The sequence below is a fragment of the Pistacia vera genome, unplaced genomic scaffold (assembly GCF_008641045.1).
Source record: "Pistacia vera cultivar Batoury unplaced genomic scaffold, PisVer_v2 Contig127, whole genome shotgun sequence".
Taxonomy (NCBI): Eukaryota; Viridiplantae; Streptophyta; class Magnoliopsida; order Sapindales; family Anacardiaceae; genus Pistacia; species Pistacia vera.
In genome coordinates this window covers 387,440-459,071 of record NW_022195325.1, presented here as the reverse complement: position 1 = coordinate 459,071, position 71,632 = coordinate 387,440, and the positions used below count along the sequence as shown (strand labels likewise).

General features: G+C 36.1%; 7 protein-coding genes across 7 annotated transcripts; 1 reads left to right on the top strand and 6 right to left on the bottom strand.

Moving 5' to 3' along the window:
- Positions 1 to 164: 164 nt before the first annotated feature.
- Positions 165 to 940, bottom strand: LOC116121657 (ADP,ATP carrier protein, mitochondrial-like). Its single transcript, XM_031407600.1, has 2 exons — positions 722 to 940; positions 165 to 473 (listed from the first exon to the last, which is right to left on the bottom strand). Exons 1-2 carry the CDS (start codon positions 938 to 940, stop codon positions 165 to 167), a joined length of 528 nt encoding a protein of 175 aa, XP_031263460.1.
- A 1,217-nt stretch (positions 941 to 2,157) lies between these two features.
- On the bottom strand, positions 2,158 to 3,710 carry LOC116121656 (ADP,ATP carrier protein 1, mitochondrial-like). The gene is made up of 3 exons (XM_031407599.1): positions 3,385 to 3,710; positions 2,715 to 2,946; positions 2,158 to 2,466 (listed from the first exon to the last, which is right to left on the bottom strand). Exons 1-3 carry the CDS (start codon positions 3,708 to 3,710, stop codon positions 2,158 to 2,160), a joined length of 867 nt encoding a protein of 288 aa, XP_031263459.1.
- Positions 3,711 to 25,551: 21,841 nt separating this feature from the next.
- LOC116121655 (ADP,ATP carrier protein 1, mitochondrial-like) lies at positions 25,552 to 29,287 on the bottom strand. Its single transcript, XM_031407598.1, has 4 exons — positions 29,209 to 29,287; positions 26,975 to 27,006; positions 25,957 to 26,319; positions 25,552 to 25,821 (listed from the first exon to the last, which is right to left on the bottom strand). The coding sequence occupies exons 1-4, from the start codon at positions 29,285 to 29,287 to the stop codon at positions 25,552 to 25,554; spliced, it is 744 nt and encodes a 247-aa protein (XP_031263458.1).
- Positions 29,288 to 30,818: 1,531 nt separating this feature from the next.
- On the top strand, positions 30,819 to 33,366 carry LOC116121654 (ADP,ATP carrier protein 1, mitochondrial-like). Its single transcript, XM_031407597.1, has 5 exons — positions 30,819 to 30,896; positions 31,464 to 31,949; positions 32,046 to 32,411; positions 32,638 to 32,881; positions 33,344 to 33,366. The coding sequence occupies exons 1-5, from the start codon at positions 30,819 to 30,821 to the stop codon at positions 33,364 to 33,366; spliced, it is 1,197 nt and encodes a 398-aa protein (XP_031263457.1).
- Positions 33,367 to 36,540: 3,174 nt separating this feature from the next.
- LOC116121697 (succinate dehydrogenase assembly factor 1A, mitochondrial) lies at positions 36,541 to 38,334 on the bottom strand. Its single transcript, XM_031407633.1, has 2 exons — positions 38,219 to 38,334; positions 36,541 to 37,097 (listed from the first exon to the last, which is right to left on the bottom strand). Exon 2 carries the CDS (start codon positions 37,002 to 37,004, stop codon positions 36,708 to 36,710), a length of 297 nt encoding a protein of 98 aa, XP_031263493.1. The 5' UTR covers positions 37,005 to 37,097; positions 38,219 to 38,334; the 3' UTR covers positions 36,541 to 36,707.
- Positions 38,335 to 42,188: 3,854 nt separating this feature from the next.
- On the bottom strand, positions 42,189 to 70,539 carry LOC116121653 (phospholipase SGR2-like). Its single transcript, XM_031407595.1, is given in 25 exon segments — positions 42,189 to 42,823; positions 42,982 to 43,028; positions 43,777 to 43,877; positions 44,142 to 44,190; positions 44,862 to 44,924; positions 45,050 to 45,184; positions 46,531 to 46,717; positions 46,876 to 46,922; positions 47,671 to 47,771; positions 50,930 to 51,002; positions 51,085 to 51,206; positions 51,324 to 51,378; positions 51,573 to 51,640; positions 51,696 to 52,001; positions 52,004 to 52,109; positions 52,183 to 52,248; positions 52,731 to 52,880; positions 57,989 to 58,159; positions 67,943 to 68,027; positions 68,305 to 68,438; positions 68,542 to 68,602; positions 68,739 to 68,809; positions 69,399 to 69,539; positions 69,651 to 69,738; positions 70,352 to 70,539. Coding segments are annotated over 25 exon segments (2,850 nt in total). The 3' UTR covers positions 42,189 to 42,588.
- LOC116121686 (phospholipase SGR2-like) lies at positions 46,268 to 48,895 on the bottom strand. Its single transcript, XM_031407623.1, has 5 exons — positions 48,798 to 48,895; positions 48,036 to 48,084; positions 47,671 to 47,771; positions 46,876 to 46,922; positions 46,268 to 46,717 (listed from the first exon to the last, which is right to left on the bottom strand). Exons 3-5 carry the CDS (start codon positions 47,722 to 47,724, stop codon positions 46,483 to 46,485), a joined length of 336 nt encoding a protein of 111 aa, XP_031263483.1. The 5' UTR covers positions 47,725 to 47,771; positions 48,036 to 48,084; positions 48,798 to 48,895; the 3' UTR covers positions 46,268 to 46,482.
- Positions 70,540 to 71,632: the final 1,093 nt, after the last annotated feature.

Below are 71,632 nucleotides of genomic sequence, written 5' to 3'. Positions count from 1 at the left end.
AAAAAAAGAGAAAAAACTACAACTCATCCATGGATAAAATCTGAATCAGTATTGAATAAATCTCCACACCCATTTTCTCAATACCTCTAATTTGTTAGTATTTTCTGTCCAATCTGTTACTGTGCTGACAACATCTCTTTCTCGTCCCTTCTTCCATGTAATGCTTATTCTGAAACTTCCTTGATCACTTTAATCTCCAGATTTACTTGTCGTTTCAAATACTTTAAGTTGACAGGACTCAGCACAAGACAAAGCAAGACGATATTTTTAAGGATTTGTGCAGTTGCACCTTTGTAAAGAGACCCAACACCCTCTGTTTTCAGGATTTGAGAAAATGCATGAAATGAACTCTTGTACTTGATAGCTTCTCCTGATCTCATCACCATCCTGTGATGTACAATATCCAATGGGTACGTAACCACCAAAACAGAAGTTGCTGTCCCCAATGCAGTAAAATGCCACCAAGAATCAAGCTGCAAAAGAAAGTAATCACATTGACATAAAAAGGTCTTAGATAGGTCAAAAGAAACCAATACGTGCCTCATATAGATATTCAACTTACAACCATTAATCATATTAATTGTGAAAATAAATGAAAGACAGAAAATGTATACATGACTTAAATATAATGAATTACAGGTATAGTTGACCTGACATCTCATGATATTTTAAATATATTTCATTAGAGCGAAAAATTCTACTTTTTCATGTTTTCACTAACCTGCAACCCAAAGAATTTAAGTAACATTAGCATTGGCCCAGAGATTCCTGTGTAGAGTGCATGCTGTAATAAAGTGTGGACATATGAAATGTTAGAACCACGGTAGAGTCCAACAATGCCATCAGTTTTAATGTTTCTTCTCCAAACATCAATTAGACCATTAAACTGCCTTTCGCTGACCTTCCNCTCCAAGTCCTTGATTGACAGCAAAGAAAACATATATAGCTTGGGATGTCAGGGGCCGTAGGATGAGTAGAACAAGTGATCATCCAACGGTCCAAGAGTGGCTTCCCTTTATGAGTCTTTACCGCACTTCTTATTATCTATTTCAAAACTAGAGCAAGGTTTTTATTTTAACTTTTCTTATTTCTTTTCTTCTTTTGAAAAATTTTCTAAGAACCAGACACAGCTAGCCTCGTTAGAACCCTTCTCGAACATTGTAAGTAAATTCTTTATCCTTGTTCTTCGTTATTTTGCTTCCATGCATGGGTGGACCCACGTTATGATGAGTGGGGGTTGGTGACCCCACTCAAAAATTTATTTTTCATTAGTTTAGTTTGATTTTTTGCTTTAACCTCCCTATATTTGAATTAATATTTCTTAATTTGATCCGTTTGTTTGCTTTTTCTTATTTTATATTACATTATTTTTAACTTACCCCTTAAAATTAATTTCTGCCCTTACCTCCATGGCCAACATATATATAGGGTGTCTGAACTAACTTGTGCGTACTTCAACTAATCTTTTAAAGTCTTGAAGTTAATAGTCGAGTAAACATCTAGTGATCACCCCTATTAGAGGTTAATTGAGGTGGATCAAATTCAAGATCTCTTGAATAATACACCCAAATTCAAGACCTCAGTGGTGGTTAAATGAGTTTGTATTTTATTAGAGAAATGTGTTTTAGTGAGATTGTGTTGAAGATCCCTTCTTCATCACTGTAAGTAATTAAATTATTTATACTTGTGCTTACTGCTTTTGCTTCTTGAAAATTTAAGAGAAAGCAAATAGGAAATATTAAATTGCATTTCTTCTGTTTTTCTTGTAAAAGAAAAATAAATAATTTCTTTTATGAAATGAAAAAGCATGGGTTCATCTTCTCTAAGCAATCTGTCTCTGTGTGGCTGAAGATGAAAATTTTGTTTTCAAAACAGAAATGGGTTTTGTTTACATTCGAAGTTGCCAGGTCAGGATCAAGCGAAGGTTGCTCATAATATGTGCTTTGAGGCCTTTAACGAGTACAAAAAGTTACCATTAAAGTAGAACCCAAAAAAAAAAAGAGAAAAAACTACAACTCATCCATGGATAAAATCTGAATCAGTATTGAATAAATCTCCACACCCATTTTCTCAATACCTCTAATTTGTTAGTATTTTCTGTCCAATCTGTTACTGTGCTGACAACATCTCTTTCTCGTCCCTTCTTCCATGTAATGCTTATTCTGAAACTTCCTTGATCACTTTAATCTCCAGATTTACTTGTCGTTTCAAATACTTTAAGTTGACAGGACTCAGCACAAGACAAAGCAAGACGATATTTTTAAGGATTTGTGCAGTTGCACCTTTGTAAAGAGACCCAACACCCTCTGTTTTCAGGATTTGAGAAAATGCATGAAATGAACTCTTGTACTTGATAGCTTCTCCTGATCTCATCACCATCCTGTGATGTACAATATCCAATGGGTACGTAACCACCAAAACAGAAGTTGCTGTCCCCAATGCAGTAAAATGCCACCAAGAATCAAGCTGCAAAAGAAAGTAATCACATTGACATAAAAAGGTCTTAGATAGGTGAAAAGAAACCAATACGTGCCTCATATAGATATTCAACTTACAACCATTAATCATATTAATTGTGAAAATAAATGAAAGACAGAAAATGTATACATGACTTAAATATAATGAATTACAGGTATAGTTGACCTGACATCTCATGATATTTTAAATATATTTCATTAGAGCGAAAAATTCTACTTTTTCATGTTTTCACTAACCTGCAACCCAAAGAATTTAAGTAACATTAGCATTGGCCCAGAGATTCCTGTGTAGAGTGCATGCTGTAATAAAGTGTGGACATATGAAATGTTAGAACCACGGTAGAGTCCAACAATGCCATCAGTTTTAATGTTTCTTCTCCAAACATCAATTAGACCATTAAACTGCCTTTCGCTGACCTTCCCAGAAGTGTTGTTGCTCATATCAGTGGCTAGGCGAATACGGGCATATCTGAGGGGATAAAACAAATAATGAAATGCGTTTATAGCAAAACAGGTCATTACCACATTCCTAGCAAACCTTTTCAAGAAGTCTTCTTTGTCTTGTTTATTCAACAAATAATATCCACCAGCTGTATTTAGAGCCTGTTGTGAGATTTGATCGTTTGAAAATATCAGGCTAAAATTCGATTACAATAACACACCAACGCAAGTTCATGATTGAGCAAATAATTTTGATTAATCATTAATGCAGTATTCAAAATTCCCATATATGGATAATTATGATAATGTAAAGACACCATAAGAGACATAGATAAATTACCAAATAGATACCTTATAAGATAAGAATTCAAGGATACATGCAGTGTTGCCCCTCCACAAAGAAAATATTCTTTCATTTCTTACTGTTCTAGCAACGCAGTTAATAATTCCGTTTTAAGGATTGGACAGTTGACCAGTCTTGATGATTTCATTCTGGCATTGCATCAAAAATGTCACTCGCTCAAATGGAGCCCATATCATCCTAAAGGCAAGCCCCTTCTGTATGGAAAAAACATCATTGCCTTTCTCTAATGGTGCTTCTACAACAACTGGTGATATTGGTAATACAGAAGATGAAGCTCTGCGTGGATCACTTGTAGTTGGATGCAAGCTATGTAAACTCCCCTTAAGATAAGGAAATGCACCACTTTGGCCCTTTGGAGTTGAAACTTGAGGTATGTGTTGCGTTTGTATCTTCATAAATATTGATGGATGTATTACCCCTTGATTCATTTTGTGCTGAAGCCTGGTTACCTACATCAAATCGACATATTAACCACGAAAGTGAAAAATACAAGAGATTCCAATTCAGGTATAAACTCATAATTAATTAGGATTTTTCTCTGTCAAATTGGTTGAACAGCTAGCCACTGATGACATAAGCAACAATATCCAAACCCAATAAAACTGCTTATGAAATAGAAATATGACAGGTCAACTAGTCGACTACAATATAGAAAAAGCACACTCAATCTAAAGTCAAATCCGAACTTAGAGAAACAAATCAAAATCTCTTTGCGCCAAGGTCTCACATCTTGTAATTGCCACTTCTCTTCACACTCCTTAAAAGAAAGAAACAAAGAAAGAAAAGGCAGACTCATATAGGCTTACATAAAATGACCCAACAAAATAGAGACTCCAACACTTTAACCAAAGGCTTTCCCTAAATTTAATCAAAGGTTTATGGTTGATTATATATCCTGTCACTCCAGTAGAGACTCCCAGACTGGGTATTTTGAGTTTTTTCACGGTTCTTTATACATTTCTCCAATTAAAACATAACCCCATTTCTTTTTTACCAAAAAAATCTTCATCTTCAGCCACACACATACATAGATTCCATTAAAAGAATGAACGCATCAACTTTTTTATTTCATAAAGGAAATAGTTTGTTCTTCTTCCACCAAAAAAACTGAGTGCTTTCTCTTAAATATGCTAGAAGATAAAGAACCGTGAATAAGAATAAAGAATTTGCTTACAATGATAAAGAAGGGATGTTCAACAACTAGCTATACTAAGACTCTGAGCTCTGTCCGGTTCTTGGGAAAATCTTTGAGGAAAGAAAAGAAAAAGAAAAGTGAAAGAAAAACATTAAACCCTAGTTTTGGAAGAGAGAAAAAAAATGTGCTTAGTACCCATTCTACCGCAAGCAAGGATTTTGTCTTTGTGTGGGTTCAGTTTCTTACTTTTTTCATGCAAGGAATAGCCTTGTGAAAAGGGGATGCCTGTCTTGGACAGTTGGATGATCAGTTGCTTCTTTCATCCAACGGCCCCTGACGTTCCTACCTATATATGCGAACATCAAACTTTACTTCTTGAGATGTTTTTGGAGTTGGGGGAGGTGAGTGATAGTTTTCAAAATATGAGGGGGTTCAATTTTTTCTCATTCCTTTACTTCATTTCTCTTAACAACCAATTATTTAACCTGTTATTTTCACTCAATATCCTTTAAGTTTATGAAAATTATGGGTGGATTGAGATTTTTGTTTTCAGTGACATTATCGGTGGGACAAAATCTAAAATACAATCTTGCATGGTACCAACCCAGATTGGTCCCATTAACCATTCATATTTTAACACCTTTCAATTGTATTAAAAAAAAAAATTGGCATTTTAGATAAGTCAAGATAGCAATTAAGTCAATGATTGGTCTGACAATCAAAGAGGTTTGCTCATTTCTTTGAGTTCTTGCGTTCAAACTGATTGTTTTAAAAACTGGACCGGAGGGCAACCTACTCTGCTGGCCGGGTCACGATTCAACCAGTCCAACCGATTGGATCACCGATTGGACCGGTGACGTCATCACACATCATGAAAGCAAACTTTTATAGCCTAACCATTTCTAAAATGCTAACACTTAAAAGAGTTTTATAAATCATACTGTTATATGCTAAGTGCTAACCTAACATTTAGAATTCCTCTTCCAGTAAGTTGCGTAATTAAAAGTTGTGCGTAGAGGAACCGAGGAAGAAGAAACTGTGCAACGCAAAGGGAGAAAGTGAAAAATTAGGGTTTTTTTTTTCATTTTTCAAATTGGGCCGGTTTTTCTTGTGGTCCGGTTGGACCGACGATCCAACACTGTTCACGCAGTCCAATGACGGGTTAAAATGGTTTATTGCGCAATAGCGGGTTTTATGCTGACTCGAACCGGACATGTGACAGGTTCACGATCCAACCGGTTGGACCAGACCGGTCCGACTTTTAAAACAGTGTTCAAACCTTGAGGCCACTGACCATAATAATATTGTAGTTTATCTATTCTTTTAGGTTTGTAGGGTATTCAATGGACCCCGAGATTAGTTGAGATGTACACAAACTAGGTCATACACCCCAGATACAAATATATATAGCACCATTTTCGTCAACCACTGCCTTTGTCAACGACGATGCATGACATTGTCTACACCAATTTGACAAAATATCGCCAAAATCTTCTCAATCCTTCACCAATAAAACATACACCAGAATGAATGAAACAGACAAGTATTCAAATTTCAAAGAGTTGTGAGAAGTAAAACTCAGAAGCATTATCCAGGTACCAATTAAATCTCCATTAGACCCAAAAAAATCAACAGAAGAAAAGAAATAAGAAAAGTTAAAAGAAAAAGGTTCGGTAAAGACTCATTCTATAAGAAGCAAGTTTTTGTTATTTTATGTGTTGAATGAAAAAGTTTACTGGTCAGTTTTCTTAATTTTGCATGCAAGCTGTAGCCTCGTGAAAAGGGAAAGCCCTTCTTGGACCGTTGGATGATCACTTGTTCAACTGATCCAACGACCCCCTAACGTCTCTAGCTGTATATGTTTTCTTGAAGGTTCCTTAAGGGGCGAAGTTTTACAAGAAACTTTACTTGTTGAGCTGTTCTTTGCTGTCAGTTAAGTGCTTTGAGTTGGAGGGGAGGTGAATGATAAATTTCAAAATATGAGGGGAGGCGAAATCATATATTTGTAATGTTTTCTTTTAGTTATCACAATGTTGCCGCTGCATGCACATTTGCTTTATGTTAATTAGTTATGAAACTTAATTAAAAAAAAAAAAAAAATCAGTTTACAGAAGATTTCAGGAATTGTATGGTCATGTGTATTAAAAGAGAATTAGTTTATAATTTATATGCATGAGTTGTACGTAGTAATTTAAAGTATGACGTCAAAAAAAAAAATTATAAATTATCCACCAATATTTATGGAAGCTACGTACAAAGGATAGCTTCATATGAAATTACTAGAAAACCCCAGTTCTCGAGGCTATTCCTTGCACAAAACAATAAGAAAGTCATGACTAAACTTTTTCATTCAACACATAATATGACAGAAACTTGCTTCTTATAGAATGAGTCTTGAGCACACTATTTTCCCAAGAAACCAGACACATCTCAGAGTCTTATTAGCTAGCTGCTGAAGAATCCTTCTTGAACAATATTGTGAGTAAATTTTTTATCCTTATTCTTTGTTCTTTTGCTTCTAGCAAATTTAAGGGAAAGCAATTCAATTTATTTATTTATTTTTGTTTTTTTTTTCTGGGTGAAAGAAGAACAAGTTGCTTCCTTTATGAAATGAAAAGTTGGCGGGTCCTTTGTTTTATAAGAAATCTAGCTATATATATATATGTGTGTATTTTCGCCAATGAGACTGAGACATTGGCTCAAAAATGAATTCTTTTGAGTAAGAATAAAAATCAATTAAGGTTTCTATATGTATCTATATATATCCCCTGCTAAAGAAGTAAACTTTACTTTAATGTTCGCATATGTAGATAGGGACTTCAGGGGCCGTAGGATGAGTGAAGCAAGTGATCAGCCAACGGTCTAATACAGGCATTCCCTTTTCACGAGGCTATTCCTTGCATGATATGAAAAAAAATTTAGAAACTCAAGATCAATCTTTTTCACTGAACGCACAAAATGACAAAAACTTGAGCACATTGTTTTTCTCTCTTCCAAAACTAGGATTTAGGGTTTTTCTTTCACTTTTCTATTTCTTTTTCTTTTCTTGTCTCGAAAATTTTCCCAAAGACCAGACAGAGCTCAGAGTCTCACTAGCCAGCTGTTGAACATCCCTTCTTTATCACTGTAAGTAAATTCCTTATTATTATATATATACTCGGTTCTTCTGCTTCTACCAGGTTGATGGGTTCATTTTTTTTAAGCAATCTATGAATTGTGTGGCTGAAGATGAAGATTTTGTTTCCAAAAAGGAAATGAGTTTGTGTTTTAATTAGAGATTTGTAAAGAAACCATCACGAAAGCACAATATTCCCATGTCTGGGAGTCTCTATTGGAGTGAAGGGAAGTATAATCACCCATAGGAAAAAGTCGGAGGGAAAGCCTTTTGTTAAAGTCAGTGGGTGCAAGTGCCCACACTAGCCCCTTACTGGTTTTGTTTATGAGTTAAGCATGGTAGAATTGAAACATGAGAGTTTAAACCGAGTCCTATTTTGCATAATATTTATTGGGTCTTTTTATGAGGGCTTAGCCCCTGTTCTTTCTTTGTTTTTTTTCTTTTAAGGAGTGTAAAGAGAAGTAACGGTTGCACAATTGTAGACCTTTGTTTCTCTAAGTTCGGATTTCACCTTAATTGAGTGTGTTTGTTCTAAATTGTAGTCGCCTTGTTGAATTTCATATTTCTATTTCATAAGCACCTCAAGAGTTTTAGGTTTTGCCTTGGCTCCTCGGATGTTTTTATCAACTTTCCATTATCAAATGTCTGGTAAAATGAATGTCATCCCTATGAACATAGACTATTTGTCTAAACCATCTAATCATTGTCATTTGTGTCCTTATTGTAACACTTGTTCATTGTCTTATACAGTTAAATGATAGGTCATGGACATTCTATTTGACTAAATTATGCAAATGGCTGTCATTTGTGTACTTAATTATTGTGTATTGTTAGTCTTTTCTATATTGTTGATTAATTTTATTATTGGGTTTGGATATTGTTGCTTCATGTCATTAGTGGTTAGCTTTTACCAAATTGTTCAATAAATTGCTATTCTTTTTATGACATAGAAAACTCTTAATTAATTATGAGTTTATGTATAAATTAACCAAAATTGGAATCTCTTAGTATTTTTCACTTGCCTGGTTAATTAGTTGATTTAGCACAAAATGGAACAAGGCCCACTATATCCATCAATATTAATGAAAATACAAAGCCAACTTAACCAATTCATCAAGAATTTTCACATACCTCGAGTTTCAAATCAAGAGAGCCAATGTGGTGCATTTGCTTATGTTAAAGGGAATTTACACAATCTGCATCCAGCAAGTGATCCAAGCAATGCTTCATCTTCTGCATAACCAATATCACTAGTTGTTGCAGAAGCCCCACCAGAGAAAGGCTATAATGTTTTTTCCATACCAATTGGGCTTGTCATTCAGACCATAAATGCCCCATCTGAGCAAGTGAGATTTTTGATGCAATGCCAGAATGATATCATCAAGACTGGTCGACTGTCCAATCCTTATAATGGAATTGTTAACTGCTTTGCCAGAACAGTCAGGAATGAAGGGATCTTTTCTTTGTGGAGAGGCAACACTCCATATATCCTTCAATACTTATCTTCTTAGGTATCTATTTGGTAACCGTTTATGATCATTTGTCTTTACATTATCATAATTATCCTTAGATTGGAAGTTTGAATACTGCATTAACTGTTAATCAAAATTATTTGTCCAATTCCTAACTTGCAAAAGATTCTTCGTTGGTTTGTTAATATAAATGAATCACAGGCTGAAAAATATTGTTTGAAGAGATCTTTGAAGCATAAGCGAGACAAATAAAGATGACTTCTTGAAAAGGTTTGCTAGGAACGTAGCAGTAACCAGTATTGAGGCTGGTGCATTTCGTTATTTGCTTTATCCCCTTGAATATACCCGTGCAAGGCTAGCAACAGATATGATCAACAACACTTCTACGGAAGTCAGTAAAAGACAGTTTAATGATCTAATAGATGTTTGCAGAAAAAACCATTAAAACAAATGGCATTGTTGGACTCTACCGTGGTTGTAGCATTTTTTATGTCAAGTATTTGTTAAATGGTGTAGTCGAGAAAGGAATTGTTTGGATAAGTCCACAATTTCATGAGTCACTCGGGTTGCAGGACAGTGAAAACATGAAATATTTGCAGGTCCCAATTTTATATATCGAATAACTTTACGACGCACGTATTAGTTAGTGATAAATGCATATGATACACAGTGTTATTGTATCGACATGTATTCGATATAATTTATTCGTTATGTGTAAGACTTTCTTATTTCAATGTAATCATTTTCTTTCGCAGTATAATTCTTTGAAGCATAATCCAACATATATTTTTGCTACGTTGGTCATGTACCCATTGGATACTGTACATTGTCAAATGGTAATGAGATCAGGAGAAGCTGTCAAGTATAAGAATTCATTCGATGCATTTTCTCAATCCTGAAAACAGAGGGTGTTAGGTCTTTTTACAAAGGTGCAAGTGTACATATAGTTAGAAATATCATCCTTTTTGGTCTTATAACATATTTAGAAGAGTAACTGAAAGGATAAGTAAATCTGGGGATCAAAGTGCATGATCAAGGAAGCTCAGCATAAGCATTACATGGAAGAAGTGTTAGGGTGATGGCTTCATACGGTGACGTTTTATCATTAAGTGAGATGACGTCGTTTTGAGCCAAGTAAAGATTAATCATGTCCGTTGGCTGGCTGAGTATCCAACGGTGCCAAATCAGTATGATAATCAACAGTATAAAAGCAGTGCAACAGTCTCTTCTCAAGCAGTTGAACCCATTTTTCGTGTTTTCTCTTTTCTCTGTAAAACGAATAGCCTCCTTTAGGGTTTGAGTATTGTCTTGATCTTGAATCTTGTAACAGGGTATTGAGTGGTTGGTTTGCAGGCCACTTGAGGGTACTAGAGTTTGTAGTGTATCTTGGGTGTTAGATCTGTATCTCTAGAGTGTTACGGGTTCTATAAAGATCTGGGAAAGGATTTAATTCTTCGGTCAAGTTGTGTTCTGTAATCTTGATCAATATAGTGCAGCGAGCTCGCTGGTTTCTCGAGCTCAACGTGGACATAGCTTGCTCATATCCGAGCAAGTGAACCACGGTAAATCTTGGTGTTGTGTGTGTGAATCTGTTTTGTGTTTTGTGTTTGCTTTTTGGTTGATCTGTTGCGAGCAGGTATAACAGTGGTATCAAAGCCATTTCTTGGATATTAAGGTTTTTTTTTTTTTTTTAATGAAAATTAGGGTTTTGCAAATTTGGGGATTTTGCAAAATTAGGGTTTCGTGAAATTAGGGTTTCTGAAAATTTGGGGTTTTTCGAATCTGTGATTCCTTTGAGTCTCTAATAGGATCTAGGGAGTCAAATCTAGGCTAAGTTTAAAGGTATAAAGGCTGGAAACTAGTAACTGCCTTAAAAACTGTCTAGCAGTATTTGGCAACCTCTGGTGTAACAACGTCGCGTACCTCTTAGTTCTTTCTTTCCTATCGTTTCAGAAAAAATGAGTACTACTCGTATGGAGATCTCCGAATATGATGGGAAGATCGATTTCGGGAGTTGGAAGAAGAAGATGAAAGCTCTCCTCTTATACAACAAGGTTGCAATTGCACTGGAAGAAGACATCAAGAAGTGGCCAGAGGAAAAACTGACGAAGAAGGAGGAAGTTAATGAAGAGGCCTAAAATATGATCATTCTGAATTTTTCAGACAGTGTCCTCAGAAAGGTGGATGGTATCGAAACACCACTAGAACTATAGAGTAAACTCAATACTTTGTATGCCTTACGATCTGTCCCTAATTTGGCTTTTTTGAAGGGTACTTTATTTTCTTACAAAATGGATAGTTCTAGGAGTATAGAGGACAACTTAGACAAATTTATTAAAATGACTCTGATCATAAAAGGAACAAATCAAGAATTAGGTAGTGCTAGCCTAGCTATGATCCTCTTGAACTCACTGCCTGATGACTACCAAATAGTCAAAAATGCATTACAGTACACTGGTACTGTACCAACCCTAGATCTAATAGTTACAGGTCTTAAGGCTAGGGAGTTAGAGTTGAAAGTCCAAAAAAGAAGTGGGTCTAACCTATTTGTTAAAACCAAAATGGAGTCTAGGCAGACAGGGAGAAACAATTCTGTGAATCAGGGGAATAGGAACTAGAAAAAGTGGAAGGAAAATAACAAGAGTAAAGAAACTAGAAAATGTTTTTTCTGTAATAAGGCTGGCCATATTAAAAAGAACTGTTTGAATGGATCAAGAAACAAAAACAAGGGAACACAAAGACAAACCTAGCCACCAGTACAAACCTAGTAGATGAACCTGAGGTGCTTACAGTGTCAATGTCTAACACTGCTAATGAGTGGGTACTGGACTCAGGATGCTCTTTCCATATGAGTCCAAACACAAACTGGTTCCAGGAGTTTGAGGATACTGACTCAGAAACAGTTTACATGGGGAGCAATAATGAATGTAGGGTTAGAGGAATTGGCTCTATAACTCTAAGTCTTAACACTTGAAAAATAGTTAAACTCACAAGAGTCAGGTACATCCCAGAACTAAAAAGAAACCTGATATCACTAGGTACCTTAGATGAATCAGGCTCTAGTTGTAAGGCAGAGAATGGAAGCTTGAACATATACAAAAATAGGAACCTTATCCTAACAGGAGAGAAAAAGAATGGGCTTTACATACTCTGTGGGAACATATCCTCTAACTGTTTGAACTCTATGATTAAGCCTGCCAACCTATCCAACACTGAAAAATGGCACCTTAGACTAGGTCACATAAGCCAAAGAGGCATGGATACCTTGAACAATAAAGGTCAGTTTGGTAAGGATAAGATCTCTTCACTAGATTTCTGTGAGAATTGCATATTAGGAAAACAACATAGAAACAGTTTCCAAAAAGGGGTACACCAAGCCACTAGTCCACTTGAGTACATCCACTCTGACCTGTGGGGACCTGGGAGGATTAGAACCTATGGGGGGAACAGTTACTTTATGTCCCTAGTAGATGATTACAGCAGAAAGGTTTGGGTTTACCTATTAAAGACTAAGGATCAAGCCTTAGAAAAGTTTACGGAGTGGAAACTCTTAGTTGAAAATCAGATGAATAAGAGGGTTAAGGTTCTCCGAACTGACAATAGGTTAGAATACTGCAACCAAGAGTTTGATAAGTTATGTAGGGATGAAGGGATTTTGAGGCATAGGATTGTGAAACACACCCCTCAACAGAATGGGGTGGCTGAGAGAATGAGCAGAACATTCTTGGATAAAGTGAGATGTATGCTTATCACCTCCAAACTCCCCACCTCCTTTTGGGGAGAAGCCCTTACTACCTCTGCCTACCTAATAAACAGAAGTCCCTCCATTGCTATCAACCTAAAATGTCTAGAAGAGATGTGGACTGGAAGAAAACCTGATCTGGGACACTTGAGAGTTTTTGGCTGTGCTGCATATGCACACACTGTTGGTGGAAAACTGGAACCAAGGTCAACAAAGTGTGTTTTTCTGGGATACCAAGAAAGAACAAAAGGGTACAGACTGTGAGACAAGAAGTCCCCTGGGGCTAAAGTTGTAGTAAGCTGAGATGTAACTTTTAATGAGGGTATTTTCCCTTGTAAAAGTACTAACTCTAATGTAGGTCCAAATCCAAGTGTAAGGGAGAGTTCTAGTCAGACTAAGACTACACAAATTGAGGTGGAGCTTCCTATCCAACCTCAACCACTGCATGATCCTAAAACCACCTAGGAAACTGAAGCTATTCCTGAACCTGGAGGAAAAGCTGGACATTATGATCCAGAACAAGAGGATGAGACAGAAACAACTGAAGATACTGAAACTCAGCCTGAAAACTTGCAAGATTACCAACTTGCAAGAGATAGGGCCAGGAGACAGGTAAGGATTCCCGCAAGGTTTTCATATGCTGACCTTATCTATATTGCCCTTCTTGCAGGTACAAAATTGCAGAGAATTGAACCAAAAACTTATGAGGAAACAGTAAACTCTAAGGAAAGGGATAAATGGAAGGCTTCCATGGAAGCTGAGATGAAGTCTCTAAAGGTGAACAAAACCTGGGTTCTTTTACCAAAGCCAAGAGGGCAGAAGGTAATCCAATGTAAATGGCTATTCAAACTGAAGGATGGAGTAACAACGAGAGAACCACTTAGGTATAAGGCTAGATTAGTAGCCAAGGGCTTCACCCAAAGAGGGGGAATAGACTTCAATGAAGTCTTTTCCCCAGTGGTTAAGTATAAAACAATTAGATTAATACTCTCCATTGTAACCCACCTAGATTTAGAACTTGAGCAATTAGATATGACTACTGCCTTCCTCCATGGGGATCTTGAGGAAGAGATCTATATGAACCAGCCTATAGGATTTATAGATCCAAAGACCCCTGACCATGTCTGCCTTCTTCTCAAATCTTTATACGGCCTAAAACAATCCCCTAGACAATGGTACAAAAGATTTGACACATTCATTGTGAGTATAGGTTTCACTAGGAGTAAATATGATAACTGTTTTTATTTTGCCCTAAGTGATAACCTGCTTGTGTACTTACTATTGTATGTGGATGACATGCTAATAATTAGCAAGTCTAAGTCCTTGATTTGTAAATTAAAGGAAAAATTGAGTGCTGAGTTCGAAATGAAAGATTTAGGAAATGCTAAGAAGATCCTAGGAATGCAAATTGATAGAAATAGGCACAAATATGAGCTGAGAGTGTAGTAGTGTTCATATCTGCACAAACTTGTAGAAAAATTTGGAATGGCAGATGCAAAACCTGTTACAATCCCACTGGCTAGTCACTTCACACTGAGTAAATCACAATGTCCTAGAACTGAACCTAAAATGATTAAGATGGAACATATCCCATATGCAATTGTGATATGATCTCTTATGTATGCCATGATCAGCACAAGGCCTGACTTAGCCTTTGTAATTTCCTTACTCAGTAGGTATATGTCTAACCCTGGTATGGATCACTGGATTGCTTTAAAATGGGTTCTAAAATATATAAATGCTACCTTAAATGTTGGACTACATTACTATAAAAGAACTACTTCACTTGAGTTGGTTGGGTTTGTAGATGCAGATTTTGCAAGTGACAGAGACACTAGGAANGGATGCCATGGAAGCTGAGATGAAGTCTCTAAAGGTGAACAAAACCTGGGTTCTTGTACCAAAGCCAAAAGGGCAGAAGGTAATCCAATGTAAGTGGCTATTCAAACTAAAGGATGGAGCAGCAACTAGAGAACCACTCAAGCATAAGGCTAGATTAGTAGCCAAGGGCTTCACCCAAAGAGAGGGAATAGACTTCAATGAAGTCTTTTCCCCAGTGGTTAACTATAAAACAATTAGGTTAATGCTCTCTATTGTAGCCCACCTAGATTTAGAACTTGAGCAATTAGATGTGACTATTGCCTTCCTCTATGGGGATCTTGAGGAAGAGATTTATACGAACCAGCCTGTAGGATTTATAGATCCAAAGACCCCTGACCATGTCTGCCTTCTTCTCAAATCTTTATACGGCCTAAAACAATCCCCCAGACAATGGTACAAAAGATTTGACACATTCATTGTGAGTATAGGTTTCACTAGGAGTAAATATGATAACTATTTTTATTTTGCCCTAAGTGATAACCTGCCTGTGTACTTACTGTTGTATGTGGATGACATGCTAATAATTAGCAAGTCTAAGTCCCTGATTTGTAAATTAAAGGAAAAATTGAGTGCTGAGTTCGAAATGAAAGATTTAGGAAATGCTAAGAAGATCCTAGGAATGCAAATTGACAGAAATATATAGGCACAAATGTGAGCTGAGAGTGCACCAATGTTCATATCTGCACAAACTTGTAGAAAAATTTGGAATGGCAGATGCAAAACCTGTTACAATCCCACTGGCCAGTCACTTCACACTGAGTAAATCACAATGTCCTAAAACTGAACCTGAAATGATTAAGATGGAACATATCTCATATGCAAATGTGAGAGGATCTCTTATGTATGCCATGATTATCACAAGGCTTGACTTAGCCTTTGTAATTTCCTTACTCAGTAGGTATATGTCTAACCCTGGTATGGATCACTAGATTGCTTTAAAATGGGTTTTGAAATATATAAATGCTACCTTAAATGTTGGACTGCATTACTGTAAAAAAACGCTTCACTTGAGTTGGTTGGGTTTGTAGATGCAGATTTTGCAGGTGACAGAGACACCAGGAAATCAACTACTGCATACTACTTTACTTTAGGAGGCAACTGCATCAGCTGGAAATCCCAATTACAGCCGATAGTTGCATTATCCACTATTGAGGCTGAATATGTGGTTGTTGCTGACATATTCAAAGAAGCTATCTGGCTAAAAGGAATTCTCAATGAAGCCAAGTTAACAAGTCAGAGGCCTGTTATCTTTCTGACAGTCAGAATGCAATACATTTGAGCAAGAATCTAGTGTACCATGAACGTACGAAACACATAGATGTGAGATATCACTTCGTGAGGGACCTAATCTCAAGAGATGAGATAGCACCTCTAAAGGTTTCAACAGAAGAAAATCCAGCAGACATGGGAACCAAGACAGTCACTCACACCAAGTTCAAGTAATGCTAGAATTTGTTATTCATTCAGTAAACCAGAGTGACCAGAGCAATCTAGGATTCCATAAAGAGTAAGTTGCACTACAGTCACGAATAAACCCATCAAGGTGGAGATTGTTAGGGTGATGGCTTCATACAGTGACGTTTTATCATTAAGTGAGACGACATCGTTTTGGGCCAAGTAAAGATTAATCTTGTCTGTTGGCTGGCTGAGTATCCAACGGTGGCAAATCAATCTGATAGTCAATAGTATAAAAGCAGTGCAACAATCTCTTCTCAAACAGTTGAACCCATTTTTCGTGTTTTCTCTTTTCTCTGTAAAACGAATAGCCTCCTTTAGGGTTTGGGTATTGTCTTGATCTTGAATCTTATAACAAGGTGTTGAGCGGCTGGTTTGCAGGCCACTTGAGGGTACTAGAGTTTGCAGTGTATCTTGGGTGTTAGATCTATATCTCTAGGGTGTTACAGGTTCTGTAAAGATCTGGGAAAGGGTTTAATTCTTTGGTCGAGTTGTGTTCTGTAATCTTGATCAATATAGTGCAGCGAGCTCGCTAGTTTCCTGAGCTCAACGTGGACGTAGCTTGCTCATATCCGAGCAAGTGAACCACAGTAAATCTTGGTGTTGTGTGTGTGAATCTGTTTTGTGTTTTTTGTTTGCTTTCTGGTTGATCTGTTGCGAGCAGGTACAACAAGAAGAGATGAGAAGTTGTTAGGGCAGTCACAGATATGATAGAAAATATATAGAAAGAATATTGATTCAGGTTTATCCATGTCATAAGATTGCGGCCTCATTTGGATTGAGGGATTCTAAATGAATGATTTCGTTAAATCCATGGATTTGGTAAAATCCTTCGTTTGGTTTAAAAAAAAAAAAAAAAAAAAAAAGGTTGAAATCCATGGATTTTGGAAAATCCACCCCCTCTACAACCTTCTTTTTTGGGTTTTAGCCAAATCCATCAATTTTAAAAAATGGAGGATTTTATTAATATTTTTAATTTTCCAATACTATCCTTATTAATAATTTTATCTCAAATTACCCTTTACCTTAATTAAAAGAAATATCTATGTTCTCTCTTTTTGAGCTCTTCATCTTTACATCATCAGCATCTTCAGAGTATATTAGAGAAATAATTTACTTGTGAGTTTCCATTCTTTTAATTGCTTATTCAATTTCTTATTGTGTAAAAGTTTTTTTATTAGTTGGTTAAGAACTTATTGTGATGGCTTTTTGTTTTTCATGAAATATTTAATCAATACGCCCTTGCAAATAACCCTCAAGCTTGTCATATATAGGTCTTTTTGCAAAGCAATAGGTCCCACAATATATATAACTTGGAATTCTTTTTTTTTTTTTTTTTACCAATCCACAAAAAAAAAACTTTATATAATTAGACTCTCTATCAATATAATTTAACTTGTATTTAATTAGATAAAGTTATTTTTGTTGGTTGGATTTTGAGGGTAAAATTGGAAATTATTTATCAAATCCATGGATTTATTCATCTAACCAAATATGAGTCATGAAAATTTGAATACACAATCTATGGATTTTATATTTAAACCAAACATGGAATTGTCAAATATAGGATTTTAATCAATGGATTGTACAAAATCCATGGATTTTAAAATCCCTCAATCCAAAGGAGACTGCATTTTGTTACTTACATATGCAAAGGATTTTATTTATATATGTATTTATTTTTGTTTTCTTCTAGTTAAAGAGCTCTTCATTTGTTTACTTATTACATTTTGTATGCAAATTTCATTTCCTATCTGGTTAATCCTCTAAACTATTAGATCTAATTCAGTTAATCCTGAACCATGATTCAGTGATCCGACGAAAATAACTTTGCCAAATAATACAACTACTCAAACTTAGTGTTTAATATATACATGGAAGGTGTATCTTGTTTGGTTTGTGTCTGTACAAAATTTATCAGTTTCTTCTACACAGTTTATTATTGAAAAAATTTAAATTTCCCACAGTAGAAAAAGGGTACGCCAGTCTCATGTTTAGTATAATATATAAATCTACATTTTCTTATGATAACAAAGCCCATGGATACATGGCCTGAATCGTAGAATGGTCCATCTTTGTTAAGTAGACCCAATTTATGGAATGGATTGACTTGTAGAGTTGATCCTAGCATGGATCCAGTGGAATTGTACCATAAGTTAGGTCATGCAGCATTTATTTGTGTTGGACTTAAGTCTGTTACGATTTTTAGCCATACAAAATTCACATAATTTCCTTTCCAATCATAATCAAATTGTATATCACATACTCACCACCAGCATGATAATTCATTCCAATGCATTATCCCATAAATTAATGAATTTCCAAACCATCGACATGCAGGCCAAACTTATTCCAAAGTTTGAAGACCTTTACCTTCAAAGCTAAATTAACCTATATCAATCATGGATAACATAATGATCCATTTTGAGAAAAAAAAAAAAAAAAAATGGATCAAAACATGGTTTTTATGCAATTATACTATTCCACTCACCATTTTCTTCCTTCTTAGTTTAAGTGCTCGACCCTTAAGCTAAGGAAGTATCGAAATTCTCTAACGGTGCTGTAGACGTAAAAATCTACCTGTACGGAAAGGGGGGTCTGATCCCGTGAGGTTGAGGCCACTAGCGATCTGCTGTACCTGCACACGTAGAGAAACACACGCGTGAAGTGAACGGGAAACACCAGGGTGGTGTTTGCCGTAGGCACTCCGACGATCAAGTCAGCAAGGCTGAAAGACTAATATAGTGAGGGCTAGGGAATGAGAGATTACCGGAAGTCTAGTCAGGGACTATGACGACGGCGAATAAGCGAAACTCTTAAGTAAAGAGTCTAGGGTGTGAAGGTGTAATGTCGATCTCCCTTGTGAGAGGGTTGGCCTCTGCTTATATAGTGGTTGTCTGGTCTCCCAATCCTGGTGGGAGTAGGAGTCCTAGTGTGACTCTGATGCAAACCCTAGAAGAATTAGGGTCGTGGTGAGTTGTCTTACCAGTGTCCAAATAGGAAGGTGACCCTGATTAGGAGAATTAACTGAGTAGGAAAGTGATCAGGAATAGGAAGGCGACCTTGAATAGGAGGTTGATTAGGAGTAGGAAAGTACTCTGAAGGGGCAGTGGGCTCTAGATTCGTCCATGGACCTAGGAAATGGACTAGGTTTAAGAGGCTCGTGCCCGCATGGTTTGGGCCGGCTATACCTCATGTCAAAATAGGACTAGTCTGGCTTGGGCCTCTGTAGGACTGGGCCTGGTCTTTCTTCACTAGTGGTCATATTTCCCTATTTGGGCCAAGGACGATTTTTGGTGAGTCCGAGCTGAACCCACTAACCGTTGGAGAGTTTGCACTTGCAAAGTCGCTGATGAAGAAGTTGACTGTCCCGAGCGCGAGCGAATCCATCGCCAGGCGTCGAGAGAAGAGGAAGAGGGGGTCGTTGGTTAGGGCGGATGCGAGGGTTGAGGACGTATTGGCGACGCCGCCCAGTCGGCAGCCACCGAGTCAGCAGCCTTCGGCGGGAGCCGGGTCGTCCCAGGCTGCCGTTGTGGATGAGGAGGCCGGGACTATTACCATCACGATTCTGGCTACTACGTCGACTTATTCTAACATGACGTCTATGAGTAAGCTGGCCGACTCCTTTTTGTTCTCGGCGGACGAGGCGCGCCTGAACCAGATGGGTGCGGTTGCTGCCGCTGATTGGGGTGTATCCCGCGCCGTTCAGGTATGGCAATATTTTTTCATTTTTCTTGTTTTCGACTCTGTTCTCATTGCTGAGTTTTGTTGTGCAGGTACTCACTAGCAGTCTCCATCTAAGAAAGTCTGTCGTGGCGCAGGAGAAGCGGATACAGGATGTATCCAAGGCCAACGCTGGTTTGCAGCAGAGGGAGGCAGCATCCCGGAAGGCTGAACAGGAGAGTCAGCAGCGCCTCAGGGATAGTGAGGCCGAGGTCGAGAGGTTACGGCGCGAGTTAGCCGAGAGGACCGCGGAGGTCGAGTCCTTCAGGGAGCAATGCATCTCTATTATTGATGATGCCATCATTAAGGCCCGAGGCGAGCTCATGCTGGAGTTTAAGGAAGGGCAGACCTCTCATTGGGATCCGGATGAAGACTTTCTGCTCATGCAAGAGTTGTTGGAAGAAGAAACTGGTCATCCGGTGGGACAGGAAGAGGAGCAGGCGCCTGAGCTTAGTCAGCTGGGTGTTGGGGACGTGAGCGACCTGGCTGCGGGGCTGAGCACTAGTGGTGCTTGCGTGGCGACTGATTTGGTGGTGGAGGATGAGGCTCGTGATGAGGATGCTTNCCCCCAAATTGCTCAATCTTCCTCTTCCTCCTATTGAATCAACATTAAGAAATTAAGCTTAGAAACTTCTCACTAAAGAAATAAAGAAGTGAAACAAGTTAAATCCTTCATGCATGCTTACCAATTGCAAGATCTTGAATTATCTCCCTTGAATCCTCTCGGCCTCTCTCAAAAATTGCTCTCCCATTATCATTTCTTCCATTTTGTTACAAATTAACTTAAGCCAAAACCATGAATTAAAACCGTGTGCCATCTCCCTTTCAATTTCATTTTATTCCACCTTTCTATGGAAAATTTTATGTGTACCCACTAGGATTCGAGTATCGCAACTCACCCCCAAATAGTGAAATAGATATAACAAAAGTTCTGATATGTCACAAATCACCCCGTGGAAAAGTCTCATGCACCCCCTATTTGGAAAAATACTGAAAAGCCCTTAATCTTTTGATACTGTTTCCCCCCTGGAAATTCTACACCTTCTTTGCACTCAAGTCGCTTTGCCGTATTATTTATTGATCCTACCAGTTCTTATATCTACCAACACCCCAACAAGTTTTAAATTCTTTCAATTAACCCCCATGAAAAATCAATTATTAAGCTTTCCATAGTAAAAGAGATACGGGGTACTTCATTTTGCATTTACTTTTGCTACGTTGGTCACGTACCCATTGGATATTGTCTACTGTGAAATGGTAATGAGATCAGGAGAAGCTGTCAAGAATAAGAATTCATTCGATGCATTTCTACAAATCCCGAAAACAGAGGGTGTTAGGACTTTTTACAAAGGTGCAAGCATACAAATACGTAGAAATATCATCCTTCTTGGTCTTATAGCAATAACACTACGGACACTAAAAAAGTTACACCGAATTTCTGTACCAGTCTATATGTAACACGCATTTCAATTTTTTTATAATTTTTTTCTAGTGAACGGCCGTCCATCACATTTAGACGGCCATTCACTCACATGGACACTAAAATACTTAGAAATAAGAATTCATTCGATGCATTTCTTCAAATCCCGAAAACAGAGGGTGTTAGGACTTTTTACAAAGGTGCAGCATACAAATACGTAGAAACATCATCCTTCTTGGTCTTATAGCAATAACACTACAGACACTAAAAAAGTTACATCGAATTTCTGTACCGGCCTATGTGTAACACGCGTCTCAATTTTTTTATAATTTTTTTCTAGTGAACAGCAGTCCATCACATTTAGACGGTTATTCACTCACATGGACGCCCGTCCATATATAAGGGACGGGCGTCCCCATTTAAAGGACGTCCATCCCTGATTAAAATATAATTAAAAAATTTGTAAAACATTAGGGACGACTGTCCATCTATTATGGATGGTCGTCCATTGCTTTTGGACGGACGCCCACAAATAATGGACGTCCGTCCTTGACCCAAATATGAAAAAAGAAAAAAAAACTTTTAGGACGACCGTCTATAAATTTTGAACGATCGTCCCTTATATTTGAACGGGCGTCCATTAGAAATGGACGCATGTCCCTTACATTTGGACGGTTTGGACGGGCGTCCATTAGCCCGTCCATACTTTTAATAAAAAAGCAGCATGGAACTAGGCATTCTGGGCTCTGCTTTCTTCTTTCTTCTTCTCCTGAAACGCGCTGCCAGCTGCACAGTTGTTGTGCTTCTTCCTCCTATATTATATTATTATGCACCAAAATTCATGAGGACTTAAAAAAGAAAGCATGCAACAAAAGACGTTGTTTTTCTATAAAGGGGTAATCAAAACAAGAACAAATAAAAATAGTAGTGAATAATACTGAAAGAAACCAAAAAGAGAAAAAAAGGAAGAAGAGGGAAAGGGAACCCACCATCTTTGTTCTTCTCTCCTTTCCAACTTGGGTAAGTACTTGAAGTTGGATCTCTGGTTAGAGAGAAAGAGAGAGAGAAAGAGAAGAAGAGGGAAGAGAGAAAGTTAGTTTGATTAGAAAAGAAGAGTGACGACTGGTGCGAGATTTAAAGAGGTGAAAGATAAAGGGTCCAAATTGGGGAGAGAATGGTCTAAACTCATTAGTTAATCTCCCGCTTGCTTTTTGCAGCTCATTCAATGAGAACATTGTAACNTTTTTTTTTTTTTAATAAATTTTGTAAAATTTTATTTTAGTCCTTATAATTTATACTTCTTTTAGGGGGTTTAATGTATTTTACAAAAGGACTAAAATGATAAAAGGTAAAAAAAATTTGGGCCCAGGCCCGGGCCTTGGAGGAGGGCCTAGTGGAGGGCCGGGGCCCTCCTCCTTAGGCCTAGTCCCGTTTTGGGACCAGGCCTCCCAAGGACCGGTCCTAGGACCGGTTTTTGGAGCTGGGCTTTTGGGCCCCGTCCCAAATGCCCAGCTCTAGTAATAAGTATAATTGTATTAGTATATTTATTTAATTAGGTTATTCTATAAATTTAATTTTTTTCTATTTTAAATTTTTTTATATGTAAAATAATAGAAACCCCCCATTATTCACATTTCACAAATATTTCATTGCAGTCCAGATTCCAAAACAGGTTCCAAAATAGGTTCCAAAACAGGTTCCAAAATAGGTTCCAAAACAGGTTCCAAACAAGTTCCAAAACAAGTTCCAAATAGATTTTAAAATCGGTTCCAAACCAGGTACCTGTTACAGGTTCCAAACAGGGTACCCTTTTTAGGTTATTTTTCCATGTTCCGGTTCCTCCACACACAAAAACCGGAACTGGAATCGCACAGTATCGATTTCAAAAAATTGGAACCGGAACCTACCAGCACAGTGCCGGTTCCGGGTAGGTTCCAGTTCCGATTCCAGTTCTACCCCCAGGTTCCGGTTCTACCCGCTAACCGTGCTCACCCCAACCAAATAGTGAAATGATATAACAAAAGTTTTGATATGTCACAAATCACCCCATGGAAAAGTCTCATGCACCTCCTATTTGGAAAAATACTGAAAAGCCCTTAATCTTTTGATACTTTTTTTGCCCCTGGAAATTCTACACCATCTTTGCACTCAAGCCCCTTTGCCATATTACTTATTGATCCTACCAGTTCTTATATCTTTCAAACACCCCAACAAGTTTTAATTTCTTTCAATTAACCCCCATGAAAAATCAATTATTAAGCTTTCCATAGTAAAAGAGATACGGGTATTTCATTTTGCATTTACTTTTGCTACGTTGGTCACGTACCCATTGGATATCGTCTATTGTGAAATGGTAATGAGATCACGAGAAGCTGTCAAGTATAGGAATTCACTCGATGCATTTCTCCAAATCCCGAAAACAGAGGGTGTTAGGACTTTTTACAAAGGTGCAAGTGTACAAATACGTAGAAATATCATCCTTCTTGGTCTTCTAGATAGTTATAATTATGGCAAAAGTAGCTGAATAGAAAAGTAACTCTGGGGATCATACGAAAAGGAAGTTCAGCATAAGCATTACATGGAAGAAGAGATGAGAAGTTTTCAGGGCATCACAGAAAAAACAAAAGATAAAAAAATAATGCAATTTTCAAGGATAAAATGAGAAATAAGCCCGAGTGAGAAGGTTAATAATTTTGCATGTGGTAGGTAGAAAACGTAATCCTGAAGATCATTCAAAATTCATACATAAATATTTAACAAATTTTTTATTTACTACAACTCATCAATTGCTAAATTATAAATTAATTCTGTTTCAATACACATAACTCTTAACATAAAATAAGACATTAAAAAATTACTACCAGTCTACAAAAATATTTAACATTTCTTATGTAATGAAATTTTACAATATTAGAAAGAAAAAAAAAATTTCTTAATTCTAAAATTAGATTCTAAAAAAAGTTAGGGAAATGATTTTTAGCCACCACCGAATTTATTTGTATCTCCCACTTTTAAATCTATTTTTTGCTCTAATAAATTTAGCCTTAATTTAAATTACTAGAAATAATATTATAACTTCTAAATACACTCATACTCTCTATGTTTTTGTTTTAACTTTTAACATTAATCTTACATAAACCTTAACCCTGAATTTTTATAACCTGGTTCTAAATCTTCGTAATCGTTAAAACCTTTTGTTTTATTTTAAATATTTGTTTGTTTGATGAAAATATAATACTAAAACTATAGAAAAAGTAATTACACAATAGGATGAATCTATAATCTGAACAAGAGAAAATAAGTTGCAACTAGAAAATAGGGGGAAAATGGTATAAAGGAAAAACATAATTAAGTTTGATTGGGAAAAGTGTTAAAAAAAAAAAAAAAAATTTCTAATAAAGTATGAAATTGGGGAAAGTAAACCTAATTAAGTTTAGAGGGCCATTTTTGGTATTAGATAGGGTTTAAAGAGACTTTATATATATAATCATAGAAAATATGTATTTAGCAACGAGTGATAAAAATCAATTAAATGAGGGTTAAAAATACTTCTAAAAAAATTAATGGTGATTTTATGTCCTCCTCTATGTTGGCCCATTGGGCTTTTGTTCCTAAAATTATAGCCTTGGTTTGGGCCAATGATGTTCTTCATATTTTGCTATTAATTAAACAGGGTTTAAAAACAGCTTGTCTTTTTTATTAAGAGTACCCGGCCAAATTTAAAACAGAAAATGAGTTTTAACCAAAGTGAACTCAAATTTCGTTATTAAATACTAGGATTGAGTAGTTATATTATTCAATAAATTTATTTTTGTCGGGATTACTCAATAGAAAATAACAGAGACACCAGGAGTAGTGCATGACATGACTAAATCCTGACCGTCGATTAATTATAACTTAATATTAATCGACGGTCGGGATTTTGTCACGTCATTCAATGCATAAATCCGGTACATTACTTCTCGTGCCTGTAGCATTACTCTTACTCAATTATGGGTCAAAGATTAACTGAATCACGATCCAATAGTTTATAATGGATTAACCAGATTAATTAGAATGAGATTCAGCCTACAAAAATTTAATGAGTCAACAGATGAAGAGCTCTTTAATTAGAAGAACATAAAATAAGCCTTTGCATGTGGTAATTAAGTAAAGAAATACAATCCTATGCCATGGATAAATCTAAATCCATGCATATTAAATTACTCTTTGTATATACTTTCTATCACATCTGTGACTGCCCTGAACTTCTCATCCCTTCTTCCATGTAATGCTAATGCTGAACTTCCTTGATCACGTTGATCCCCATATTTACTTTCCTTTCAGCTACTTGTGCTCTAAATAACTGAAACTTCCCAGCACAAAACCAAGACCAAGGGCAGTATTTTTAAGGATTAATAAACTTGCACCTTTGTAAAGAGACCTAACACCCTCTGTTTTCAGCGTTTGAGAAAATGCATCGAATGAACTCTTGTACTTGACGGCTTCTCCTGATCTCATCACCATTCTGCAATGTATAGTATCCAATGGGTACGTAACCACCCAAGCAGAAGTTACTATCACAGGTGCAACTACTTCAGGACGCCAAGAATAATACTACAAAAGAAATAATCACATTGAAATAAGAAAGTCTTTCGTAGGAAGAATAAACTATGTCAAATATATGTTCAATTTATGATCACCAATCATATTAATTGTAAAAATAAACGAGATATTTTATGTTTCACTGACCTGCGACCCGAGTAATTCAATAAATTTTGGCATTATCGAAACAAGTCCATGCATGGCTGCAATATCCAACCAATACTTGACATATAAGATGTTACAACCACGGTAGAGTCCAATAATGCCATCCGTTTTAATGGTTTTTCTGCAAACATCAATTAGACCACTAAACTGTCTTTTACTGACTCCCACAGAAGTGATGTTGATCATATCAGTTGCTAGCCGTATATGGGCATATAGAAGGGGATAAAGCAAATAATGAAATGCACCAGCGTCAATACTGATTACTGCTACTTTCCTAGCAAACCTCTTCAAGAATTCATCTTTGTCTTGCTTATGCTTCAAAGGTCTATCAGCTTTGTCCAGAGCCTGTTCTCAGATTTGATCATTTGAAAATATCATGCCAATATTCAATTACAATAACAAACCAACGAAGAATCTTTTGCAAGTTCATCATTGGGAAACTAATTTTGATTAATCGTTAATGCGGTATTCTAAATTCCAGTCTAAGGATAATTATGATAATATGAAGACAAATGACCATAAAGGAAATCAATAAGTTACCAAAAAGTTACCTTAGAAGATAAGAATTCAATGATACATGCAGTGTTGCCCCTCCACAAAGAAAAGATTCCTTCATTTTTTACTGTTCTAGCAAAGCAGTTAACAATTCCCTTGTAAGGATTGGCCAGTCGGCCAGTCTTGATGATTTCATTCTGGCATTGCATCAAAAATGTCACCCGCTCAAACGGGGCCCATATCATCCTAAAGGCAAGCCCCCTCTGTATGGAAAAACCATCATTGCCTTTCTCTAATGGTGCTTCTATAACAACTGGTGATATTGGTAATACAGAAGATGAAGCTCTGCTTGGATCACTTGTAGTTCGATGCAAGCTATGTAAACTCCCCTTAAGATAAGGAATGCCCACTTTGGCCCTTTGGGGTTGAAACTGAGGTATGTGAAATTCCTAATGAATTGGTCAGGTTGCGTTTGTATCTTCATTAATACTGATGGATGTATTACCCCTTGATCCATTTGTGCTGAAGTCTGATCACCTACATCAAATCAACATATTAACCAGAAAGTGAAAAATACAAGAGATTCCAATTCAGGTATAAATTCATAATTAATTAGGAGTTTTCTCTGTCATAAAAGAATAGCAATTTATTGAACAATTTGGTAAACTAACCACTGATGACATGACACAGTATCCAAACCCAATAATATAATAATCAACAAGACATTACACAATAAGTACACAAATGACGCAACGATTTACATAATTAGTCAATTGGTATAGCTATGTCCGGGCTATCATATAAGGCAATGGCAACTATCAGTATCTCACCAACTCTCACATTTTGTTACTTCAATTCTTTACGCACCCTCAAAGAAAGAATAAGAAAAAAAAAAAAAACTAATATAAAGAGACCCAACAAAAATTCAATATATGCACTTGCACCCACTGATTATACTTCCTGCACTCAAATAGAAACTCCCAGACATGGCATTTTTCATGTTTCTTTAGACATTTCTCTAATTAAACACAGCACCATTTCTTTTTTACAAACAAAATCTTCTATCTTCAGCCACACTTCAGCCACACACATACATAGTTCCATTAAAAACCTGAACTCGTCAACTTCAGTTTCATAAAGGATGTAATTGTTCTTCCACCCAAAAAAAAAAAAAGGTGAAGAAAAGAAAAAACAAAATTAAGTTCTTTTTTTTTTTAATTTGCTGGAGGCAAAAGAACCAAGAATAAGGATAAAAAATTTATACATACAATGTTCAAGAAGGGTTCTTATACAGCCAGCTAATGAGACTCTGAGCTCTTTCCGGTTCTTGGAAAATTTGCAAGAAAAGTAAAAGAAGAGAGAAAAAAGTGAGGTGAGACTCATTCTATAACAAGCAAGTTTTTTTTCATGTTGAATGTTAATTGAAGAATAAATGAGGTGAGAAGGTTGTTAATTTTGCATGTGGTAGGTAAAAAAAATGCAATCCTGTAATATTCATGGAAGATCATTTTATTTAAATACTTCAACTCATCAGTTGCTAAATTATATATTAATTCTATTTCGATTGTTATGAAAACTTCTGTAATTTAGCAACTAAAATGATAATTAAGGATAATTAGAGTATTTCAATGATAATGTAGCCTATTAAAAAAAAAAAAAATCAGGTGTTGAAGAATATAGATACTTATATATTTTAATTGGTAACAGTTTATAGAACTAAAGAAAAAATCTTTTAGGGAAGTTTATGGAATTATCTGATTATGTGAATTGAAATAGAAATAAATTATAATTTAGCAAGTGATGGTGGCCGTTGGCCCATGGTTACTGCTAGGGTGCTTTAGTAAATTTTTAAACTTTTATTATGAAGTGTTTAGCTAAATTAACAATGAAATGGGTTAAAAATAATCTAATGTTTTTGAGTTGAATTGAATAGGATAATAAAAACAATTTTCCTCTCATTTCATTTTCAATAGAAAAAATCTTCTTTGATTCGGATTATTTTGAATAATGATCTCTATAAGCAAACAAATACATTTTTTTTTTAATCAAATAGGATAATGAAAAATGATTCTAAAGAGTAAAACAAACAGGGGATAAGTATCTTCCTAGTAGTAGTTAAGGAATAAATGTAATTTTATGAATAAGAGACTAAAATGTGAGAACAAAAAAAAAAAAAGTAAAAAAAAAAAAATTGGTTTATTAAATGTAACTATCTTAACATGATCAAGGGAGATAAGTTATGATTTTATGAAACACAAAGGATGTATTGATAATTTCTAAAACTTTAGGGTCTAGCTAGGATTCCTTAAACCTCGGGAAGGTCAAAAAGGTCTTTTTGAAAATGATCACTCATCTTCCTCAATAGGCCCAACAAGTAGGGTGGGTTTATTTTATTATTTGGATATGATTTTTGAAAAAGTAAGAGTTGGTGATTTGTAAACGAGCCGAGCCCAGCCGAGCTTTTGGCTTATTGAGCTCGGCTCGTTTACAATAGTATCGAGCTCAAGCTGCGTCGAGTTCGGTAGAGCTCGAGCCGGCTCGCAGCCTGATCCCTAAATTTAAAAAATACAAAACACCCTTGATTTTTAAATTTTAAAAAATTACAAAACACCCCCATTTTTAAATTTTAAAATACAAACACCCCAATTTTATCCCTAAACTAGTAAACCACACCTCCCAGTCGTCGTAATCCCCAAAATTTTAAAATCTCCACCACGTTTGTCGGCAGCACCAACACACCTCCCAGTCGTCTCAACTCTTCACTGTGAACCCGTCTTCTCGTCGGATTTGCGTCAAGAGCTATCGCCAAACTCGCCATCAACTCTTCGCCGTGAACCACGTCTCTTCTGTCAGTGGGTTTAGGATTGCTTTGTTTGATTTGGGATTTAGGGCAAGTGGGATTAGGATGAAACTGATTTGGTTTTGGTGTATCGTGTTTAAAAATTCGCACTTTGGGGGGGGGGGGGGGGGATGTCATTTTTTTAAACTTTTTTATTAGAAAATATCAGTGTTAAACCTAATCGTTTAAAAAATCACCAAAGCACCCTGTATAAGTGTACAGTGCTTACTCGAGCCGAACCAGGCTCACGAGCCGAGCTTCACTGTGTTCGAACTCAACTCGGTTAACGAACTGATTTTGAGTCGAGTTGAGTCAAGCCTTATCGAGCCGAGCTCTAAACGAGCTTTTACTAATTATTACGAGGTTAGATTTGAAAACTAACAAAAATAATCCCTAGGTTTATTAATTTAGCTAAACACCCTTACAATAAAATATTAAAAATTAACAAAAACATTCCCACCCACCCATTAAATGCCGATAGCCGGCTACCACCGTCTGAGGGTGACCGGAGTTACTGTATTGGTGCACAACCGAATGGATCTGGTTGGTCATGCACCAATATGGCCTTTTCTAGTGAAATCTACTGTAGATCCCGACCGTCGCTGACGACCAACTACAGCCAAAGATCTGGCTATCAACAACCAGATCTTTAGCAACAGATCTGACCCTTTCTAGAAAATGCTAGATTGGTACACTATTGACCAGATCTAGCTGATAATGTGTCATTATACCAGATTCCGGCCATCTTCTGACGGTGGTGGTCATAATCTGGAAAATGTGGGTGGGTGGGGGTGTTTTTATTAATTTTTAAACTTTTTTGGGGGATGTTTAGTTAAAGTAACAAATCTAAGGGTTTAAAATCATTAAATAAAATAGCATAGGATTTTCAAAATAGGGAAACAGTTGGGTAAGATAGGGATAGAATAACGTAGAAATAATTAAACAAACGGAGCCTTAGAGAAGCATCTATAGCTAGGGACGCCAGGAGCCGTAGGATCGGTAGAGCATGTGAACATCCAACGGTCCAAGATTGGCTTTCCCTTGTGATGAGGCTTTATAGCTTGCATGCAAAAACAAGCACCTGCCATGTAAACTTTTTCACTCAAACGCACAAAAATAACAAAAACTTTCTTCTTATGGAATGAGTCTTGAGCTCTCTTTTTCTCTCTATCATAACAAGGGTTTCAGTTCTTCATTTACTTGTCTTATTTCTTCTCCTTCTGGAAAATTTTCCCAAGAATCAAACAGTGCTCAGACTCAGAGTACCAGTAGCTAGCTAGCCGGCTGTTGAACATCTCTTTTACATATCATTGTAAGTAAATTCTTTATCTCATTATTCTTGCTTCTTGAAAATTTCAGAGAAGAACAAATTATTTCTTCTAGGAAATGAAAAGTTTAGATGGGTTCATCTTCTTCAAGCCATCTATTATGTGTGTGGCTGAAGATGAAGATTTTGTTTGTAACATAGAAATGGGATTGTGTTTAGTCAGAGAAATTTGTGAAGAAAACCATGAAGATTAACCATATAGTGCCCATTTCTGAGAGTCTCCATTGGACAGACAGAAACATTAATCAACAACAGGGGCAAGTAAGATAAGCCTTATTTCATATTTAGGAAGAAAAAAATATTTTTTTCTTTCTTTCATGTGTAAAGAAAAGTGATAGTTACAAAATGTGTGAAGTTGGGGCAGAGAGATTTTGATGTGAGCTCTTACATTAGATTGTTGTCATTTGCATAGTTGAATAAAAATTAATCAAGTACAGTAGTGGTTTTATATCAGTACATTATTAGCTAACTAAACGCCAAAGATTGCAATTAGAAACTTAACTATCTAGCCAGTTAAGACTAGCTGAATCAGCAAAGTCAACACAGAGAGCTAAAACAGAGTACAAAGCTTGCTGACTTTAACTAAAGCTACTTGTCTGCTGCATTTGCAAAGTCAACATGTACAATTACTATTAGTCTATTGTTGCCTCCTGTACCATACCAATTATAATATGTGTACGTGTGTTGCTGAAGATGAGGGGGTTTGTTTGTAACATAGAAATAGGGTTATGTTTAATTGGGGAAATGTGTAAAGATAGAAATGGGTTTATTTATAAGCTTACCACTCCTGTATTGTTCACATTACTGCTTAATTGGTTGGTTTAACAGTGTAGGTCCCTAGACATTGGCAAAAATATGGAACAAAGGTCACTACATCCATCAATATTCATTAAGATACAAAGGCACCCTTACCAATTAATTACAAATTTTCACATTGCTCAAGTTAAAACTCCAGAGGGTCAATATGGAGTATCTGCTAGTTATGTTCAGGGAAGTTTACACAGTTTGCAACCAGTATGTGATCAAGGCAATGCTTCATCCTCTATATTACCACTATCACCGGTTGTTGTAGAAGCTCCATTAGAGAAACGCAAAAATTATTCAACTAATCGGCTTGTCACTAAGATAATAACTGCCCCATTTGAGCGAGTAAAACTCTTGATGCAATGCCAGAATGATATCCTCAAGACTGGTCGACTATCCAACTCTTACAAAGGAATTGTTGACTGCTTCGCTAGAACGATAAAAAACGAAGGTGTCATTTCTTTGTGGAGGGGCAACAGTGCATCTATCCATGAATTTTTTTCTAGAATGGTATCTTTTTTCTGACTTTTTTATGAACTTTCAAAATGTTCTTTATTAGTTTGTTCTTTTGTCATTGATACCTGACCTAATAAAATGTAAAAACAGGCTATAGAGAAAGTTGCTGAAAGTTATTATTTGGAGAGACAACGTTCAAAGTATAAGCAAGACAAAGACGACTTCATAAAGAGGTTTGCCAGGAAAGCGGCGGAATTCAGTTATGTTTCTGGTGCACCTCATTATTTGCTTTATCCCTTGAAATATGCCTATATACGCCTAGCTACTGACATGATCAATAGCACTTCTTGGAAAGTTAGCGAAAGACAGTTTAATGGTCTAATTGATGTTTGGCGAAAAACCATTAAAACTGATGGCATTGTTGGACTCTACCGTGGTTCTAACGTTCTTTATGTCAAAAATTGGTTGCATTATGCACTCTACAATGGAGTCACTCAAACAGTGCTACAATTGCAGGTCAGTGAGACATGAAAACTTAAAATTCTTTTGCTTTAATGCAAAAAAATTTAAAACACCACAGTGTACCATGTTACTATAAATTAATGTATTAAATTATGTTATACATGCATTGGTTTATGATAAGGTTGACGTAGTATCAGAGTGGTATCAATAAATTATATATATAATATGTTCATTTGAATTAAGACTTTCTGACAATAATGTGGTCATTTTGTTTTTGCAGTATAATTCGTTGGGGCAAGTTTACATGGTTACAGCCGGAATTGTAACTTTTGCTCACTTGTTGACATACCCATTGGACACTATCAACTGCAGAATGGTGATGAGATCAGGAGATGATGTCAAGTACAAGAGTTCATTCGATGCATTTTCTCAAATCCTGAAAACAGAAGGTATTAGGTCTCTTTACAAAGGTGCAACTGCAAAACTCCTTAAAGATACTATCCTTCTTGGTTATCTGCTGTCTGGTATTACAATTTTTTGAGAGCAAAAACAGCACCTGCAAGGAAAAGTAAAACTGGTAATCAAAGTGATGAAGGAAGATCAGTGTAAGCATTGGATGAAAGAAGGACTGAGAGTGAGAAGTTGGGCATGGTTGCCATTGATGATACAATAGAAAATACAAACAGTTTTCTTTATTTTTCATTTGAATTTAGTAGGGGTCTTGATATATATATATATATATATGAAGATTCAAAGGGCAGCTTTATATGAATTAACTGTAATATTACCAGTTTGGGAATTTCAGTCGATTTTTTATCTTTTTGTTTTATTTTAAGAAGAGCATTAATCATAATTTCATAATTCCGATAATGTAAGCATTCTTGTATCAACCTCCAATCTTGTTAAATGAACCTTAGAACAAACTTTGAGGGTAATGTCACTCAAAACTAAAAGTTTAACTTAACAATAACTTTTGTAAACTGCAGGGATATTGAGTGAAAATAACTGATTAAATATTTAATTATGAAGAGAAACGAATTAGGGGGATTTCAAAAATTATGAAAACTATTACACATCTCCTTTTTATTTTGAAAACCCTGATCCCCACATATTTTGAAATTTATCACTCACCTCCCTCTAACTCTAACCCCTTAATTGACAGCAAAGAAAACATATAAAGCTAGGGATGTCAGAGGCCGTAGGATGAGTAGCACAAGTGATCATCCAACGGTCCAAGAGGGGCTTTCCCTTTTCACGAGCCTACAGCTTGCATGCAAAATTAGGAAAATGACCAATAAACTTTTCCACTCAACCCACAAAATCACAAAAACTTGCTTATTATGAAATGAGTCTTTGCCTCACTTCTAATTATCTACTTCAAAATAGCAATATTATACTTATAACTTTTCAAAAGAATAATACTATATTTACAATTGAGTTATATAAACCCACAAAAAAAATTTATTGATTTCAAAACTAGAGCTTAAGTTTTTTCTTTTTACTATTCTTATTTCAAAGCTATATAAGTATATATATATTTCATAATTTCATGAAGCAAAAATATAAACTAGCTATATGTGTGTGTGTGTGTGTGTGTGTGTGTGTGTGTTCGGTAATGAGACTGAAACATTGGCTCAAAAATGAATGGATAGAGAAATTCTTTTGAGGATGACTAAAAATCAATTAGGGTTTTTATTTTTTATATGTATCTCCCCAGCTAAAGAAGAAAACTTTACTTTGGTGTTCAGATATGTAGATAGGGAATACCAATTGATCATCCAACGGTCCAATACAGGCATTCCCTTTTCATGAGGCTATTCCTTCTCCTTGCATTATGATATGAAAATAAATAAGAAACTCAAGACCAATCTTTTTCACTGAACGCACAAATTAAATGACAAACTTGAGCACATTGTTTTTCTCTCTTCCAAAACTAGGGTTTTTCTTTCACTTTTCTTTTCTTGTCTCGAAAATATTCCCAAAGACCAGACAAAGCTCAGAGTCTCAGTGGCCAGTTGTTGAACGTCCCTTCTTTATCACTATAAGTATAATAATAAGTATTATTACATATGCTCGGTTCTATTGCTTCTACCAAGTTGATGGGTTCATTTTTTTTAAGCAGCTGAAGATGAAGATGAAGATTTTGTTTGTACAATAGCTGAAGATGAAGATAAAGGGTTTATTTCATTTACTTATATAAGATGGTTCGATACGAAATTGTTTACTCTTATTAAAACATATTCTCAAAATAATAATAATAATAATAATAACCCTAAAACATATAAAAAAATTATTAATAAAATTATCAAAACTCCTCCCCCTACGTGGAGGGTATTTAATAATTTTCAATAATAATAAATATGTTCATTATAAGCAATCTTGCAGTAGGATAAATGAAATAAACACAGTTTAATAAACTAGCACGCCTTTTTTTTTTTTTTCAACCCAAAACAGTCTTAATTATGAGCTTATGTGTAAACCAAAATTGGAATCTCATAATCAATTCATGTATTGTTCTCTTTATTGATTAATTGATTGATTTAATGCAGTTCAGTAGACTTTGGTATAAAATGGAACAACAATCATTCAATATTCATGAAGATACAAAGGCAACCTCACCTTTCAACTCCAGAAGGCCAATGTGGTGCATTTGCTTACGTTAAGGGGAGTTTACCCATTCTAAATCAAGCATGTCAAGGTATAGTGCTTCATCTTCTATAACACCAATAATGTCACCTGGTTTTCTAGAAGTCCCATCGGAGAAAGGCAACATGATTTTATCATAAAGATGGGGCTTCTCAATAGGATGGCAACTGCCCCAATTGAGCCATTGAAACTCTTGATCCAGTGCCAGAATGAGATTATAAAGATCGGTCGATTATCCCATCCTTATAAGGGAATTGGTGATTAATTGCTTTCTTTTTGGAGGGGCAACACTATACATATCCTTGAATTCCTATCTTTTAAGGTAATTTTTTTTGCTTACTTATAAGTTTCCTTTAATGTCATTTGTCTTCATATTGAATCATTAACACAGCATTTGCCCCATTTTGAGATCATATATGGGATTCAAACTTTTGTTCAGTTGGTTACATACCCAATGGATACTTTACATTGTAGAATGATGATGAGATCAGGAGAAGCTATCACGTACCGGAGTTCATTGCATGCACTTTTCCCAATCCTGAAAACAGGGGGTTTTAGGTCTCTTTACACAGGTGCACGTGTACAAAGTCCTTAAAAGTAATATCATTCTTGGTCTTCTGTTGGCTAGTGTCAGCTTATTCCGAGCAAAACCGCTGCTGGAGAGAGTAAATCTGGTGATGAAAATGGTGAAGGAAATTCCAGTTTAATTAGTACTGTTACATGGAAAAAGGGTTGAGATGTTGGTCTTGGTCATAGTCCCACCGATCTTTTTACTTGTTACAAAATTCCCATAGGGAAGACTTCGGCAACCGCTTTCTTTATACAATAACACTTTGCGTACTAACGGATTTTATTAATCAGTGTACTAATTTTTGTTAAAATCACATATAATATTTGTACTATATGTATGGTATCCGTACTATACTATAAGTTAGTACACTAGTTAGTAAAATCCGTTAATACGCATAGTATTACCCTTTCTTTATATCTATTATCTCTCTCTAATGTAATTTTTATCTTCATTTATTGTAGAAAACCTCTCTCCAAATTGATTTTACAAAATCTCTCTCCCATAATTAATTTACACTGTTAAACAAATTATCAAGTACAAATGACCAAGAGAACCTCCTGGCCGTCCAAAACAATTCACTTAATATATTCTCTAAGGCTTTTGTTTAATTAATTAACTTATCAAAGTAATCAAATTGTTGAAAAGTATCCTTAAAAAAATTAAACTAATAAAATAAGTCACTCATATTATTTCATTTTATTTTTGGACCATCATTCAAACATATGTATAAACTAGTGTATGTTAAATTAAATTATTGTACTCAAAAGTGTTATTACACTCACCAAATTATCAAAGCCATCATTTTATTTATTTTTAGTAATCTTTAATATTCTCAAACTCTTTTTATTATACATCCTCATACAAAACTTTATATTTTAATCATACAATGTTATTCATCAATGCAATCATATATCCAATCAAATGCACGAAAGATCAGAAAAGAAATGGGACGACATACAATTTAGAAATGGGACTAATATTTAATAGTTTCCTGTAACAGATCTGAAGAGCACAATTTGATAATTTATTGTAATATCAGATATTGGGACCTTTAGTTCCCTTTTTCACCAACAATGGATCCAATGAAATTTTAGCTTGGCAGAATTGATAACAAATGAATTTATATTGTTCATTCATTTCTCAGAATTTTTGGTTTGTGATAAACTTACATTCAATGATGATAATCTGACAGTATCTGGGCTCTTGAGCTGCTCAAGTTGTTTTTTACCACGGCGAAGTAAGTATTCAATGTAGATGAAATTTTTTCGATCTACTTGCTTGGAATTCTGGCGAAACTCTGTTGATACTATTGTTTCAACCTGGTGCCGATCTTCAGGAGATTTGGAACGAGCTGCTCGCAGAAACCCTCTGTATAGACTAAGTACTTGCTTCTGCATCCCAGACAGCCTTGGTCCGCTGGAGGCTCCCATTGCATCTTCTTGTTAAGTTTAGTGAGGAAAGTTTTCTTCTCAAAAGTACATTTGAAGAATAAAAAGCAAGCTATTTTGCTATTTCCTTCTAATCTGGAACATCAAAAAATGATAAGTTCCGTAAGCAGAACCAAAAAAGCTACTAAACAGAAAAGTTGAAAAAATAAATACAGTAAAAAAACAAGTCTTGCAAAGCCCGGGGAAAGGAATGGATTTTTCATTTTCTAAGTATTTAGACACATAGTAACAGAAATTATAGCATGAAAACAAAATATATATAGCGTGAAGTAGCAACATATCTACAAATTCATCAGTAAGTTAGAAGATATTTTAAGACCACAAACACAATCCTAGTTTCGCAAACAAACATGAAAATACAAGATTTCAGGATGCATATAGAATCATACAAAAGAAGACATGCACCAAATTCGTCAACCACGATTAAGAAGTTATGTTTCTGGGAGGTAGAATCACCCCCTGCCCAGACCATTAGATCATGATACAATCAACCCTTAGACCATGATCCAAGAGTCTAGATTGCGGGTACCGTTACTGCCTGCTACTACCCCTTTTATGTTAAAGCATTAACCACCAACATTTCTCACAAGATCCTAACCAAGACAATTGCACATAGATAAACTATAATCCAAGAAAACATCAAGAAAGTATACACCACCAAATCAATCAGAAACAAAACAAACACACACGTACTGGACTGACCAAACTAAGCCTCACAGCATGCAAACCATCACAGCATCAAGTAGAATCAAATTAAAACAAAATGAATTAAGTTGTAGCCACATTACAAACCGATAAATAATCAGATACGCTAATGCATAAAACCCAAAAAAAAAAAAAAAATCAATTCACAGGGATTGAACTGAGCTTTTTCATTCCTTTACCAAAGATAAATACATTCAAAATTTCATTTAAGATATTCCACAAACAGTTGCTGAGCATGTTGAAAACAAGACCAGATGTTAAAAAAATGTAAAACCCATTTACACACACAAAATTCATAAGAAATACACAATGGAAGAATTTAAACCAGACCCAGAAACCAGTTTGTTTAATATTTGGCAGAAATTGAATGGTGTTCAAGGAATAGCGAGCATTGATTAGATGGAAAAAGGCAACTACAGATTGATATCATAAAACTACGAATAAAATAAACAAAAGTTAAGCTTAAAACTCGAAAAAAAAAAAATGCGTACCTCCGGAAAAAAAAATAAGAGAGGGAGGGAAGGCGTCCTGTCCTTTGTTGGGATTTTAGATGTTACAAATGAAAATTGTGAAATTATATTTTATTTATTCAATGAGCAGATTACCATACCGGCCAGGTGTTGATACTGGATCTGCTCTAACGTTTTCATCCCTAGTAGGTTAAATATCATTTTTACGCCCAAACCATTACGAAAAATTCCCCTTAATTTTAGAAACACCTAATATCACCCCTATTTTTCAAATTTAAGCGTGAAAGAGCAATTTTGTTAATTCATAATGTTAGTTCTTCATAAATGTTATATATGTGAGGTGAATCAACAAAATTACCTTTTTATAGGTAAATTTTAATGCCTAAATTAAAAAAAAAAAAATAGGGGTAATATTAGTGTTTCCAAAACCAAGCGGGGAAAATGTTATTTCATGATAGATTAGGGTCGATTTTCCTATAAAGGGTTGGTTTTTGTTTATAAAAAAATAAAAAAAATAAAAGTACCCTTGTCAACATTTTTACCCATGTATGTTATCATCTAGAGCAATTAAATACCATTTTTACCCTTATCAGCATGGAATGAATCATATATTTTCTTACTATAATATTGACCCAGTAAACATAGTGTTATAATTTGGCTAATCCAACAAATCATAAAAGCTTTTTATTGTGTTCTATGTACACCTCCATTTTTACGGATTATGTTACAAGTAACATATTTTCTATATAGTAAATTGATTTGGTGCATCTGCTTACCTATGTGCAGAAAGAACTGAGAAATAAAGATCCTATGCGCAAATTCGATCCATCAGTAAGAACATGAGCTAATTTACTACTACCCTAATAGTCGCCTCTAAACATGCACAAAGGATCATAATGTTCTCTTCCTCATAAACTACACATTTTGCATAATCTGTATTTATAGGAATCTCTACATCTGCGGAAACATGTACGAGGTCCTCCTCGACAACACTTTCATTCAGCCCCACATGACCAACCTCTTTTATAGTGTCCTCCTCGCCACCCAAATCACTGCTTACTCTTGATTTTTCAATTAAGAAATCAATGCTCTCGTAGTTAAAATTAAAACCAGCATTCTCTCCACCAACTTTCTTATTATCCCCTTCCTTTGAACCAACTTTCAACAGTTTATCTACAAAAGAAATCCTTAAAATCGATCTCGAACCATTATCGCCCCCATCAACCATATATAATTCCACACCTTCATCCGACTTTAATATAACAAGAAGTACATTATAATGTCCAGGAACTCTGTTTAAAATATACTTCACAACTATATCACTACGTGAGCAACTCAAATCACCTCTTTTAATTACTTCATCAATCAACTCATCAAAACTAACTTTTGTGCTCACAGTAATTGGTATAACTTATTTACTCTTCCTAATCCACTTCCAGCAACTTTCTTCCTCCACTCACTCACCAAAATATTCAACACCTAAAACAACTTGTCCCATGTCTAATAATAGTCAAGTACCTATAATGCAAGGAAAAGAAATTATTAACTAATGTATTAAGGGTTGACAGATTTTAAAAAACATCTGCAGAGTCGCTTAAGGGATCTGATGTATCACTTAAGTGATCTGGTATATCGTTTACTAGATCGTTTAACGATCCATTATATTGCTTAAGTGATTTGGTATAAATAAGTCTGATTGCTTAAGCGATCTGCTGTCATATATCATATATAACATATCGCTTAAGCGATCTTCTACTATGTACCTGATCACTTAAGCGATCTACGATCTGCTGCATTATACTAGATATATCAAATCGCTTAAGCGATTCATCATATCCAAAACACATTTTCAGTCATCTCCACCTACAATTGGTGCTACTACCCGCAGCTATCCACAATGCAAGAAAATATTCAACAAATTTCACTCCTTTTAGCTTGTATTACTTCAAACACAATCCAATAACCTAAACAATTGAATCAAAATCATAACCCAAACCCAATCCATCATTAAATCTTTGTAAATTGAAATATAAAATGCAAAGAGAAGATACATATACCTAGACAAAATGTTAGGAGGAGGAGGAGGCGACGGATCTATGTCAAAGAAGATGTTAATGGCGGAGGAAGAAGAAGATGTAGACGAAGCTTAGAAGAAATAACAACCATGGGAATGATGCGTTAATGGCGGGAGGAAGAAGAAGAAGGTGTTTGGGTTTGTTTGCAAGAATTTTAGCTCTTTGGAGACATACATAATTTTTAAAGGATTACACAATATTTCATTAATCCTAATTAATCACTAATCATGTTTAATTAACCTTAATCAATAATAAGGGTATTTACTTAACACTTTCAAAGTACATGACCTTTTTAATTAAATTTGAACTTGATTTGGTATTTTAATAAAATGCCCCCTAGATCTACTCCAACCTTTCATGCCTTATAGGTTAAATATCATTTTTATGCCAAAACTATCACAAACAATTATTTCTCCCCTTAATTTTAGAAACACCTAATATCACCCCTATATTTTTTAAATTTAAGCGTGAAAAAGCAATTTTTTTTAATTCATAATGTTAGATTAGGTATTTTGTCTCCATAAATGTTATACATGTGAGGTGAATTGACAAAATTACCTTTTTATATATAAATTTTAATGCCTAAATTAAAAAAAAAAATAGGGGTAATATTAGTGTTTCCGAAACCGAGGACAATGTTATTTCATGATAGATTAGGGGTCAATTTTACTATAATGGGGCCACTTGGATCGGGGGTAAATAAGATAACGGAGGTAATATTCGTTTATTTTGCAAGATTTTTGTGTTTAGTTTCCAAATAATAAAATATTACGGTAATCATTTATTGCAAATAGTGGTCACTAATGGTAATGTAGGGAGTAATCTTATTACTTTGCTAGAGACTGTTATTAAAAAAAAATATCGGGGTAATATCATTTTTCTTCCCATTTTGCCCTTAATTAAAAACCATTTCGGACACAATTGTCTTCAAATGTCTACCAAATAACAAATACCCCAGCCCTCCTACATTTGAGAAATTAGCTAAAACACCCCAACCACAAAAAAGTTTAAAAGTTAACAAAATACCCCCAGCCATCCAAGACCACTATCGGTCGTGACACCACCGTCGGCCGCTGGCATCAGTTGTCGTAATGGTGCACGACCGACGAGATCTGGCATGTTGTGAGCCGGTAAGGCCTTTTCCGGCCATGGATCACAAATCCATGGCCGGAAACAGCCAGATCTAGCGTTTCTATGGTAGTTTCACAACCAAAGATATGGCGTTTCTATGGTCGTTTCACGACTAAAGATCTGGTCTTTTCACAGTCAGATCTGTGGCCCTTTCACAGCCACATCTTTGGCCGTGAAATGGCCGTGAAAAGGCCATAGATTTGTGATCCATAGCCATTTCCGGTTTTGTCAACGCACGACGAGCCATATACGATCAGTTGTGCACCATTTCGTCAACCATTGGCGGTAACCAACGGTGGTGACTAGTTGTCGACAGTAGCTTGGGGTGAGTAGAGGTGATTTTGCTACGAATTAAAGTTTTATATAACTATGTAGTTTTAACAAAATTTCAAATGTAGAAGGTTATAAAAAATGATTCAAAAAATAATAATAAAAAAATACTATTATATTAATATTTAAAAATAAAGACAATTTAGTAACCTACATAACATACTCATCCATTTATCCTCCCAACCAAACATATTATTCACCAATTTATTAGAACCAACAAAACACATTTTTTAAACATTCACAGGTGATATTTCTTTTCGTTAATAGAATATACCTCTATAATAAAATATTATATGATCCAAATGCCCCAAGGTTGGTTTTTGTTTAAAAAAAAAAAAAAAAATGTACCCTTGTCAACATTTTTACCCACGTAAGTTATCATATAGAGCAATTAAATACCATTTTTACGGTTATCAGCATGGAATGAATCATATTTTTTTTTTTTTACTATAATATTGACCCAATAAACATAGCTATAATTTAGCAAATCCAACAAATCATAAAAGCTTTTTATTGTATTCTATGTACACCTCCATTTTTACAAATTATGCTACAAGTAACATATTTTCTATATGGTAAATTGATTTGGTGCATCCGCCTACCTATGTGCAGAAAGAACTAGGAAATAAAGCAATCTGCTGTGTCAGACACTACACTTAACAAACACTTGCATAACCATCATCTATTGTTCGAGTGCTAAATTTTACCACTTGATAACTCGTGTAAATCCAGACCAACAAAAATGTCAAGAGTCTCCTGAAAAGTATCCCAATTGAATGAATGCTATGACCCTCAATGCCGCAGCATGGTTAGTGACAGCAAATGGTTAACGACGGAGGTTGAGTTCGGATATAATCAGCGCTTCTTTATAAACTTATTAGCCTTCCTCGAGAAGTTTCTAACCATCATTCTGTCGGAGAATGTCAGAGGAAGTTGTTCTTCTTCTGTCTCTCTTTGATCAGACCAACCGATGGAAGCCCTCTTTGAGTTGTCTTCACTTGAAGATGCAGGTGAGTTAGGGTCTTCAGGAATATCTCGAAACAAGTGTTTCAATATGAAAAGGGCGGTGTCGTAATCCCTCCAATAATTTCTGTACACAGAGACTCAAATTAAACAAAATATATATATTACACATGCAAATGCACATGTAATCAGCAAAATTAAGCAACATCACTTGAAAACTGAAGCTACACAGCCATATACAGTATAAACAATAAACTATTTTGGTTCAGCGTAGAAAGTACTTACGTATGCGCTCCAATGGCTTGTAAATAAGGATGTTCAAATGTTTTATCCTGCATTATCAATATGAACATTAGAAGAAGTCAGCAAATGAGCTTGCAGTGACGATATATAAAACAAAAGTAAAATATCATGTCTATTATTAATAAACAATGAACCATTCAGGCAAAATGTTCGACGGTGGAAACTCGATATCCTCAATGTACTTAATAAGCATCTTATACTATGTCCATCACCTTTTGAACATTCTTCTCATGGCAATTGGCAAATATTTATGTTCACATGGTATTTTGCAAATTGATGGTAGCAGAGGCTACGAAGCTAAGGACTAACAATCAATAAGACACCAGCATTCCCAAATCCCAACTACCCTCATAGCCCATCAAAATAACTCCCAGAGGCTTCAGATACATAATTCATCTATGACAGTGGAGCTATGACATTCTGATGATAACAATACTTCTGGAATTTGGAAAGCTCCTGAGATGTAGTTTCACAGGATAACAGACTTGCAAGTTGCCTTCTATGCAGCATTTATAAACTCATTTCTTTTCTTCTAAATTTTGTGAAGGGAAGACATCCGTAAACTAAGACTATAAACTCATTCAAAAGGGCTAATCAATGTTAAACATTAAGACCTTCAGGAGGGAAAATGATGGCTCAAATTTATGATTACTTATAGGCATCAATGGAGGGTAGTAGGCATCAACTTAAAAGTGTGAATAACAGTGGTATAGACACTCAAAAATTAGCAATAACATGATATAGCAGTAAATGCAAGCATCAAGCTGCACTACAAACCTGAAGCATGTGATCTATCCGTCCTTCTACACTTCCAGTTAGCCTCTCCATCATTATAACACCATATGATCTTTCTTCTCTTTCTTCGGCATTTTCTGCCTCTGCAATATACATAAAAAGATTGTTGAGTGCATTCAAAAAATATGGAAAAGAAATCAACATAGATTAAGTGAAGTTTCATTTATGGGATCGGGGCTTTGTTGTTTATTTTTCATATTATCTTTTTTTACTACTGAACAATGGAGGGGAACCGTAAGTACAAGAATGGTGGGTCCCTTAAGCCATTGTTACTCATATGTACAAAAGGAGGACAACATGAAGAAACAGAAAAGCACTAAAACAATAGCGCTAGAAGATTATATTACCTTCTAGGGCATCTGCATTTCTCGATTGACAAACTGTAAGTACTTTAGCCTGTTTCAATAGCATAAAACTCAGAGCTTTAATACTCACACATGATCAGAAACCAAAGGCCAAAACATGTACATGATAATTCTGGGTAAACTTAAGAACTAAAGGTCAACTACTATTAAATTGATACAATGATATTATATATACATAGAAACATGTATAAATGAATAGCAACTGAGTCGGAATTTCATCAAAATTAAATTTCTCCAACAGTGAACAAAAAAAACCACCCTTAGTTACATACATAATATTTGGTTAACATTGAGGGGAAAAAAAAAAATGACACACTGACAAAGTTGAACCTCTACTGAATTTAATCATCTTAAAAGTTATTCTCAGAAACAGAATTTTAACTCCTGAGGGAGATATAGAGAACAACAATGAGTCTCAATTCTTAAGCAAATACAATACTTAACTCTAAATTCAAATTGGTCAATGTATATTCGCTATGCATGTATATATTGACATTATTAGCATAATCCAATAAAGCTCAGTTTATAAACATGTAGCATATACTATATTACAAAGTTGAGAAATGAAAAGCCTGACCACCGTCATGCTCTATAGTAAGTGTAAAGAAACAAGATAAGCCCAAAAACTGAAAAAGAAAAAAAGAAATATGCCTTTGAAGAAGTTGAAAAGAGAAACTAACAATGAATAGTATCAGAACCCACCCTTAGAGAGTTGAACTGGTCCACTATTGCCTGAGAGTGAGCAGCTATATCTTCAGTAAATTCCTAACTCACATATATAAGGATGTATTAGAAAGTGGGAAAATTTATTTTAAACAAAAAATGCTCCAGAAAGAGAGAAAGAGGAAAAAGTTTAAAAACTTAATTGTGTGGTGCTATAGGGAGCTTACCTGGAATCCTATATGCAGCCTCTTTCCACCTCTATGGTAAGGGATAATAACTGGACGTATGGTGAGGAACTCTTTACAAACAAGTGGTTCTACTCTGTGTAAGAAACCACAACACAACATCCATAATACTTTCCAGATTTATAAAATATTAAAGACAAAAATAGAAAAGAAAAAAACATATAAAAACATACATGTCATTCACAAGAAAATGAAGCATTCAAAATAATCACAGTCACATTGGTTTTGCTCTGAGTCAAGAAATGTGCAAACGCATGTGTAACATGAGTTACTGGATTCTTTTCACCTTGTGGCATTTAATAAAATACTCAAATGTGCAAACTTTGAACCAAATAAATATTTTAAATTTGATTTAACAAGAAGATGTCAGCAGAGGTGGGACTTTAGGAAGAAAAAACCATAAACTTATATGAAAGCAAAGAGAGAGAAAGAGAAAAGAAACAGGGAGAAATAGCAAAAGACTAAATTCTTTTTTCCAATATTCTTTATTTTTGTTTGTTCTATCTTTACCATTACCGTATAGGCTCTTTAATGGGCTTTAGAAATCTTGAAATACAAGAACAATATCACTTTAGATAAAAATGTTCCTAGTTTGCTAAACAATGAAATATCCCAAATTTCTATTTATGATGTCACAAAAAAAAAAAAACTTAATAAAATTAGATATCACGTCATTCTAAGATATATACATTTACAATGATCACATAAAGTTTCTCATTAAACTTTGTTCACATATACAAAATAAGTCTAAATAAACAGATGGTGATTTTTCTTATAAGAAACTGATAATATGTATTAGAACAACATGAGTTACACTGGTGGACAAGCTGCGAACAAAAGAAGAAAAAGATCAGGGTAGGGGTAACAAATCCATACAAGAGAAGAAAATAAAAACTAGGCGGTGATAATTTTCCTTATCCTGACCAAATGAAACCAAACTATACATATAACCCAAAACCCCTACACAGTTAAGATGTATAAACCAAAAAGAACGTTTTTTTTTTTTACTATAATATTGACCCAATAAACATAGCTATAATTTAGCAAATCCAACAAATCATAAAAGCTTTTTATTGTATTCTATGTACACCTCCATTTTTACAAATTATGCTACAAGTAACATATTTTCTATATGGTAAATTGATTTGGTGCATCCGCCTACCTATGTGCAGAAAGAACTAGGAAATAAAGCAATCTGCTCTGTCAGACACTACACTTAACAAACACTTGCATAACCATCATCTATTGTTCGAGTGCTAAATTTTACCACTTGATAACTCGTGTAAATCCAGACCAACAAAAATGTCAAGAGTCTCCTGAAAAGTATCCCAATTGAATGAATGCTATGACCCTCAATGCCGCAGCATGGTTAGTGACAGCAAATGGTTAACGACGGAGGTTGAGTTCGGATATAATCAGCGCTTCTTTATAAACTTATTAGCCTTCCTCGAGAAGTTTCTAACCATCATTCTGTCGGAGAATGTCAGAGGAAGTTGTTCTTCTTCTGTCTCTCTTTGATCAGACCAACCGATGGAAGCCCTCTTTGAGTTGTCTTCACTTGAAGATGCAGGTGAGTTAGGGTCTTCAGGAATATCTCGAAACAAGTGTTTCAATATGAAAAGGGCGGTGTCGTAATCCCTCCAATAATTTCTGTACACAGAGACTCAAATTAAACAAAATATATATATTACACATGCAAATGCACATGTAATCAGCAAAATTAAGCAACATCACTTGAAAACTGAAGCTACACAGCCATATACAGTATAAACAATAAACTATTTTGGTTCAGCGTAGAAAGTACTTACGTATGCGCTCCAATGGCTTGTAAATAAGGATGTTCAAATGTTTTATCCTGCATTATCAATATGAACATTAGAAGAAGTCAGCAAATGAGCTTGCAGTGACGATATATAAAACAAAAGTAAAATATCATGTCTATTATTAATAAACAATGAACCATTCAGGCAAAATGTTCGACGGTGGAAACTCGATATCCTCAATGTACTTAATAAGCATCTTATACTATGTCCATCACCTTTTGAACATTCTTCTCATGGCAATTGGCAAATATTTATGTTCACATGGTATTTTGCAAATTGATGGTAGCAGAGGCTACGAAGCTAAGGACTAACAATCAATAAGACACCAGCATTCCCAAATCCCAACTACCCTCATAGCCCATCAAAATAACTCCCAGAGGCTTCAGATACATAATTCATCTATGACAGTGGAGCTATGACATTCTGATGATAACAATACTTCTGGAATTTGGAAAGCTCCTGAGATGTAGTTTCACAGGATAACAGACTTGCAAGTTGCCTTCTATGCAGCATTTATAAACTCATTTCTTTTCTTCTAAATTTTGTGAAGGGAAGACATCCGTAAACTAAGACTATAAACTCATTCAAAAGGGCTAATCAATGTTAAACATTAAGACCTTCAGGAGGGAAAATGATGGCTCAAATTTATGATTACTTATAGGCATCAATGGAGGGTAGTAGGCATCAACTTAAAAGTGTGAATAACAGTGGTATAGACACTCAAAAATTAGCAATAACATGATATAGCAGTAAATGCAAGCATCAAGCTGCACTACAAACCTGAAGCATGTGATCTATCCGTCCTTCTACACTTCCAGTTAGCCTCTCCATCATTATAACACCATATGATCTTTCTTCTCTTTCTTCGGCATTTTCTGCCTCTGCAATATACATAAAAAGATTGTTGAGTGCATTCAAAAAATATGGAAAAGAAATCAACATAGATTAAGTGAAGTTTCATTTATGGGATCGGGGCTTTGTTGTTTATTTTTCATATTATCTTTTTTTACTACTGAACAATGGAGGGGAACCGTAAGTACAAGAATGGTGGGTCCCTTAAGCCATTGTTACTCATATGTACAAAAGGAGGACAACATGAAGAAACAGAAAAGCACTAAAACAATAGCGTTAGAAGATTATATTACCTTCTAGGGCATCTGCATTTCTCGATTGACAAACTGTAAGTACTTTAGCCTGTTTCAATAACATAAAACTCAGAGCTTTAATACTCACACATGATCAGAAACCAAAGGCCAAAACATGTACATGATAATTCTGGGTAAACTTAAGAACTAAAGGTCAACTACTATTAAATTGATACAATGATATTATATATACATAGAAACATGTATAAATGAATAGCAACTGAGTCGGAATTTCATCAAAATTAAATTTCTCCAACAGTGAACAAAAAAAACCACCCTTAGTTACATACATAATATTTAGTTAACATTGAGGGGGAAAAAAAAAAAATGACACTCTAACGAGTATGATCAGTCTGGGTTGAGTAAAAAAAGAGCTACACTGACAAAGTTGAACCTCTACTGAATTTAATCATCTTAAAAGTTATTCTCAGAAACAGAATTTTAACTCCTCAAGGAGATATAGAGAACAACGAGTCTCAATTCTTAAGCAAATACAATACTTAACTCTAAATTCAAATTGGTCAATGTATATTCGCTATGCATGTATATATTGACATTATTAGCATAATCCAATAAAGCTCAGTTTATAAACATGTAGCATATACTATATTACAAAGTTGAGAAATGAAAAGCCTGACCACCGTCATGCTCTATAGTACATGTAAAGAAACAAGATAAGCCCAAAAACTGAAAAATAAAAAAGAAATATGCCTTTGAAGAAGTTGAAAAGAGAAACTAACAATGAATAGTATCAGAACCCACCCTTAGAGAGTTGAACTGGTCCACTATTGCCTGAGAGTGAGCAGCTATATCTTCAGTAAATTCCTAACTCACATATATAAGGATGTATTAGAAAGTGGGAAAATTTNGATGACAAGATTTGTTGGATACCCTCACCTTCGGGGGATTTCTCTACCAAATCGGCTTGGGAGGCAATTAGAGGAAGGAGAGCAAAAGTTGAGTGGTGTGACTTGGTGTGGTTCTCAAAGGCTATCCCAAGATACTCTATGATCTTATGGATGGCTATAAAGGAGAGATTACCTACAAAGGACAGGTTGATGAGGTATGGGGCTATTACTATCGCTCATTGTTGCCTTTGTAACTCATCTATGGAATCTCTTGACCACTTATTTTTTGCATGCCCTTTTTCTAAGTCTATTTGGAGTAAGATCCTTATGCTTGCTGACCTTGGCTATGTGGTTAGACCCTAGCATGATTGCATCCCCCATTTGGCAAGGAAATGGAAAGGTAAGAGTCTAAAATTCACTTTGGGTAGGCTTTGTTTAGGGGCTACGGTTTATTGGATTTGGAAGGAGCAGAATTCACGAATTTTTAGGGGTGACTATAAGGATTCCTTCACCATAATTGATGTTATCAAAAGTGTTGTGAGAGACAAAGCTATGGAACTTAGGAATGTCAAAGTATCCTATAGCAATGGGAAGTTGGCGAATGATTGGGGCCTCCCCAGATCTATTTTCAAAGACGTTCCTCAAGTTCCCGACACCGTTTGAAGACTGGATTACGGAGGGTTACGCAGAATGATTTTTGCTTGGTTGTGTTTCTATGATTTGTAACGAGTTTGATATCGTGGTTTTCTTTTAATGATCCTAACCTAGGGAGGTGTCCTATGGTAGGTGGAATTGTTGTTGTTCTCCTTGCTTTCTTCTTGGTTTTTTTGGTTTAAGATTTACCTCAAGAGTGAATGGCCGTTTGTAGGCTTGTTTCCTTTGATTCCTATTTTGGGCCATGTCCCAAAATAGGCTGGTCGCCCTTTATCAGGCCTTTGTACATTCTGGTCGCCCTCCCAATTAACCGAGTCGTTTACAAAAATTAAATATCACGTCATTCTAAGATATATACATTTAAAATGTTCACATATACAAAATAAGTCTGAATAAACAGATGATGATTTTTCTTATAAGAAACTGATAATATGTATTAGTACAACATGAGTTACACCGGGGGACAAGCTGCCAACAAAAGAAAAAAAAAATCAGGGTAGAGGTAACAAATCTATACAAGAGAAGAAAATAAAAACTAGGCGATGATAATTTTCCTTATCGTGGCCAAATGAAACCAAACTACACATATTAACCCAAAACCCCTTCCCAGTTAAGATGTATAAACAAAAAAGAACAATCTTATTCCCGAAGAAAAGTTAAATAGTCAAAATCTATCACATAATTCCCATTGTTACTTCTCTTTGCTTAGCAAAAACAAATGGTGATTTCGAAACTTTAAATATGATGGTTCCTCATTGCATTCACAAGCTTTCACAGTGTCGGTGAGGTGTTTCAAATAACAGAGAAGGAAAAAACAACTAAAAGACTGGATTTCTAGAGCTTCAAGTATGGAACCAAGTATAATAGAAGTTCCGAAGAAAAATGCAGAAATTAAAATTACAATCGACAAAAAGATGAAGATGTTTAGAGGATGGTTGAAAATACGAAATTTTTGAGTTGAAAATGTATGATTGCCTGAACTAGCATCAAAATACACAAGAATTTATTACATATTACATATCTATGAGCTTTTAGAAAAAACATACAATTTGCTAATAACAAAAACTGCCAAAGTTACAGGCAAAGTAATGAAAACAAATTCTTCTAACTAATCATAACTTATCCTGAATTTCCCACTCAACTTGATGTAAAATCAAGTCCAATAACGAAAACGTGAAAACCTTTAAACTTCAATAAAGATCTAATGAGATTCTAAAGATGAAAGCATTTCTCAAAACCGTGAGGAACAAAAGTAATACTTCTTTATCCACACCCACGACCAAATGATATAAATATTTACAAATATACAAAATACTTCTCTGAATGTCATGTCCCAACAGTGAGAATATTCACTCATCAAAATTTCAATCATACAAGTGTATTGAGGATTACCTATTCCAATATGGATATTTCGAAGGGCAAGGAAAACACCAAGAGGTGATCCAACTGCAAAGAATGTGTCAACCTGGTATGTAAGAATTAATGTCAAATCAGTAACAAGATTCATCATCTTAAATTTATAGCTCGTAAGAAGTTCTGTTTCAGACCTTGAATTCAAGCTTTGTGCACTTAATATAAGGGGTATAACTCTTTGGTTCATCATCTAGCATAGGTTCAAGCTTCTCAGAAATGGGTTGCTTTGGCTTAATGGCAAGTAACTCATTTTTATCTGTTTATGCAGCCAATAAAACCCAGAGATATTAACACACAAAAGCTCCTTCCATAACACAGAACCAAAAATAGAATGTGAAGATCAAAGATTAACCCAATGCAAGCCCACACATACCTCTACCTTGATTGTACGATTCCAGCTCTGCTACTTTGGCTTTCAGGGAATCAATCTGAAACACAGAAAATTTCATTAAAAGGTGGTGTTTATTATTATGAACCAAAGATTTCACAAAAAGTATCTGGCAAGAAAAGGTCAATTTTATATCCTTGGCTCATTAAACAAGATACGACCATACTTATGAATAAAAGACAAATGCATATAGTGTTCAAAGAAAGCCAAGAAGAAAACAGTACAAACTTGCACCTCTTTCTTTAGAAGATCAATTGTGTTGTTGTCCTTATCACATGTATCTTTGGACTCTTCCTCAGCCGCTCTCGCTAGTATACCATCCAGGACACCACCGTTCATGTGGTAGTTCATTGAAGCCAGCCATATCTGATGACATTGTGTCACTAGAACTCTGAACCAATTGATCAGTATCTTCTTTAGCTGTTTGCTCAAAGTCCATAGCTGCTGCAGTATCTGACACGACAGTACCCACAAGAGAGGAAAAATCTTTAGCAGGTGCTTCCTGGTGCTCTAGATGAGTTGATTGTACACCCATCTTGTCCTCGTCAGCAGACCCCACCTTATCCTTAGTTTCATTTGTCTCAGTGGAGCTTTTACCCTTCAAATCGGTTGAAGAGTCACCATTAGAAGGTTTATTGTTCATAGCATGGGAAGATTCTTCAATGGTATCTTGTTGTTCCAATCCATTGGAAACGGGGATGATAGATTCTCTTGATGGCAAAGGATGTCATACGAGAGGACACTTCCCAAGGAATGACCATATATAGAAACCTAAACAAATGTTAATATAAGCTAAATTGTCACCTAATCATTACAACCTAACAAAGAGATATCAGCTGCATACCTTTCCATCATAACCAAGATTTCGTTTAAGAAATTTCAGATATAACAGATTTAATTGGTTTGAAACCTGGAGGAGCAAAAGTGCATCTTCATCAGTTCAAACTTCAAACAAATTTCAAATTTCTACCTTAACAGACTGAAATGTGACTGTTTTATGCTCAAGACATCAGCTACATTTTTCTTCTTTTAAGACTACAAGGAATTATAGCATAATATTTGCCAAAAGAAAATGTGACTGTCTATGCTCCAGATATCTCTAACAGACCAATGTTCCAGTTTAGTGTGCATAGGATGAAGAAGCAATTTTAAAACTTTTTTTTATAGGAAACTTAAACGTATACTGCTTTGGAAAAACTTAGATAGTGGATCAGGTATTCGCTCTACAAAACAACCCATCTAATTATGGTCTATAGCTTTAGAAAAATGTCATTTTAAACGAGGAACCTGGATTGAAAGAAGCTTTATAGTTGCATAATGAAACAACTTAGTCATTGGGAGATAGAAATGAAAGAAGAGATGGTGAGAAATTGGAAACAAGATAAGCAGTACCGAGTTGATAATATCCTGACAGTAGATGGGGCTCATGTAGTGTAACACATCATGAACTGTTGCACTCAACATGACACGCAAACCTTGTACACCATCTAAAGTAATCTTTTCAACTGCAGTTTCGCCACTGAGCTTCAAACCTTTTCTTCACTGAAACACAAATACAATGGCATAAGAAACACACTTCAATGTATAGAACAGCAACATCTCTGTTTGCCTTAATGGATCAGGCCCATCACGTGGAGGAACGAAATTGGGTTTTAGACAAAAATCGGGCCAGATTTACTAAAGCCCAAGTAAACAAATTGGATTATTACACTCGGGTCACCCCAAGCCCAAACCCGGAACCTAGTCGCCCAAATTGGTGGAATAACACATCGCGAAATGCAGATCTAAATCCCCAATTTTCCCCAAATCGATCTCACGACAGAAACCGACTAAGCAGCGACGCGACGACGCAGAACTTCCGCGGGGATAATTTTCGACGAATGTTCGACGCCGAGTTGCAATAAAAACGGGAAAAGGGTCACTGTTTCCGTTGTGATGAAAAATATGGGCCAAATCACCGCTGTCGGAGCAAATCGATCCAGATACTATTAGTGACCGACGAGACGGGGCAGAAAACGATGACAGCAGTCCTGAACCCACCTCGGAAATTTCCGACGAAGGTAATCCATTGGCATTATCCATGCATTCAATAGTAGGGGTCACCACTGATAAAACCCTAAAATTAAAAGGGGTGATTGGAAGGACATAGGTGATTGTTTTGGTTGACAAAGGGGCTTCCCACAATTTCATTTCGCACGAATAGGTGCGAAAATTAGAGCTTCCAGTGGAGAGAGGTAAATCCTTTGGGGTAATGGTGGGAAACGGATTTACAGTTCGAGGAGGGGAATTTGCAGAGGAGTGCCATTGCGAATGCAAGGTATTGAATTGTGCCAGGACTATTTTCCCTTTGAGTTAGGAGGGGCAGATGTAGTGCTAGGAATTTCTTGGCTTAGTACACTGGGGGATGTTTGTGTAAATTGGAGAAATCTGACAATGGAATTTTTTAGTGAAGGGAAGAGGGTAGTTCTACAAGGGGATCCATCTTTAGTCAAGACAGTGGTATCACTCAGGGCAATGCTGAAATCTTTGCAGAGAGAGGATGCTGGATATATGGTCGAGTTATGCTCCATTGGTGTTAAGGAAGAGGAAACAGAGGAACCCATGGACCCCGCAACCGCAGCTGTTGTTGATGGATTTAGCCACCTGTTTGAACAGCCGAATACACTCCCACCCAAGAGACCCATTGACCACGCCATAGTTTTAGAAACCAATACCAAACCACCCAAAATCCGCCCATACAAATACTCCTTTACCCATAAAAATGAAATTGAAAGGTTGGTAGGTGAGATGCTGATGGCAGGAATTATACAACCCAACATATGTCCTTTTGCTAGTCCGGTTCTATTGGTAAAAAAGAAGGATGGCAATTGGCGGTTTTGTGTCGATTACCGGGCACTGAATACCATCACTATTCCAGACAAATTCCCAATTCCCTCAATTGATGAGCTATTGGACGAACTATCAGGGGAGCCATTTTTACAAAACTGGAGCTCAAATCAGGTTACCACCAGATTCGGGTTAAAGAAGAGGACGTGCCCAAAACAGCGTTTAGAACCCACGAAGGGCACTACGAGTTCCTGGTCATGCCCTTCGGGTTGACCAATGCCCCTTCCACTTTTCAAGCTTTAATGAACACTATTTTTAAATCAGTCTTGCGGAAGTTTATACTTGTATTCTTTGACGATATTCTGATTTGCAGCCCTGATTTGAAGACCCATCTGCTGCACATGCGACACACCTTTCAGATTCTCACCAAGCACGAATTGGTTATCAATTACAAGAAGTGTCTCTTTGCCCGTCAAAGATTGGAGTATTTGGGTCATTTAATCCCAGCAAAAGGGGTGGAGGCTAACCACAAAAGATTGTTTCAATGATATCTTGGCCCGTCCCACGCACCATCAAAGGATTACGGGGTTTTTTAGGCTTAACCAGTTACTATCGCGGCTTTGTGCAGAATTACGGTTTAATCGCGCAGCCCTTAACACAGTTACTGAAAAAGGATTCATTTGCATGGACAGACCAAGCATAGCAGGCTTTTGAAACTCTTAAAGCGGCAATGAATGAGGTGCCTGTTCTGGCAGTCCCTGATTTCACTCTGCCTTTTGAAGTCCACACAGACGCTTTGGGACAGGGGATTGGTGTTGTCCTGGTCCAGAATCAACATCCCATCACATTCCTTAGCCAAGCCTTCTCCAACCAGTTCTGATAGAAATCTGCGTACGAAAGAGAGCTGATGGCCATTGTGTTTGCTGTCCACAACTGGAGCCACTACCTTAGTGGCCGCAAATTTATCATTAAATCTTACCAACGCAGCCTGCAGTTCTTGACAGATCAACGTGCCAAGACACCCGAACAACAAAAGTGGATTTCTAAGCTCCTCGGCTTCTCTTTCGAAATACAATACCAACCTGGCAGCTCAAACCAGGTAGCTGAAGCATTATCACGACGAGGTGAGGGTGCTGAATTGAAGGCCATTTCGGTGGTCCAATTTTCTGAATTTGATGAGTTAGCTGCCGAGGCACAACAAGACCCCAAGCTCCAAGCAATCATACAAGACCTTCTTTTTGAACCTTCCAGCCATCCCCATTATGGTTTTCGCCGTGGCTGTCTCATCTACAAAAATAGATTGGTATTACCCACAACTTCGAAATTCATTCCTAAACTATTAGCCGAATTTCACTACAGCCCTGGAGGGGGCCATTCAGGCTTTTTCAGAACATACAAGAAACTGATGAATATAGTGTTTTGGGCTGGAATTAAGAAGGATGTGTAGAGGTATGTCCAACAATGCTTAGTCTACCAATTAAATAAGTATTCTGCCCTCAAACCAGCAGGTTTACTTCAGCCCTTACCGATTCCAACCCAAGTTTTTGAAGATATCAGCATGGATTTCATTGGCGGGTTACCAAAGTCAAAAGGACAGGATACTATAATGGTTGTGGTGGATAGGCTTACTAAATACGGACATTTCATTCCCTTGTGCCATCCCTACATCGCTAAAGATGTTGCTGTACTTTTTATCTCTGTTATTGTGAAGCTCCATGGATTTCCCAAATCCATAATATCAGACAAAGATAGGGTCTTTCTTAGTCAGTTTTGGCAGGAGCTATTCAAGGCTGCTGGCACTTCGTTGAAGTTCAGCTCAGCATACCACCCTCAAACTGATGGCCAGACGGAGGTTGTCAACCGCTCTTTGGAAACTTACCTACGCTGCTTCTGTAGTTCGCAGCCCAAACAGTGGCTTAAGTGGCTATCGTGGGCAGAATATTGGTACAATACCACCCATCACAATTCCATAAAAATGACTCCCGTCAAAGCCCTATATGGAAGGGATCCACCCACTCTCCTCAGATTTACTGATTCCCCTTCTGCTGTGGAGGAAGTGAACCAATAAATGGCTGCACGCAATGCAATTTTGGAGGAATTGAAACATAACTTAGCTGTTGCTCAAGAACAGATGAAGGGCACAACTGACTTGCGCCGTCGGGATGATAGTTTTCAACCAGGGGACCAGGTCTATTTGAAGCTCCAACCGTATCGTTTCAAATCCTTAGCCAAGAAACTGAATGAGAAACTGAGCCCGAGATTCTATGGCCCTTTTTCCATCTTAGCAAAGATTGGGCAGGTTGCTTACAAGTTAGAGCTACCCACTACGACAAAAATTCATCTAGTATTTCACATTTCTCAGCTTAAACGCAGTCTGCACCCCTCGGTGCCCATCTAGCCCCTGCCCTCTTTCCTCACCGAGGAACTAGAACTTCTTGTTCACCCAGAATCAGTATTGGCCAGCCGCACTTTATTAGATGGCTCTTGGGAAGTCCTTATAAAATGGAAGGATTTGGCTCCCTTTGAAGCATCGTGGGAGGCTTTTGATGTTATCAATCTGCAATTTCCCCAATTCCACCTTGAGGACAAGGTGGCTCTTCATGTGGGGGAGGGGGTATTGATAGACCTCCCATTAATCATGTTTATCAATCTAAAGGGCATAAGAGACATTTGAAGCAGTAAATGCAAGGTTTGAGGTGCCTGGTTGTTTGGAGAGTCTGTTACAGTCACGTGAGTGGGGAATCAAAGTTGTTAGTAGAGAATAGGTGATTAAGAAGATAGTTTAAATAGAAGGGGTATGTTCTGGAGTATTATCAAGTTTTAGGCTATTGTCATTGAGGGAGGTCCCTAGCTCCTCGAATTGCTGGGATCTATCAGTTTGGTGTTTTATACATTGTTGGTCATTCTTCTATTTTCCAGTAATATAATCTTGTTGAGACTTCATTAAGTATATTACTTTCTGTTTTGTGGATTGCTTGTGTGTTTGTTGGTTGATAGTGCAGGGAGTCTTAACAGTACCAAGATTAAGTAGCAAATCACTGATATCCAACCGGCTTATAATAATTACCAGATCATTTCAGGAACCCAAACCCAATACTGTTTCATATCATTTCAAATTGACAAAATAAATTCAATCCTTCCCGAGATGCTGATTTTGACAGAAATCAAGTTCAATATTACACGGCTCTTTTAAATGATTCCACAAATTGATGGCAGTAGACTAAAAATTTATGACAACTGTCCAAAGTAAAAATCTTTCCTGGTGGAAAATAATTACAAATTTCCACATGACAAAAAATAAGCAATTAAAAACAAGTGATGACATGATGGTATATCTGTAAAAATAGACAAATGAGAGATATACTTCTCAATGAAATGGTGTTACCATTTCTAGTTAGAAAACATAAAAACAACCTATCAAATTGAATAAAAACTAGGCATAGTGAAATGCCATAAACGTTTCATCATCTACATAATATACAAAATGCGCATGCCTCATTCATTGAATAAGAAGCAATTACATAGCCTCTTAACAATATGAACACATAATTTTTTAGTTTTCCAAAAAAGGAAGAGAGATTGAGAGAGAAAGAAATCAAAAGAGAGACATTATAACTAAGATACACAGCACTATCCACAAACACATCTACAATCTCGTTGGTCCATATTAGCTTCACATAAAACAGAGCCTAATTTCATCAAAACTGCATCAAACATTATGCATTTTCATATTCCAAACAGCTTGAGACGGGTAATTGACACAAGAGAATCAAACTACATACAGAAGAGAGAGTCCATTAGGTAGAAAATAAGTTCTTATTCACTTGGCAAGGGATATAAATAACTCCCTGGGTGCCACATTGGTCTGTAGTAAGGTGTTGTTCAGCAAGAATTGCTGTAATATGGCGAAAGTTGCCGACATCATCAACCAATTTAGATTTCTCCAACCTCTGACCAATACTGGGTACCATAAAGACAAGGTGCTTAACTGGAACCTATATTAATCAAAACACATAATAAAAGATTAAAATCTACTCAAAACATATTATTCCAGTTTAAATAGCATCCACGAGGCTTGTGGTTGTATCCACATAACAACTCAATTAATTAATTGAGCACATCAAAGGACACGTTAGACCTTAAATACTACTGTTCGTTCCTGTCAGTTTAAACTTTAAAAATCAATCATTACCACAATATATTTTAGATAATATCATCATATAATAATTCAATACCAAAATGGAAGGGGCAAAAATAAACAATGTGCAACTAAATAAGTCATAATCACTAGCTAAATTTAGGCTCAGTTAAAATGCGAAGGACATTTACTTTTACTAAGAGAACATAAAAGACAACAACAAACCATTACCCAGATTTAGTTACAAAATGAAGACAGACAACAAACACAATTAACTTTTTATTTAAACAAGACCTATATAACATTTAAGAGAACGGGAAATAAACCATTGAATTGAACACACAAAACAAAAAAAAAAAAAAAATTAGAAATTGATTATATATTCTAATTCATCATATGTTTTAAATTGATAAGAACCACTGTAAATTGCCAAGCTTCCTGCTACCCCTATTCTTTCCATAAAATTGTAATGACTTCTTTCTACTAGTACACTTTAGAACATATACAATAAAAACATACATACTTAGCATATGAAAAATAGTTGGGCCCAAATTTTTTTTACTTATAAAATATAATTATTTACATATACCAAAATAACAAGTACAAAAACTTTAGCAACGGTGGACAGTAATGTCAATTCTCTTTGTTTGTCGACTTCTTTCCGACCGCTGCTCACCTATTTCTTGCAAAACATGGAAAAACAACAAGGTAAGCACAAAAATGCTCAGTAAGTAAATCCATTATCTCTTCTTCTTCTTTGGTTATTTCCTTACTTAATTCTCTTCTTCTTTCTTTCGTTCCTAGTTCTTTCTTTTTTCTTTCCCTGTTTCTAATTCTTACTGTTCTTTCTTTCTTCCTAATTCTCACTGTTCTTTCCTTCTCTCTGTTCTTTTGTTCTATTTTTTCTATTCTTTCTAACCATAGTAGAATTCATGGTAATATACATGAATGATATGCATATGCAATAATGCATAAAAATGCATTTTTCTTTCTTCTTTCTATTTCTATTTCTTTTCTTTTCTTTCTATTCTTTTCTTTTCTTGTTCTTGTTCTTTCTTATTCCTTCTTTTCTTATTCTTATACTTTGCCGATCAGACTCGGTTGATGCATGGATTCGGAACCTTGGCTGTGTGAGTGAGTACAGTCCTCATCTACATGCACTCTTGCGGATCCCACAAATTATTTCTTTCTTCTTAGGCCACTTAATTAAGGTGGCATGCATATAGGAATTCTTCTTGGTACAACCCTCATCCACATACACTCTTACGGGTCGTATAATTCTTCTTCTTCTTATGCCACTCAATTAAGATGGCGTGTATGTGGGAATTTCTTCTTAGCACTCACGGTTTCCCATCACAACAACCTATTCTTTTATCTTCTTTAACGCTTTTTCTTTCTTTAATTCTTTAGTGCTTTTTCCTTCTTTCTCTTTATTCTTAGAGTGTTTTATTCTTAAAATTTTTTATTCTTTCTTAAGTACCACATATATACAAATATTTGCATATTTATGGCTCATGCTTAGAATTCTTACTTAAATGCACTCATGAAATGCAAATATGCAATGTTGCATACAATTAAGGTTTCTACTCATACTCATGCTTCTCTTAAGCATTTCATCAAACAATAAATGTGCATATACAAACTCTACTTTAACTATAATTCTATTTGTTTCTTAAACCATCCAAAATGAGAGTAAAACTCTCTTGTATCATCACAATCCCTATCACGACAAAAACACTCCAAAAACTTTCTTAAACTCTTTTAATTTCAACCAAACTTCAATCTATCATCATACAATCAAAAACACTTCTCATACTCACATATATCCAACAAGAAGTATAAATAATGACCAATCTAATCTCAATTTCCCAACAATCATAACATATACAATCTCATCTCAATTTCCCAACAATCATAACATATACATGCTTAAAGAAATCTCTACTGAATTGATTTCTTAAACTTTAACTTGAGTTGGATTTACTTACCTTATACTTGAGTAGTCTCCACTAAAGCTCTCTACTCTTGTTGGACTCAAATTTCCCCTTAATCCTAAGCATAAACTTAATAAGAATTCAACTTCTACACAAGTTAGTTGAAATTGTGGGGAGTGAAAAAAGATAAAATTTCATGGAGAATGCAACAAAAATGAGGGCATTATGGTAATTGACTAAGGGACAAAGATGAAATTTCCAAGAAAGTGTAAGCGCAAAATGGGAAAGTATGTTTGTAAAATAAGATATTAAGGGTTTAGTCTTACAAACCCCCTTATTTCTCTTCTTCCACCGCCACTTTCCTTTTCCATTTTCTCTCAACTTTTCACTCAATTTTCCAAGTATCTTTTAGGGCTTTTGAGTGGATTTTGACAAGGTTTTGGTTCTAGGCAACAAGAGGTAAGAATTCTTGCTATATATATAAGATTTACTTGTGTAGAAGTTGAATTCTTATTAAGTTTATGCTTAAGGTTAAGGGGAAATTTGAGTCCAACAAGGGTAGAGAGCTTTAGTTTAGACTACTCATGTATAAGGTAAGTAAATTTAACTCAAAATCCAACTCAAGTTAAAGTTTAAGAAATCAATTCAGTAGAGATTTCTTTAAGCATGTATATGTTATGATTGTTGGGAAATTGAGATGAGATTGGTGATTATTTATGCTTCTTGTTGGATATATGTGAGTATGAGAAGTGTTTTTTATTGTATGATGATAGATTGAAGTTTGGTTGAAATTGGAAGAGTTTAAGAAAGTTTTGAGAGTGTTTTTGCCGTGATAGGGATTGTGATGATACAAGAGAGTTTTACTCTCATTTTGGATGGTTTAAGAAACAAATAGAATTATAGTTAAAGTTGAGTTTATATATGCACATTTATTGTTTGATGAAATGCCTAAGAGAAACATGAATATGAGTAGAAACCTTAATTTTATGCAACATTGCATATTTGCATTTCATAAATGCATTTAAGTAAGAATTCTAAGCATGAGTCATCCATATGCATATATTTGTATATATGTGATACTTAAGAAAGGATAAAGAATTTTAAGAATAAAATACTCTAAGAATAAAGAGAAAGAAGGAAAAAACACTAAAGAATTAAAGAAAGAAAAAGCATTAAAGAAAAGAAAATAATAGGCTGTTGTGATGGGGAACCGTGAGTGCTAAGAAAAAATTCTCACATACACGCCATCTTAATTGAGTGGCATAAGAAGAAGAAGAATTGTACGACTTGTAAGAGTGTATGTGGATGAGGGTTGTACCAAAAAAAATTCTTATATGCATGCCACCTTAATTGAGTGGTCTAAGAAGAAAGAAAGAATTTATACGGTCCGCAAGAGTGCATGTAGATAAGGACTGTACTCACTCACACGGTCAAGGTTCCGAATCCATGCATCAACCGAGTCCGATCGGCAAAGAATAAGAAAAGAAAGAATAAGAATAAAAAAAGAAGGAATAAGAAAGAACAAGAATAAGAAAAGAAGGAATAAGAAAGAACAAGAACAAGAAAAGAAAATAATAGAAAGAAAATAAAAGAAATAGAATAAAAAATAGAAAGAAGAAAGAAAAATGCATTTTTATGCATTAGCATATCATTCATGTATATTACCATGAATTCGATCATGGTTAGAAAGAATAGAAAAAATAGAACGAAAAAACAGAGAGAAGGAAAGAACAGCGAAAATTAGAAAGAAAGAAAGAACAGTAAGAATTAGAAACAGATAAGAAAAGAGAAAGAACTAGGAACGAAAGAAAGAAGAAGAGAATTAAGTAAGGAAAGAACCAAAGAAGGAGAAGAGATAAGGGATTTACTTACTGAGCATTTTTGTGCTCACCCTGTTGTTTTTTCATGTTTTGTAGGAAATTGGTGAGCAGGGTCGGAAGGAAGTCGACAAGCAAAGAAAATTGGCATTACTGTCCACCGTTGCTAAAGTTTTTGTACTCGTTATTTTGGTATATGTAAACAATTATATTTTATAAGTAAAGAAAAATTTGGGCCCAACTATTTTTCCTATGCTAAGTATGTATGTTTTTATTGTATATGTTTTAAAGTAACTAGTAGAAAGAAGTCATTACATTTTTTGTATCACAGCAAAGATTTTGGGATTTGACGTGTGCCACTCTCATCGCCGCGACGTTCCGTAGCCGACCGTTATAAGTTAAATTTTTCTTTCCTTACTTAAAGTGTTGCATGAGTTGATTAAATATGGTTGTTTTGTAAATGAGACATAGAACCCGAGCAAGTAGTAAGAAAACAGGGAGTACGGGGGAACCTTCTAACAAACCAGAACCTACTCCCCCTACCCTTGATGAAGCTAGAATACGGGGGATTGTACAGCAAGTCTTAGTAGAAAGATAGGGGAGAGTTGAACCAGAAATAATTGAAACCCCCGTTCAAATACCGCCTATTAGAGGGGAAAGAGAAAGGCCGGTACCTCAAACAGTATAGAATCAGATTGAACCGATTTATGAGCTTCTAAGTCAACATCAGCCGTCAGCATTTAAAGGTATAACAGACCCTTTAGTGGCAGAAGAATGGTTTAGGTCCGTTGAACATACGACGGCACTGTTTCCTATGACGGACAAGGAAAAGATCCGGTATGCCAGTTTCTTGTTTCGGGGTGATGCCCGAATTTGGTGGGAATTGATGGAAGACACTCATGATGTTCCTGTGATGACCTAGGGCGAGTTTAGAAGATTTTTTGATGCCGAGTACAGAACAGTGGATCGGGTACATGAGAAGATACAAGAGTTTATTAATTTGAAGCAAGGGTCAAGTACAGTGAAAGAGTATTCTGTGAGGTTTAATTCCCTTACCAAGTTTGCACTCGGAATAGTCAGTACCCCAGAATCGAGATGAGATAAGTTTGTCCATGGGTTGAAGCCAGAGATAGCCCGGGATGTAATGACAGGAGCTGAGCCCCCTCAAACCTATAGTGAAGCTTTAGAGCGAGCTTTAAGGGTAGAAATTTTTGTAAACAAGCTCACTCCAGCGGGACCAAGTGAACCCTCTCCTGCTCCGTAGAGAGAAAGATTTGGGAGTGCAAAAAATAGAGAAGTGAAGAATAAGAAGAAGTTTCAGCCAAAGAAGAACAGAAAAGATTGGCTAAATAAACGGCCGAGAACAGTGGAGTTTCCCCCATGTCCTAAATGTGGGAAGACTCATCCAAGAGAGTGTTTGAGAGAGTTAGGCCGTAATGTATGTTATCGATGCCGACAACCAGGGCATCTGATGAAAGATTGTAAAGCTCCTCTTCCATTTGCAGCACAGAATTCCAGCGACACTAATGTCAGGGTGTTTACAGTAGCACAAGATGAAGTAGAGGCTAGTCCATCAGCTGTTACTGGTTAGTTATTATTTCATGCAATTCCTCTTTATGTCTTAATTGATTCTGGAGTCACTCATTCATTTATAGCTTATGGGATGATAGAAAGATTAGGTTTGAAACCTACTAGAGTGAGTCGACCCATTAAGATAGAGTTACCTGATGGGGTTAGTGTTGTGACCCATGAGAATTTGTCAGGAGAGTCTGTGGTGATCCATGGTCGGGAGTTAGCAGTTAATTTAATAGTGTTTGATATGTCTGACTTTGATGTGATTTTGGGTATGGATTTCCTGAGGAGGTATGGAGTAGAAATTGATTGTCGGAAGAAGAAAACGAGATTTAATCTTGATAGTGGAGATAAGTTTAGTTTCGGAGAGGGTCATCAATTGAGTATGTTGATTAGTAGCATAAAGGCTAGAAAGATGCTAAGAAAAGGGTGTTTTGGGTATATAGCCCATGTAGTGCAAAGTAGAGATGTCCTACAACCAGAATTGCAGAGTGTGCCAGTAGTCCGAGAATTTCCAAATGTATTTCCGAAAGACTTACCGGGTATGCCTCCGGAAAGAGAAGTTGAGTTTAGTATTGAATTGGCACCGGGAATAACACCAATATCTAAAGCCCCTTACCGAATGGCCCCAGCCGAGCTTCTAGAATTGAAGAAACAACTCCAAGAACTCCTAAATAAAGATTTTATCCGACCAAGTCATTTTCCCTGGGGAGCTCCAATCTTGTTTGTAAAGAAGAAAGATGGGTTATTACGGATGTGTATTGATTACAGAGAGTTGAATAAAGTGACAGTGAAGAATAAATACCCGTTACCTCGGATAAATGATCTTTTTGATCAGTTAAAGGGTGCAGCAGTATTTTCCAAGATTGATTTGAGGTCGGGTTATCATCAGGTAAAAGTGGCAGAACAAGATGTTGTTAAGACTGCCTTCTGGACAAGATATGGGCATTATGAATTTGTGGTGATGTCTTTTGGCTTAACTAATACCCCAGCAGTCTTTATGGACTTAATGAACCGAGTGTTCCATGATTGTCTGGATCAGTTTATAGTGGTATTTATTGATGACATCCTAGTTTATTCGAAGTCGAGAGAAGAGCATGAGGAACACTTAAGATTTGTGCTGCAGCGATTGAGAGAAAAGAAGTTGTATGCCAAGTTTTCTAAATTTGAGTTCTGGCTTGATCAGGTGATATTTCTAGGCCATACTATTTCTAGCAAGGGGATTTTAGTGGATCCTAGTAAAGTAAAGGCAATCCTAGAATGGCAAAGGCCGAAGACAGTAAAAGAAATGAGGAGTTTCTTGGGACTAGCTGGTTACTACCGACGGTTTGTGGCAGGGTTTGCCCAGTTGGCTAAGTCATTAACAGCTCTTACCAAGCAGAGAGTTCCTTTTATATGGTCAGTTGCCTGTAAAGAGAGTTTTCAAGAGTTGAAGAGAAGATTAACGATAGCTCCCGTGCTAGTATTACCACAGAAAGGTGTAAATTATGACATTTTTACAGATGCCTCACTGCAGGGACTTGGTGCTGTATTGATGCAGTTAGGTAGGGTTATAACTTATGTTTATCGTTAATTGAAAGAGTACGAAACAAGATACCCTACACATGATTTAGAATTGGCAGCAGTAGTCTTTGCCTTGAAGATTTAGAGGCATTACCTTTATGGTGCCAAGAGTAATATCTACACCGACCATAAGAGTTTAAAGTATTTCTTTACTCATAATGAGTTGAATATGAGACAGAGAAGATGGCTAGAGCTGGTTAAAGATTACGCGTGTGAAATTAAGTATCAACTAGGGAAAGCTAATGTAGTAGCCAATGCTTTGAGCAGAAAATCTTATTTGTCCCGACCCACAAGACAGAAAGAGTTAATAGAAAGTAAAGAGCAGATTGAGGTCATACCATGAAGGATTGCCAGGTTAAAGATTCAATCTACTTTACTGGAAGAAATTAAAGAAATGCAACTAACAGATGAATGGTGTCAGAAAATAGTTTAGTAGGTGCATGAGGGCAAGACATCAGAGTTTCAGTTGTTGGATGATGTCCTCCGTTTTAGGAGTCGGTTGTGTATTCCTCAGGATGCTGAATTGAGAAAGAGAATCCTTATAGAGGCTTATGACACACCGTACACTGCTCATCTTGGAGCAACCAAGATGTATCAAGATTTAAAGAAAGGCTATTGGTGGCTAGATATGAAGAAAGGTATTGCAGAGTTTGTAGCTAAATGATTTGTCAGCAAGTGAAAGCAGAATACCAGAGGCCATCAGGGTTGCTTCAGCCACTTAGTATTCCTGAATGGAAATGGGAGAGTATCTCGATGGATTTTATTACAGGTCTCCCTAGAGTGTAGAAATGATACAATGCTATATGAGTGATTATAGACAGATTGACTAAATCAGCCCATTTTCTTCCAGTAAAGGAGAGTACCACTTCGGATCAATTGGCCCAAATGTATATTAAAAAGATAGTGAAACTTCATGGTGTACCCAAGACAATAGTATCAGACAGAGATTCCAAATTTGTCTCAACTTTTTGGATGAGTTTACAGAGGAACTTGGGTACCATGTTGGCTTTTAATACCGCCTATCATCCTCAGACAGATGGTCAAACAGAGAGAACAAATCAAGTGCTTGAGGACATGTTGAGAGCATGCTGTATGGATTATAAATTATCCTAGCATGAGATGTTACCTTTGGTGGAGTTTGCTTATAATAATAGCTATCAGTCTACAATTAAAATGGCTCCTTACGAGGCCTTGTATGGCAGACGATGTAGATCTCCACTGCATTGGGATGAGATGGGCGAGAAAGATGAGTTAAATATAGCTTTTGGGCCAGAAATGACTCAAAAAATGATAGAAGATGTGAAACTGATCAGAAGCAAAATGAAACAAACCCAAGATAGGCAGAAAAGCTATGCTGATCTGAAAAGAAAAGAAGTTGAGTTTGAAGTGGATGACAAAGTTTCTAAAAGTTTCCCCTACAAACGGGTGATGCGATAATAAAGGAAAGTTAGCACCGAGATTCATTGATCCATTTGAGGTGTTACAGCGAGTAGGAAAGGTGGCCTACAGATTAGCACTATCACCCAGTATGGACAAAGTTCACAATGTATTTCATGTCTCGATGCTTCGAAGGTATATAAGTGATCCCCCTTATATTCTGAGCATAGAGGACGTAGACTTGGAAGAGAATCTTGTGTATGAGGAGCATCCAGTGCAGATTTTAGACAGAAAGATTAAAGAGCTCCGGAACAAAAGTATCCCTTTAGTAAAAGTCCTCTGGAGAAATCATAAAGTTGAAGAAGCTACATGGGAGGTGGAGCAGGATATGCAGAACCGTTACTCGGAGTTGCTTGTTTGAAAGTTGAGAGAAAATGGAGAAGGAAAGTGGCGGTTTAAGAAGAGAAATAAAAGGGCTCGTAAGACTAAACCCTTAATATCTTATTTTACAAACATACTTTCCCATTTTGCCCTTACACTTTCTTAAAAATTTCATCTTTGTCCCTTAGTCAATTACTATAATGCCCTCATTTTTATTGCATTCTCCATGAAATTGTATCTCTTTTCACTCCCCACAATTTCAATTAATTTTGAATGAAAATACTATTTTACCCTTAATACAAATTTAAGGCATTTTCTTCACATTCTCTCAAAATAACTTTAACCAAAATCAACTAAGGGCTATAAAAACATAAATTAAATTACATACCTCCGTATGGGCATTACAAAAATGATCATAGCAAATATATGGCAATAGATGCTAGCATCTAAGGGCACTGAATGCATCACTTAATCCATAAAAAACTGAGAAAAAGACGTTTCATTATAGGCCCACAAATATTCCAACACTAGCGATTGTTTTTTTGATGTAATGTTATTTATGTCTATCGCTTATATTTTACTAGATGTTCATCTATTCTACACTTAGATACAATGACCAGCATGTTATAATAATAAGACAAATAGGTGAATCATATACTCGTGTTAGCTTATATCCTAGAGAATGTCTCCTGTCAGGATTAAATATATATTTGCCTACTCACTTAATCACCATTGCACCCAAGGATCATTGTCTACTAAAAAGAGACAATGCGCCTTGACTTTCTTACAAATATAACGAATTTAGCCTCCCTAAAAAAAAAACACCTCATGTTTTTTTATTCATAAGAAACCCTGAATTTGTAAAGATATTATTTAAATTAATAATCAAGAAAAATTGCCAAATTGCATTTTAGGGAAACTTAATAATGGCATGCATAATTTTAATGGTGAAAACAAGACAAATAAGATCAAGAATCAAAATGCCAGATTACATACCTGAGAACAATAATCATCCATTTCCTCTTCTTTCTGCTGATGCAATTCCTCCTGAATGTAGGTGGAAAACACATAAATAACATTACTTCCAATTCTTTAAAAAAAAATAATCCCCACTAATCAAAAGTATTTTCAAACGGAAGTAGACAAATTTGATGAAAGAAAGTTCCAACTTAATTTATTTAATCAAGCATAAATTACTTATAATATATTCCAAAAAAAGAAATGCTATTAAATTCCCTAACCGAGATCTAATTACATATTCCTGAAGCATAAGGCACAAATGAAGATGCTAGAAGTTCTTATGCTAGTAAAAATTTAAAAAGGGAAAGATTAGAGACCTGGCTTGGTTTTTTTTTTACTGGGATTTCGAATAACCACGCCTTAACTTAATTCCATTTCCACTGAAACTAATGACACCAGAAAAACCAGAAGCATCAACATTGAGCCAAGACTCCTAGGTATCATCCTCGCTAGTAAAAATTGCATGAAGTCCCTACATGCACAACCTCAAGATACATTAATCTTTTCATAAACATATGCAGCAGACATTCATAATCAGGTATTGGAAATTCCAATCCACAAGGCAATATACATACTGGGGTAGAGCCTTGTAAATCAACTCGAGCTCCAAAAAGTCCAGAGGATTGAAATCTTCTCCTGTTTCAAACCTAGGGAAAGTCAAACTTCTTACTGTTCCCATACAAAAATGGTAAAACAACACATAATGCCGAATGCAGTTAATTAAAAGGAGAGAATGACAATAAAAGTACAACTTAAAAGATAAAGAAACTACAGACTGCTATTGTCAGAAAGCCATCGCATCCTAAAATTGCATATATTAAAGAAGATAATTGTTAAGACTCCCTGCAACAATAACAAGCAACAGCACAAACAGTCCAAGATAACAGAAAATATTCACTCCATCGAGTCTCAACCAGAGCATATTTCTAGAAAATGGAAAAGAAGCAACCAAACAAATAGAAACCAAACAGATAGATCCTAGCAATTCGAGGAGCTGGGGACCTCCCACAATGACACTATATTAATCTCTATCTTCACCAAAACTGACCCTTTATTCATACTACCTTCATGACTACCTATTCACTATAATAAAAACTTTGATTCCCTACTCACACGTGACTGTAACCAATTTCCCTAACAACCAACAGCAAGGCACCTCACACTCTTTACACTTTCTGACCCGATTGTCCCTTATGCCCTTTGTATTGATAAACATGTTTAATGGGACTTCTTCCACAGAGGAAGGGTAATCTGTAAATTCGAGTAAAGTGGGTGGATCCCTTCCGTATAGGGCTCTGAAGGGAGTCATTTTAATGGAGCTATGATGTGTGGTATTGTACCAATATTCTGCCCAGGACAGCCACCTATGCCACTGTTTTGGTTATGAACTACAGAAACATCGCAGGTAAGTTTCTAAACATCAGTTGACAACCTCCGTCTGGCCATCGGTTTGAGGATGATATGCAGAACTGAACTTCAGCGAAGTGTCGGCGGCCTCGAACGGCTCCTGCCAAAATTGGCTGATAAAGATCCTATCACGGTTCGAAACTACGGACTTGGGAAATCCGTGGAGCTTCACAATATCAGAGATAAAAATGGCAGCAACATCCTTAGCGTTGTAGGGATGGCACAGCGAATAAAATGTCCTTATTTAATGGTCGATTCACCACAACCAGTATGGTACCTGTCCTTTTGCTTTTGGTAACCCTCCAATGAAGTCCATGCTGATATTTTCAAAAACCCGGAATGGATGGGTAAAGGCTGAAGAAGACCTGCTGGTTTGAGAGCAGAATATTTATTTAATTAGCAAATGGAACACCGTTGGACATAATCCTACACATCCCTCTTAATACCATCCCAAACACGATATTCATCAACTTCTTATAGTTCTGAAAAGCCTGAATGGTCCCCCCCCCCCCCGCCCCCCCCCCCCCCCCCCCCGGGCTGCTGTGAAATTCATCTAAAAGTTTACGGATGAATTTCGAATTTCTGGGTAAGACCAACCTGTTTTTGTAGATGAGGCAGCCACGGCGAAAACCATAATGGGTACAACTGGTAGGGTCAAAAAGAAGGTCTTGGATGATTGCTTGGAGCTTTGGATCTTGCTATGCTTCGGCGGCTAACTCATCCAATTCTGAAAATTGTACTACCGAAATGGCCTCCAACTCAGCACTTTCCCCTCATCTAGACAAGGCATCAGCCACTTGGTTTGAGCTTCCAGGTTGGTAACGGATTTTGAAAGAAAATCCTAAGAGTTTGGAAATCCACTTTTGTTGTTCGGGTGTCTTGACACATTGATCTGTCAGAAACTGTAGGCTGCGCTGGTCAGATTTAATGATAAATTTGCGTCCACTAAGGTAATGGCTCCATTTGTGGACAACAAACACAATTGCCATCAGCTCCCTCTCGTATGCTGATTTTTGTCGGGACTGGGAGGAAAAAGCTTGGCTAATGAATGCAATAGGCCGCTGATTTTGGACTAGGACAGCTCCAATTCCTTGTCCCGATGCGTCGGTATGAACCTCAAATGGAAGAGTAAAGTCGAGTACAACCAGCACTGGAACTGAAGTCATTGCCGTTTTAAAAGTTTCAAAAGCCTATTGTGGATGGTCATCCCATGCGAAGGAGTCCTTACGTAGCAACTGTGTCAACAGCTACACGATTAAACCATAATTCTGCACAAAACGGCGATAGTAACCAGTTAAACCCAAAAATCCCCCTAGTCCTTTGATTGTGCGTGGGACGGGCCAAGTCAGCATTGAATCAATTTTATGTGGGTCAACCTATACCCTTTTTGCTGAAATTAAGTGACCCAAATACTCCAATCTTTGACAGCCAAAAATACACTTCTTGAAATTTATGACCAATTCATGCTTGTTGAGGATTTGAAAAGTGTATCTCATGTGGATCAGATGAGTCTTCAAATCGAGGCTGTAAATAAGGATATCGTCAAAAAACACAAGTATGAATTTCCTCAAGACCGGTTTAAATATGGTATTCATTAAAGCTTGAAAAGTGGAGCGGGCATTTGTTAATCCGAAAGGCATGACCAGGAATTCATAATGCCCTTCGTGGGTCCTAAAAACTATTTTGGGAACATCCTCTTCCTTAACCCTAATTGGTGGTAACCTGATTTTAGGTCTAATTTCGTGAAAATGGCTGCCCTTGATAGTTCATCCAACAGTTCGTCAATGGAGGGAATAGGGAACTTGTCGGGTATTGTGATGTTATTTAGTGCCCTGTAGTCCACACAAAAACGTCAACTACCGTCTTTCTTCTTAACCAACAACACAGGACTAGCAAAAGGACTGATACTGGGTTGTATAATTCCTGCCACCAACATCTCACCCACCAACTTTTCGATTTCATTTTTTTGGGAATAGGAATATTTGTATGGGCGAATGTTAGGAGGTTTGGCATTGGCTTCTAAGACTATAGCGTGGTCATTGGATCTCTTAGGTGGGAGCTGAGTAGGTTGTTCAAACAGATGACTAAATTTATTTACGACTGCTGCTACTGCCGGATCCATGTGTTCCTCTGTTTCCTCTTCATTGACACCAATGGAACAAAACTCAATCACATATCCAGCATCCTCCTGCTGTAGGAATTTCAGCATTGCTTTTAAGGATACAATCGTCTTGACTAACGACGGGTCTCCTTGTAAAA

Bases quoted from the DNA above. Each gene is read 5' to 3' on its own strand.
- LOC116121654 (XM_031407597.1), top strand. From the start codon at position 30,819: ATGAAGATTAACCATATAGTGCCCATTTCTGAGAGTCTCCATTGGACA. The intron at 30,897-31,463 runs GTAAGATAAGCC...TTGGTTTAACAG, and splicing joins TTAATCAACAACAGGGGCAA to TGTAGGTCCCTAGACATTGG. The intron at 32,412-32,637 runs GTCAGTGAGACA...TTGTTTTTGCAG, and splicing joins AAACAGTGCTACAATTGCAG to TATAATTCGTTGGGGCAAGT.
- LOC116121686 (XM_031407623.1), bottom strand. From the start codon at position 47,724: ATGATGGAGAGGCTAACTGGAAGTGTAGAAGGACGGATAGATCACATG. The intron at 46,923-47,670 runs GTTTGTAGTGCA...TTGATAATGCAG, and splicing joins GGATAGATCACATGCTTCAG to GATAAAACATTTGAACATCC. The intron at 46,718-46,875 runs GTAAGTACTTTC...CTCTGTGTACAG, and splicing joins CAAGCCATTGGAGCGCATAC to AAATTATTGGAGGGATTACG.
- LOC116121656 (XM_031407599.1), bottom strand. From the start codon at position 3,710: ATGAATCAAGGGGTAATACATCCATCAATATTTATGAAGATACAAACG. The intron at 2,947-3,384 runs GTCCAATCCTTA...TTATCCCCTCAG, and splicing joins ATCATCAAGACTGGTCAACT to ATATGCCCGTATTCGCCTAG. The intron at 2,467-2,714 runs GTTAGTGAAAAC...TTTCTTTTGCAG, and splicing joins TTAAATTCTTTGGGTTGCAG to CTTGATTCTTGGTGGCATTT.
- LOC116121697 (XM_031407633.1), bottom strand. From the start codon at position 37,004: ATGGGAGCCTCCAGCGGACCAAGGCTGTCTGGGATGCAGAAGCAAGTA.
- LOC116121655 (XM_031407598.1), bottom strand. From the start codon at position 29,287: ATGGCGAGTTTGGCGATAGCTCTTGACGCAAATCCGACGAGAAGACGG. The intron at 27,007-29,208 runs GTGTGTTGGTGC...GATTTGATGTAG, and splicing joins AGAGTTGAGACGACTGGGAG to GTGATCAGACTTCAGCACAA. The intron at 25,822-25,956 runs GTCAGTGAAACA...TTTCTTTTGTAG, and splicing joins TTGAATTACTCGGGTCGCAG to TATTATTCTTGGCGTCCTGA.